This window comes from Mauremys mutica, chromosome 15 (assembly GCF_020497125.1).
Source record: "Mauremys mutica isolate MM-2020 ecotype Southern chromosome 15, ASM2049712v1, whole genome shotgun sequence".
Classification (NCBI taxonomy): Eukaryota; Metazoa; Chordata; order Testudines; family Geoemydidae; genus Mauremys; species Mauremys mutica.
The window spans coordinates 10,032,983-10,093,930 of NC_059086.1; the positions used below are offsets into that span (position 1 = coordinate 10,032,983).

General features: G+C 53.4%; 1 protein-coding gene across 2 annotated transcripts; it reads left to right on the plus strand.

The window, feature by feature from the left end:
- The first annotated feature begins 23,225 nt into the window (after nt 1-23,225).
- On the plus strand, nt 23,226-40,295 carry LOC123350260 (DELTA-sagatoxin-Srs1a-like). 2 transcript variants are annotated; one of them, XM_044988751.1, is made up of 4 exons: nt 23,227-23,683; nt 27,081-27,190; nt 35,343-35,516; nt 38,063-40,294. In XM_044988751.1, exons 3-4 carry the CDS (start codon nt 35,398-35,400, stop codon nt 38,490-38,492), a joined length of 549 nt encoding a protein of 182 aa, XP_044844686.1. In that variant the 5' UTR covers nt 23,227-23,683; nt 27,081-27,190; nt 35,343-35,397; the 3' UTR covers nt 38,493-40,294. The 2 variants fall into 2 exon arrangements, with proteins under 2 accessions (XP_044844687.1, XP_044844686.1); XM_044988752.1 differs by lacking the exon at nt 27,081-27,190 and having other exon boundaries at nt 23,226-23,683; nt 38,063-40,295.
- The last annotated feature ends 20,653 nt before the right edge of the window (nt 40,296-60,948 follow it).

Consider the following 60,948-nt stretch of genomic DNA (forward strand, 5'->3'; position numbering starts at 1 on the left):
TAATGCCATTTGCCCCAGAGAGAATGAACAGAACAGGCAATCATCACATGATCCATCCACTGTGCGTTGTGTGGAAAAAAACCTTCTTCCTGTTTGTTTTAAACCTGCAAGGCACCATCCAGACAGCGTGAGACCTACATCAGCTAAATCCCCACAATGCACCATCCAGACAGCCTGAGACCTACATCAGCTAAATCCCCACAATGCACCATCCAGACAGCCTGAGACCTACACCAGCTAGAGGGACAGAACCACATTGGAAATGGCAGCAGGGATGGAGTTAAGAGGCAAAAGTTGCTATTTCTGCTGTCAGTAGCAATGTTGGTTGGCCCCTGCCCTTTCTCCCCACATCACCTGTCATGTCTACTGGAAGACGCTAAGTCCCTGGGTGCATGGACTGTACCCTTGTGTCTGTCCCAGACAAAGGCACGTACATTCTGGTTGCTGTGAAATCTAATAAAACTTCATAATACTAAAAACTGTCCTGAGGAGAGTCACTTCTAACTAAAGAACAGAATTAATTCTTTTGTTCACATAAATACAGAGGGTCCAGGTCACCACTGATATCAATTGGCCATAGCTCCATTGTAGTCAAAGGGCCGGATCCCCAGCTGCAGTAAACTGGTCCTGCTCCATTGGAGTCAATGGGCCAATTTACGTCAGCTGGAGGTCTGGCCAAGAGATCAGCCAAATCCTATTGCCGCCGACTCCATGGGCTGTCTGAGTTTCTCATCTGCAGCTGGACTCTCACTTCAGCCCAGCTCTACTCAAACACAATAGGAGCAATGCATGCTGGGAAAGCTGCTGACTTTTCTATCATCTCCTTTTTATGGCAGAGGCTTAAGGTAATAAGCTCACAGAAATCGTACATCCCCAGCAGCAAGATGTTCCACCGGGAAGATGACACAACCCCAAATGCCACCTGTGGCAGGGTGGGCTGTATCTGTATCAAATGACAAGTTCCATTTTGTATTCAGTGTTGAACACAACTTTCCCAAGAAAACCTATTGTGTTGTGTTAACCTTTGTCCCCTGACCTGAGCTCAGGTGGTCATTTATATCTTGGAATGTGTTAAGATGCTTGTTCAATTAGCGTAAATGAAATTAAAGCAATAAACACAACAGGAGTCAGCAAAGAAATGTAACAATTGTTTTATAATAGGCTTTGCAGTGTGCCTGATGGCTAGTATTTAGCTAGCAGTAGTAATAGCTAGCACAAGGCCACATTATGCCAAGATTAGTAAGTAACTTTGGTTTAGCAGATTTAACAATATATAACTTGTGACTGACTGTCTAGACCAGGGGTCATCAATTATTTTTTTGTCAAGGTCCACATTTCTTGGTCAAGGTATAAAAAGATATGGAGATATGCCTATCTCATAGAACTGGAAGGTACCTTGAAAGGTCATTGAGTCCAGACCCCTGCCTTCACTAGCAGGACCAAGTACTGATTTTGCCCCAGATCCGTAAGTGGCCCCCTCAAGGATTGAATTCACCACCCTGGGTTTAGCAGGCCAATGCAGGCCCCCCTGAGTCAAGGTCAAGACTCCAGAGACAATACAAAAGTAATAATAATGCTAATAAGTAAATAAAAAGAATTTGGGGTCCATTCAAAAGTGTCTGGCAGTCCAGATTCGGCCCGCAGTCCTCCTATTGACTACCCCTGGTCTTGACCACAGAGGCTTTATTTAGCCAGCCTTCGTCAACCACATTATACAGAAAACTCTCTGTCTGTGCAACTGCGTACAACAATAACTCTAACCCCAAATGGGCAGTAGGAAACTAGGAATGACACATGCGGAGGCCAAGATTTAATTGAATGTGGTCTCAGAAATAGGTGGGTGTAAGGAGTAGGAGCATAAAAAGGAAACAAACTTAAGCTTCTGGGGCAACCTCACAATGGCAGGACGATGACAACCTTAATCCCTCTCACCTTAAGGTGAATCCGCAGCCCTGTGGGTTGGTTAGTACAGATGTGCGGACTCTGCTGTTTGTTGTTTTTCTCCTGTTTTCTAGTGGAAGCAGAGTCTGAACGAGCTCTCCCCTGACATCTAGTGGTGAGATGTGGAAAAGCACTTCGGGAGCTGATCTCCTTTGCACGGGCACACCCACCCTGCCTAGGTGCTCAGCCTTGGGGCAACTCCCATCTTTTCATGTGCTGTGTATTTATACCTGCCTACTGTATTTTCCACTCCATGCATCTGATGAAGTGGGTTTTAGCCCACGAAAGCTTATGCCCAAATAAATTTGTTAGTCTCTAAGGTGCTACAAGGACTCCTCGTTGTTTTTACAAGACACAGTTTGGCTACATATTCCGACATTGATGTGTTGACTGTGCCCTTTGCCAATTGGCATAAAGGGGTTCTTGGGGTTACTCTGCCATGGTATTACAAAGTTTACAGGGTCAGTGTGTTTAGTTTTGCCTGAGGAAAGGACCTGATATGTAACCTCACCCCTCTTTTTACCACAGCCAGGTTGAACTGAGCCCTGGGCTGACATCTCACAGTGTGCCTGGTGGGGGAGAGGCAGCGGGAGGTGTCTGGACCCCTGTCGACAGGATCCACAGAGCCACTGTTGAGAGGAAGTGTAACACGGAGCCAAAGGAAGGGCAGGAGGCGGAGCTGAGTGTATCTGACCCGAGAGCTCCCACACTGCCTGGGGAGGGGACAGAGCTGTGATAGCAACAGACTAAAGCATGGCCAAGATGAGACTGCGCGATGATGGGGGATTTGTGGTGACCCCGAGCAGGAAAGGCAGAATGTCACTAAAGGCATCACATGAACCCCTGTGTCGCCTGTTCTCCCTGAGCTCCTGCCCCTACACCGCCCCGTCCCCTGAGGCCCTACCCTCATTCCACCCCTTCTCCCAGAGGCCTCACCTCCATGCTGCCCCTTACCTCTGATCCTTCACCCTTGCACTGCTCCTTACCATGAGCCCCCCCATTCATTCCTCTCCACCCACTCCCCCACCCCGGTCCCCTTATGGCCAGTAAAAAGTGTGAGGGCCCTGGCCCCCTGGCCAACCCTGTTCCAATGCCCCTGATCCCAAGTCCCTCCAGCACCACCCAGACCAGCTCTCCTGCCTTCTGGGGGACCTTCCCCTCCCTGCTACATTGGACAAGGTCATGGTGGGTGCTTCAGCTGCTGAGCTCTGGCATATCCCCCATGCAGTGCAGCCCCCATGGTGCAGAGGTGCAGGTGAACCCAGCCCTGGGCTCTGACAGGCAGAATGTCCAATGGCTGCTTCCTCACAGCAACACCCAGCATGCCCTGCCATATTCAGGCCTCCGGTTTCAGCCTACGTGGTGCATTGCACATGTGAGCTGCAGTGCTTGCAGCTGTATGCACGTTAAGCACGGTGCATATAATTGGCAGCAGGGCCACTGGGGGCAAGGGCAAAACTGGCAGTTTGCCCCACATCCTTGTTTGAGGGGCCCCCAAACCAAGTGGCATTGTGACCTGCCACATGGAGGTTGCAGTGCCACTCAGGATGGACCCATCCAGCTTGCTCTACTACCTGGGGGCGTGGAGGGGCTAAGAGTACTGTGTACAGAGTACTGGGCAGGGTGATGTGTGCGGCCCTGTGGCTGAAGCAGGGATGGCTCCATAGGGGTTGGTGGTGACACCTGGGATCTCCCTGGCTCACACCATACATGTGCATGCCATGGGAAACATTTATAGGGGCACCCCTGATGTGAGCAGAGCAGCCTCTGTGTCCAAGAGAGGATAAACTGAAAGTGAAAGAGATTTGTCACAGTTACGGGAATCCAGTTACGCTGCTGGGAAATTTTGTCACTCTTGAAAATCTATCACTACACTGCAGTCTGTGCCAGCGGGGTCTGAGTGAGCTCTCCCCTGCCATCTAGTGATGAGCCAGGGGAATCCTTCAGGAGCAGACCGGATTTTCATAGTTACACCCACTCTGCTCAGCAGATGGGGCTGCTTTGTGCTGGTGACAGGTTACCCGTTACTCTAGTGCAGGTGCTAATGATGTGCTGTTATTCTTACTGCATGAGTAAAGGGCAGCAGAACCACACTTAGCCAGCCCTGAATCAGGCTGCCTTTTCTTTATACAGTCTCTGAGACCAGCAAAACAGCTGCACCGGTGTCCAGTTCCATGCGTATAGGTTGGCTGTCCAACAACTGGGTTACCCAGTATTCATGTGAGCCCACTGCCAAAGACAAAACATGGAGGGGCTCTTCTTGTGAGGAGGTATCTCCTTGACCAGCCTGGGTATGCTCTATGGTATGCAGATTTCCATTTTCAGTTGGCCAGACCACAGGCCTCTTTTTCTGTTGTTTACAGGCACACGCAATATGTCCCTTTTTGCCACAGTGTCAACACACCAGGTCCTTACACCAGCATTCTGATGCCTGGTGACCCAACTTAGCATAGCAGTAACATTCCTGACACCTCACAGTTTTGTGGGTAGGTTCTTGTGACACCATATGCACCCTAGGGGATGCACCGATGGATTGTGCCTCCTTTGTAGCCAGTTCCATGGAGACAGCAATATCAATGACCTTCTGTAAGGTAAGCTGAGCCTCTGTCAATAGACGCTTCCGTACAGCTTCACTGTGCAGGCCACACACTAACCTGTCATGCAGGGCATCATTTAACATCTCCTTAAATTCACAGTGTTCTGCTAGCTTTCTCAAAGTTACTACAAATTGTACAACTATTTCATCTTCTTTCTGGTCTCTTTTGTAGAACCGATATCTTTCAGCAATTACCAGTGGTTTGGGAGAAAAATGGGACCCCAGGATTTCCACAATGTCACTGTAAGATTTAGTCTCTGGCTCAACAGGGTGCAGTAAGCTGTGTATCAGGGAGTAAGTCTTAGCCCCTACAATACTGAAGAATATTGGCACTTTCTTCTCTTCTGTAATGTCATTTGCAATAACAAAAAGCTCAAAACGCTCAGTATACACATGCCATTGCACTATAGTCTCCTCAAAAGTTTCCAGTGGCCCTGTAAGTGTAGCCATGATTTTAGTTTCAGTTTGCACAATCAGTGCAAACAAGCCAATTCTTACCCCCTTCCAGCAGCAAACAAGGTTGGTTGGTTTGTTTGTTTTTGTTCCTTAACTTCTTCTTCCTTCTGTTGCTGGGGCAGCACAGAGATCCCATCCTCATTGCCACGTTGTTATATCCTTGGGGGCAACAGTTTTAGGAAGAAATCACTGGAGACACAGAGAGCTGTAAACCTTGGAGCAGCCATTTATTGCTACATACAGAACAAACCATCAGCCAGCCAAAACTGGTTGGGCTATCCCCTAATAATCTAACTCAGTTGCCATAGCAACACACAGTTCTATTACCACGGCAACCAAATACACAACACCTGGGGCAGGGGATTGGGATACAGGAGGGGATGCGGACTTATGGGCTCTGGGAGGGAGTTTAGCACCTCAGCACATAATAGAAGAGAAAGGAGCTGCAGTGACTTCATATAGACATAGAAACTGATAGAAGACTCTTAAATGCTCCAAATGTGAGAGGCAGAGTTTGAGGGAGGGAGTGTCTGTTCAATATTTCATAGCATTCAGTCTCCTGGCTGTGGCAGTGATGTAGCCCTGCAGCACTTGTATAAGCTAGAGATGAACTGCAGTGTCTAAGCATTGACAGTCTAGGAATTGGGAAGCCTGTACCTTTAAGAACCCAGCCCCAGGAACGCGCCCTCTGTGCCAAGGCTGACATGCAGCATCTTATAAGAACGAAAAACTGCTCTGCACCCCACACACCGCTATATTTACTAGCACAGCAGGTGGCTCATCTTGCGGGGTAATTGTTCCCCCCTCTCCTCCTCCCTAAATGGGGGTTTTGTCCCCGCACAGGGTCTGGCAGCGTCTCCCCCCTGGACTTAACCCCGGCTACCACCTCCCACCTGCGATTTTTTCCCTTCAGCCCCTCTTCTGCCGCTACCTACGTAGCTTGATCCCCCCCTGGCAGGAAATTTCTGCCCCCTGCTCAGACCCTGAGACCCCTCCCCGCTGCGATTTACCACCCGGCTTAATCCTTTTAACGCTTCCTAAGAGGAGACCACAAATCGTAAGTAGAAGTGAGGGTAGTGGCAACAGCGAAGGTTACTGGGCATGCTCAGTGCAGCCTGCGTGGGGTGAGTAGGCTAGTGGCAGGGTGGGGCAAGCCAACAGCTGGCTAGTGGGTGGGGTGGTGAAGAGGCCAGTGGCAGGGGGCAGGTGAGCTGGTGGCGGGGGGGACTGAGGAGGCAAATGGGTGGCGGGGGTGAGTAGGCGAGCGGGGCGTGGTTACCAGACAGCAAACGTGAAAAATCGGGACAGGGGTGTGGAGTAATAGGAGCCTATATAAGAAAAAGACCCCAAATCGGGACTGTCACCTTGCTCCAATTTGGAGTAGCCTCCCCTGCATCTCTAATGCCATTCAAAACAGGTTTTAAAAATCCATCCAACTTTGTCTTTTGAGCTGGATAGTTGGGATTCCAATTAGGGTCAGTAATTGGCAAAGGTGCATTCAAATGACCTGCAGATTTTTCTTTTACTTTGTCTTTTATCTTCTGTCATGAGAGTATCTATTTACTGATTTACATTTGCCCAAGTGGGCACATGAGTGAAAAAGATTGTGCAGAACATTCTTTCCACTGCCTCAGGATTGTCTCATAAGTGAGGCATAGTGCACTGCCAGTTAAACAAATCTGAAGTTGCAAACAGGGTAAAACCATCTCATGTTCCCCAGCAACCAGTGGAACCGGATAAGTTCTCAATGGGGCTTGTAATATCAGGGGTGTCTCAGAAACATCCTCCCTCACGGAGTTAAATAACCTAGTGGGGGTCCACAAGGGCGAGGACGAGGGCTGCTGTAATATTGGGAGTGTTTGAGAAGCAGCCATGGGCGGCAGGTTATATATTTGTGTGGGGCCCGGGCCCCAGCAATATTCAGGGCTGGGCGCCCTGGTCCAGCAATAGTTGGAGCTGGGTCTCTTCCCGCCCCCCCCCCCCCCGGTCCTGCCTGGATCGGCCCCAGCCACCGCAGGTCTCCCCCCACCGCCGCGACCCTGCCTGGAGCAGGTCCCAGCCCCCGCCTACCACCCCCCCTCCGCGTGTTCCCCCCCCTCCGCCGCGTTGTGTTGCGTCCCTGCCTGACAGAACGCAGCGCGCTGCTGCCCGGAGGGCTCCCAGCAGATTTGCTGTCTGCTGCCGCAGGGTCCTAGTGCCTGCCCTCCGCCAGTACTGGCAAGGCAGGCTGCCCTTACCCTGAGCCTCTCCAACCCCAAACCCTCAGCCCCAGCCAGAGCCCTCATTCCCCCTGCACCCTAATCCTCAGCCCCAGCCCTGAGCACCCCCACATCATGAACCCCTCATCCCCCTGCACCCTAATCCTCAGCCCCAGCCAGAGCCCTCATCCCCCTGCACCCTAATCCTCAGCCCCAGCCAGAGCCCTCATCCCCCCACACCCTAATCCTCTGCCCCAGCCCTGAGCGCCCCCACATCATGAACCCCTCATCCCCCCGCACCCTAATCCTCTGCCCCAGCCCTGAGCGCCCCTACATCATGAACCCCTCATCCACAGCCCTCACCCACAGCCCAACCCTCTTCCCTAGCCCTGAGCCCCCTCCTGCATCATGTACCCCTCATCCTCAGCCCCACAGTCCTCACCCTGCACTCCCTCCTATCCCCAAACTCCCTCCCCCTTCCCACACACCCCTTCCCAACCCCAAACTCCATCCCAAAGCCTGCACCCTTCACCTCCTCCTGCACACCCACCCCCTGCCCCAGACCAGAGCCTGCACCCAGCACCCTTCCTGCACCCTAATCCCCAGCCCAGGATCTGCACCCCAGACCTCCCCCGCCGAGCCCCCTCCCAGAGCCTTAGGCAGGTGGGGGCGGAGTTGGGGGGGGCGGAGTTGGGGGCGGGTTCTGGGCCCCACCAAAATTTTTACAAACATGCCACCCATGGAAGCAGCCCCTGGCCAAGTTTGCAAAAGGCTGGCTGTAGGATGCACAGAGGGGGTGAGGCTGCCTGATTCCTCTGAAGATGAGGGAACATCACTCTGAGCTCCCCCTTGATTCTCCTCTGTCCCTGAACTGTCCTTAACCTGCTTTTGAATCCTTGCACTCCGCCGGACAGGGGGAAGAACAGGAACAAAATTGTCCTCCTCCCGGTGTGGCTCTGGGTATATAGTGGGGGATTCTTACAAGAGCTCTCCATACAAACAGCTTCAAAAGCTACCCGTCCCTCTATGGGCTTATAATTATACCATACAAACAAATAATCCATTTGTCCCGGCCTAAGATCAACCAAAATATCCCTTAAGGAGATCATCCTATCTGTGGAAAAGGTTCCACACTCTGGCCAATCTTTAGTCAGGGACAAATGGGCGGTGAAAGAAGGCCATTGAATTTGACATAAAATTTCTCATTTTAGATTTACCCAAACCAGCTGTCCCAGAGATTTCCTTCCAATCTCTGAGTATCAGAGACAATGGGGCATCCCCCAGGCACTTACTGCCAGTTTGTCCCATTTGGTAAGGGGACTCTAACCCCTCTTCCCTGCGTCGAGGTAAAGGGACTCTAACCCCCCCTCCCCGCATTGAGCGCTCGCTTACCTCTCCAAGGGACTTGAACACCTGGACTGGGACTCAAACCCAGGCTGGGACTCTAACCCAGACAACTTGGATCCTGCGCAAACCTGAACTGGGACTCTAACCCAGACCTGGACTGGGACTCTAACCCAGACCTAAGTTGTCAGGGACTCGAACCCCGACAATCTGCACTGGGACTCAAACCCAGGCAACCTTGACCCTACTCAACATGTAGGTGGATGTTGCTGGATTTCTACGAGCTTCAGCTGGTTCACAGAACTCACCTTATCGCCGACGCAGAGATCAGATCACCAGGCAAGGCTCCTCTAAACTGGAGGATGGCGCTGCATTGCCTCAGAGTCCAATCCCCCGCCGGAGAGTCAGACAAGTCCCGGCAAAGTTGCCAAAGTTGTTGGGGACCCTGACACCCCAAACGGCAAGGTTTGTTGTCTGACCGCGGAGAGACAGGCAACACCAGCAAGATCTGATCAAAAGCTCTTTTTTGATAAGTGCACACATCAATAGAGAACAGCCCGTCTCCAGAGAGAACCAGCCTACTCTTTACAACTAAGTATAGGTTATATAGACAGTTCCGTCACGTCACAGATTATTCATTTCACACAACCCATATCCCACCCCCCTTTGGTTAGTAACAAAAAACCTTAGTAACAAAGCACATCTATCTTTCTTTATAATGTAAGCAAGTCGTGATGCCCCAGCAAAATTCTTATCAGCATCGTTGCCAAGCACCACAAACTGGAAGACAGGAGTTAAGAACGGACCTAAGACAGAAACAGGGAGTGAATACAGGGAAGCTGGCTCCTTATCAGTTCCTCAAAGGAACTGTTCCTAACACACCACACCTGGTATTATGCCAGTAATGCAGCCTCTCTCTTACCTCACTTTTTCCCAGCTCTGTGAGAGACATGCTGCTCCTCTGTATTTTTCCACTCAGGGATTACCCAGAAACCCCTGTTAGCTTGACTTCGATCAGGTTGGCATAACTGGTTTTGTGCTACATCTCTATTCAGGCCTAACACTCTCTGTCCCCTCCCCACTCCAGTCCCCTTATGGCCAGTAAAAAGTGTGAGGGCCCTGGCCCCCTGGCCACTCCTGTTCACGTGCCCCTGACCCTGAGTCCCTCCAGCACCACCCAGGCCAGCTCTCCCGCCTTCTGGGGGAATTTCCCCTCCCTGATACACTGGACCAGGGTGTGGTGGGTGCTGCAGCTGCTGAGCTCCGGGTTATCCCACATGCAGTGCAGCCCCCATGGTGCAGAGGTGCAGGTGAACCCAGCACTGGGCTCTGACAGACAGAATGTCCAACAGTTGCTTCCTCACAGCAACACCCAGCATACTCTGCCGTATTCAGGCCTCCGATTTCAGCCTACACTGTGCATTGCACATGTGAGCCGCAGTACTTGCAACTGTATGCATGTTACACACGGTGCATATTATTGGCAGCAGGGCCACTGGGGGGCAAAAGGTAACAACAAGGGCAGTTTGCCCCACATCCTTGTTTGAGAGGGCCCCCAAACCAAGTGGCATTGTGGAGGTTGTGGTGCCACTCAGAATGGACCCATCCAGCTTGCTCTGCTACCCAGTGGGGGCTAAGAGTCCTGTGTACAGAGTACTGGGCAGGGTGATGTGTGGGGCCCAGCGGCTGAAGCAGGGATGGCTCCATAGGGGTTGGTGGTGACACCTGGGATCTCCCTGGCTCACACCATACATGTGCCTACCCTGGGAAACATTTATAGGGGCACCCCTGATCTGAGCAGAGCAGCCTCTGTGTCCAAGAGAGGATAAACTGAAAGTGAAAGAGATTTGTCACAGTTACGGGAATCCAGTTACGCTGCTGGGAAAATATTTTGTCATCCTTGAAAATCTGTCACTTCACTGCAATGTGTGTCAGTGGGGTCTGAGTGAGCTCTCCCCTGCCATCTAGTGATGAGCTGGGGGAATCCTTCGGGAGCAGACTGGCTTTGCATAGACACGCCCACGCTGCCCAGCTGCTCAGCAGGTGGGGCTGCTTTGCCCTGGTGACTATTTTGGCTGGTGTTGGGTTATTGGTCACTCTACTGCAGGACTAATGACAAGTTGTTATTCTTACTGCATGAGTAAAGGGCAGCAACCATGCTTAGCCAGCCCTGAATCAGGCACCCTTTTCTTTATACAGTCTCTGAGACCAGCAAAACAGCTGCACCGGTGTCCAGTTCCATGCGTATAGGTTGGCTGTCCAACAACGGGGTTACCCAGTATTCATGTGAGCCCACTGCCAAAGACAAAACATGGAGGGGCTCCTCTTGTGAGGAGGTATCTCCTTGGCCAGCCTGGGTATGCTCTGGGTATTCTCCATTCAGCCCGTGGTCTCAACCTGATGCTGCCCAGCTGCAGGCTCCATTTGTTCTACTTCCTTTGTGAGCAGGATGCCAGGTGGCCACAGACGGGGCAGAGACCATGAAGCCCGTATTCCAGGGCGAGGAGCCGCTGAGCAGCTATCAGACACTGTGGTGCAACATGGACAGAAGAAGTGCCTCTTTTTCTGAGACAACCAGCCCTGAGGTGCTGGGTCCTTGCAGCTCCTGTTGCCTCTAGCTGGAGCAGAGGGATCTGAGCATCCCAAGAACCCAGGTGTCTTGGGCATAGCCACATCAAAGCAGGACTTGGGCTCCAGGAGATCATGATAAATAGAAATGCCACCACAGCCCAAGCAGTTCTGCAGAAAGGGTAACGTAGCAGCATCAGAGAGGTGCAGGGTCTGCAAATAGCTCTGCAAATTCCAAACACAGCCGAAGGATGCGCAGGTGGCCAGGGTTGCAGAATAGAAACACATGTTGCACCCCAGAACAGCAGTCCCAACACACGTAGACACATGGGTAAGTTGTCCATCATCATGTATCTGAGCACCTCTCAACATCAAATCTCTTTACCCTCACACAGCCCCGGACTCCTCTACCCATGATCCCGAGGACTTTCAGGGATTCCCAGGAGCAGGGCTCCCTTCCTACAGGCACTCTGGCTAGCAGGAGACTTCAGCCAGTTGAGTGTAGGGCCTTGCTTTGCTCAGCAAAACACCCAAAACAATGTGTTGTCCTGCAGGAATAATAGGAGAGGAAGCTGTAACAGCCCCAGGGGGTTTTATTGCATGTTTGTTGTTTGAAAGCAAGTATTAGAGTTGTTAATTAAAGATTAATAGAATTGTTGATATCCTTTTGTAAGGGTTAGATAAGAGGGAGAAGGCACACAGAAGGCAGGGAGCCCAGCAAAGCCAACACATTGTAGGTTACGCATCCCAGGAGGGATTCGTACTGAGTTTCTAAAAGTTCTGTTGAGGAATTTTTAAAATTCAGTTCATCCCATGTGGCCCATGTTTTCTCAGGTGGGTCAGTTATTCATCTAATGCAGGCAGCACATCCATTTCTCTTCAGTCTTTTGTTCCGGTTTTGGAGACAGTATGTGTTTTTGCAGTCAAAGCGATAAATTGCATTTTTCGAAGTGCCACCATGATGGTTATAAGCAGATGCCTGTCTCTATTAACTTCAGACACCTCAGGATATGTTCCTAGCACCGTGGCTATGGGAAGGTGGTTGGTGTAGGCCCTGAAATAACTCCTGCATCAATTTTCTAATATCAGATCAGTAAAGAAAATACCTGTATTTTCAATGTTTATATTTATATTCATTATAACCCTTATAATGACAAGTGAAGAAAATCAAGTTTCTCTTTTACATACACCCCACCTCTGGTGACTCTTCCTGAAGTTCTCATGGGCTTTAAAATGCTCCCTACCAGTCTGACATAATCTAGAAAGTTCTCAGAAGACATGGCAGACACTAGAAAGTCTCCTGGTTCTAGATTCATGATTCTCCATGGCCTGTGTCCATGTGTCACCCCAGAGGTGGCTGCACTCCCTACTAGACAACATTATCACTGTGGATATTTTCTATTTCTGTTTGTTACATCTGTAAATGCGCTGACATCCTTTGACCTGAAAAGCCCTATTGAAATCTCCAGCCTTGGTTCTTCATCTTTATTACTGGGTTTGAGGGATTAAATGGATGTTGTTATGCGGAAAGGGGCTAGAGGCTGCCAGCAGGGGGGGATCCAAAGCCAATCCCAGACCTCGTTAGAGACAATGGGGGCCAACCCCCCTTCTACAGGCTCCTGTATCTGAGCACCTCTCAACATCAAATCTCTTTACCCTCACACAGTCCCAGACTCCTCTACCTATGACCCCGAGGACAAACACCCAAAACAATGTGTTGTCCTGCAAGAATAATTGGAGAGGAAGCTGTAACAGCCCCAGGGGTTTTTATTGCATGTTTTTTGTTTGAAAGCAAGATTCCTTTTTACATACACCCCACCTCTGGTGACTCTTCCTGAAGTTCTCACGGGCTTTTAAAAGCTCCCTAGTAGCCTGACATAATCTAGAAAGTTCTCAGAAGACATGGCAGACACTAGAAAGTCTCCTGGTTCTAGATTCATGATTCTCCATGGCCCGTGTCCATGTGTCACCCCAGAGGTGGCTGCACTCCCTACTAGACAACATTATCGCTGTGGATAGTTGGACCTTGTTAGAGACAATGGGGGCCAACCCCCCTTCTACAGGCTCCTGCAGGCTGTAAAAACAGCTGGGGCTGAGGGTGAGCATCAAAGATACCAGATCTCATGGTCATATCCCCTCCCACAAAGGTATATTTACGATACCTTACAAGACACAGTTTGGCTACATATTCTGACAGTGATGTGTTGATTGTGCCCTTTGCCAGTTGGTGTAAAGGGGTTCTTGGGGTTACTCTGCCATGGTGTTATGAGGTTTACAGGGTCAGTGTGTTTAGTTTTGTCTGGGAAAAAGAACTGATATGTAACCTCACCCCTCCGCTTATCACAGCCAGGTTGAACTGAGCCCTGGGCTGACATCTCAGTGCGCCTCGGGGGGCGGGAGGCAGCGGGAGGTGGCTGGACCCCTATAGACATGCTCCAAACAGCCACTGTTGTGAGAAAGTGTAACACAGAGCCAAAGGAAGGGCAGGAGGAGGAGCTGAGTGTATCTGAACTGAGAGCTCTCACACTGCCTGGGGAGGGAACAGAGTTGTGATCAGGGCCACCCAGAGGATTCAGGGGGCCTGGGGCAAAGCAATTTCAGGGGCCCCTTCCATAAAAAAAATGTACAATACTATATTCTCGTGGGGGCCCCTGCGGGGCCTGGCACAAATTGCCCCACTTGCTCCCTCCCCACGGGCGGCCCTGGGAAAAATAAACCTTCCGCATCTCGGCACAAATCCAGTTTTGAGAAAACTTCTTTACAAGGTATCACTGGATCTCAGCATCAGCTAGTGCTAAAAGACACTAAAGCTTATTAAAAGGGTTGGATAAATATGTGGCATCAAAACTGTTTCTGGATCGAAAACTAGGGGTTTTTAAAAAGCAGAAAAAAAACACACAGATGTCTGCTTTCCTTCAAAATTTGTTGTGTTTTTTTTAATTGAAAAGCAGAAATAAGTCTGCCAAAACCTGAATATGGTTTGGGGTTTCAGAAGTGTGTGGCCAAATATCTGCTGCTTTCTGTGTTTGATTGTTTAAAGAACCAATAAAATAATTCTGCTTAAAAAAAATTCAAACCTTTTTGAACGACTTCAGCTTGTGACCAAACGCTTGAACCCTACCACTCAGAGATTTTTCCAGGTTTCTGATACTCTGCTGGCTTCCTTGACTCATATCTGTCTCCATAACTTTGGGTTCATTTAGGTTAGAATATAAGAACAGCCATACTGGGTCAAACCAAAGGTCCATCTAGCCCAGTATACTGTCTACCGACAGTAGCCAATGCCAAGTGCTCCAGAGGGAGTAAACCTAACAGGTAATGATCAAGTGATCTCTCTCCTGCCATCCATTTCCACCCGCTGACAAACAGAGGCTAGGGACACCATTCCTTATCCATCCTGGCTAATAGCCATTAATGGACTTAACCTCCATGAATTTATCTGTTTCCTAGAGACTGGCTCCATGGGGTCCCTCACAAACTGGAGACAGTTACTGTGGGTTTGTCTTTAGTATAGCTTATGTACATACTCCACGAACTGAGCATTTGAGCTTGTTCCAAATCTGGGATGAGCCTATGTCGTTGTGAAAGCTATTTAGTCCTATTAATAGTTTTGCAAAAGGCCAGTAGGTGGAGGCAGAAGCCTCCAAAAGGCCTCATGTACTGTACCTTGACCCTTGTAACTAATTTTTTCTGCTTGCAGTCAGAGACAGAAAAGATTCCACTTCAAGCCAGTCTTTCTTGAACAGATAATGGTATTACGGGGCTTGACACCCACCAATGAAGTGTTAACACGGCATGGTCTTTGTCTGAAAGTGTATAAAAAGCTTGTGAAACTTGTGTGCAGTAGAGTTTTCTGTATCTACTACAGAGCTCTCCTTTCTTCTGCAGAATAAAGCATTTTTCCTTATCCCTGTCAGGCTGTTATTGGCTCTCAGCTAGGCAGACCCGATATTTCGGTAACATCGTGAAAACTGAAATGCTCAAAATAGCACATGCACCTCAAACTCTGCTTTGCCTCCAGCATTTATAATAGTGTTAAATATATAAAAAAGTGTTTTTAATTTATAAGGGGGGGGGATCACACTCAGAGGTTTGCTATGTGAAAGGGGTCACCAGTACAAAAGTTTGAGAACCACTGAATTAACGCCCCACGGAGCCTCAGGAATGCAGGGGAGACGAGTCTCCCTTGGTAGGATCAGGAAGGAGGTAGGTGGTGTATGATATTGCTTTTCTCATGTGATCCCTCCCCCAGTGGCTAATTTTAAATGAAGCTACCCTCCCCTGACATGAATCTCCCTATGGCACTGAAATTAAATATAGACTATAATTTGGCATTTGAGAAGTGAAAGGGATGGGAGCCCTAATGGAAAAGCTAACAGCTTGGCTCTTCTGCAAGCCTCAAACTGCTGAACGAGGTTTAGGGTAGGGAAGGTTGTGCCTCCCAAACAGCCTGGCCCTGCCCCCTATCCGACCCCCACAAACTTCATGCCCCCCAACTGCCTGCCCCCCTCAGAATCCCCAACCCATCCTGCTCCTTGCCCCCTCACCGTCCCCCAGAGACCCCACTCCCCCAACCACCACTCAGGGAACCCACCCCTGCTCCGTCCCCTGATTGCCCCAACCCCTAACTTCCCTCCCTCCCCCCCCCCCCCCGCTGAGTCCTGACAGACCCCTGGAACGCCCATGATCCAACCACCCTGTTTCCTGTCACCTGACCACCCCCCAACCTCTGCCCCACTCCCTGTCCCCGGGACTCCCTGCCCCTTAGCCAACCCCTCTCCCGGAGCCTCAGCCCATCCAGCAGCGTCCCTCACCAGCTGCACCGTGGCTCCGGGGGGGTCCTGAGCTCCACCCTGCTCAGAGCCACGTGGTCAGGGGGCGGGGCTGTGAGCTCCACGCTGAGCTCAGCTCCCTCCGCTCAGCCCAGAGCTCGCAGCCCCGCCCCCTCACCACGCTGCTCTGAGCGGGGCGGGACTCAGGGACGCTGCTGGATGGGCTGAGGCTCCAGGGGGGAGGGGAGGGGAGGAGATGAGGCCGGGGAGGGAGGCCTCAGCCATGCTTGTGGAGGTCCCTGCGGAGCCCGGGGCCTGGGGCAAATTGCCCCATTTGCCCCCAGGCGGCCCTGGTTGTGCTAGCAACAGCCCAAAGCATGGCTAAGATCAGACCGCGCGGTGAGCTGGGATTTGTGGTGACCCCAAGCAGGAACGGCAGAAGGTCCCTAAAGGCAGCGCCCGAACCCCTGTGTTGCCCCTTCTCCCGTCCCCGGAGGCCCTGCCCTTGTGCCAGCTCTTCTCCCAGAGGTCCTGCCTCCATGCTACCCCTTCCCCCTGGTCCCTCACCCTTGCACTGTCTCTTACCATGAGGCCCCCCCTCCACTCATTCCTCTTGTTGGGTACCCTGACACCCCAAACGGCGAGGTTCGTTGTCTGACCGCAGAGAGACAGGCAACACCAGCAAGATCTGATCAAAAGCTCTTTATTGATAAGTGTACGCATCAATAGAGAGCAGCCCGTCTCCAGAGAGAACCAGCCTACTCTTTACAACTAAGTATAGGTTATATAGACAGATCCGTCGCGTCACAGATTATTCATTTCACACAACCCATATCCCACCCCCCTTTGATTAGTAACAAAAAACCTTAGTAACAAAGCACATCTATCTTTCTTTATAATGTAAGCAAGTCGTGATGCCCCAGCAACTTTCTTATCAGCATGGTTGCCAAGCACCAGAAACTGGAAGACAGGAGTTAAGAACGGACCTAAGACAGAAACAGGGAGTGAATACAGGGAGGCTGGCTCCTTATCAGTTCCTCAAACGAACTGTTCCTAACACAGCACATCTGGTATTATGCCAGTAATGCAGCCTCTCTCTTATCTCACTTTTTCCCAGCTCTGTGAGAGACATGCTGCTCCTCTGTATTTTTCACTCAGGGATTACCCAGAAACCCCTGTTAGCCTGACTTCGGTCAGGTTGGCATAACTGGTTTTGTGCTACATCTCTATTCAGGCCTAACAATCCCCCCTTTGTCCCTAGAGGACCGTGACGGGACTCTTGGGACAACAGTTACTTACTGCTGGGCAGGGCACAACCGGGTGCTCATCCAACAGCCGCATTTGAGTGCGACATATAGGACTACTAGGCCACAAATTATTACAACAGCGCTGCGAAGCAGGTTGTGGAGCCATCCACCTATGTCTGGGAACCAGTTGAACAGATTGCTCCACCAAGACTCAACCCACTCTCCTCCATGATCCTTTGCCACTTGTATGAGGTGTTTTGCCCTCTCCCAGGTGGCGTTATAGACATCGGGAACATAGACACAACATTCCTGTCCGATTAACGCACATGTTCCTCCTTAGGAGGCAAGCAGGATATCTAAGGCCAAGCGATTCTGTAGAACCATCTGTCTCAGCTTTCTTTGTGCAGTTGCCAAATCCACCAGGGTATCGGCAGTAGTATTTGCCATTAATTCTAAAACTCCCTGAAGTCTTATTACTCCTTCTCCAATTCTCCAAGTGGCCCCTCCACAGGCAAAAACAAATCCTGTGCAGGCACCTGTCCAATCATTTAGAGCCTACCAGGTAAGGGGATGAGATTTTTTAACATCTGTCTCAGCCCCCCCTCTTACATTTCTGATTTTTCCTGTTGGTAGGTGGGCGCGGTAAACTATAGGGGATTGCAATCAGGCCAAATAGCAAGATCCACTCCACGAAGGAGGGAGAGCTAGATATGCCTTGTTACCGCATACCCAGTATACTCCAAAAAGGGTGGAAATAATCTCGGACCAGCCACGATTACTCAGCTTGTACCATCCTGTCCAAGCCGGAAGAATGAGGATGAGGTTGAGGAAGCATTGGTTATACCCATTATACCTAGGGAAAGATTGGAGGTACACAAACACATGGTGTGATTTGGTAAGCTATACTAAAGTGTACAAGTAATAACATAATGTTCTGTTAATTTGTGACCTTTGTACAGAAAGTGTTCTTCTCCATGCATACGACACTTATTACCAGGAAAGCCGTACCATGCAAAGGAGCAGGACATTACCCCGTCTAGAAGAGATATGTTAGGACCCCGCTTAGTGACATAATGAGTGCCATTGTAATAAGCCTTGCACTCACTATTACCTAGTGCTATTTTTCCTTCCCGTAGAAAGCACCACTGGCCAACCCTTTTCCAAACAATAAAGAACCTGTTTTTGGAGATATCCATGTCAGCCCAGGAAATATTTAAATCACCTGATTCGTCCTTCCAAGAGGGGGCCCTGGTCATATTCATAGCGCTAAGGGGAATAGGAACCATGGGAAGACCTTTCTGGCTATCTGCTGGCATTAATGAGCACACCCAACAGGAAGTGTTATGTAAAGATGGCATATGAGCTTTCATCTCATGAGCAAGACGTATAAATGTGTTAGAACTATGGGATTCTATAGCCTCAACTCGCCAAAACCCCAGAAAAGAAGGATAACAAACAATAAGCAGAATAAAAACAAGATAACCCATGGTAATAAGTTGGGCCATCCTTTTGGGAAAAGACACAACCAGGTTACGGTTTCTTCAGTTGCAGCCGAAGCTTCAGGTCGCCCACAGGGGTAACAGTCCATTGGTCTGGGGCACTGATGTTGTCTGCTTCTGGCTCACCTGGTTCGCGGTGGGGTGAACGTGTGTGGCTCCCTTGAAGTCCTATGCTGTCTGCTTCTGGGGAACCCTTTACCAGGTCGGGCTCCCTAGCGAGGCTCCGTTTGACTCTGGTATGATGAATCTAAGTGGGAAGTTCCTTGACCCGAACAGCAGGAGGGCTCACCAGAATAGTCTCGAATGGTCCTAGCCACTGGGGTTGAAGTGGAGTCTTTCAGTAAGCTTTGATCCACACTGGATTACCTGGCGAAATGGAATGAACAGCTTCCCACAATGGTAAAAATTGAGACTGTGCTGAGTACTGTTGTAATGTAGTTAAATGCTGCTGCAAAGCTTTTACATAAGTTTTTGTTTCACAAGTCAGATCAGTATCACTAGGTATTGAAACCAGAAAAGTAAAAAAAAGTGGTACATGTCCAAAAAGTATTTTAAAGGGTGCTAGCTTAGTCCTAGAATTCGGAGTAGTCCGGACAATATACAAAGCCAAAGGAAAAACTTTAGTCCATTTCATCTTAAGTTTTTTACACAACTTAGTTAGGGTGATTTGTAGAGTTCCATTCATATGCTCCACCTGGCCTGAGCTCTGAGGATACCAGGGGGCATGAAAATCCATTTTGTCCCAACTGCTTCAGTAAGTTTCTTGCAAATTTTTGCTGTAAAATGCGTTCCCTGGTCAGAATTAATTTTTCAGGAGGGACAAATCTTGGCATGATCTCATTAAGAAGCACCTTGCAAACTGCTTTGTCAGTGGCTTTCCTTCAGAGGGGGGTAATTCAGTAAAATCAATTTGTAAATGCTGCATAGGTCTGTGAGCCCATCTGCGCACCCCAGGCGGTGCTTGTTTGTTCACACCCTTTGGATTGTATTGCTGACTCAGGGCAGGTCTACACTATGGGGGAAAATTGATATAAGATACGCAACTTCAGCTACGTGAATAACGTAGCTGAAGTCGAAGTATCTTATATCGAATTACCTACCGTCCTCACGGCACGGGATCGATGTCCGCGGCTCCCCATGTTGACTCCGCTACCGCCGTTCAGGTTGGTGGAGTTACGGAGTCGACAGGAGCGCGTTCGGGGATCGATATATCGCATCTAGATGAGACGCGATATATCGATCCCCGAGAAATCGATTGCTACCCGCCGATACGGCGGGTAGTGAAGACGTACCCACAGAGCACATTTCTCTACTGTTCTTCTGGCTACCTCATAAAGTCCTGGAGAAACAAACTGTCTTAGGATAATTTGGGCCATTTTATTTGCTCCCAAGTGTGTATTACTGTGAATCTGTTGCACCACCTCACTCTGGTAACTTTTAGGCAACACATAGCGACCATTGCGTTCCCAAAGTCCTGTCGAGTTGGGCTTAATTCCCCACTTCTCCCAAATCGTTTTTTCACCATCCGGGGCTTGCTCTTGCCAAGTTAAAAGAGGGGAACCCACATTCAACTGAGTATTTTGTAGGATAGCTGCCTTAGCAGCTTCATCTGCAAAACGATTTCCTACTGACACAGGATCAGTCTGTTTGGTATGAGCCCTGCAGTGAATAACTGCAATCTCTTTAGGGGCTTGGATAGCTTGCAACAACTCAGCTATTTCTTTTCCATGAGTAATCTGTGATCCTGAGGAAGTAATGAATCCTCTCTCCTTCCAAATAGCTCCAGTAGCATGACACGCCCCGAAAGCATATTTTAAGTCCGTATAAATGTTAACCCTTTTCCCTTTAGCATGAAGGCAGGCTGCGGTTAGGGATTTTAACTCTGCAGCTTGGGCACTCATCCCGGGAGGAAGATCTTCCCCTATTAATACAGTCTGCCTATCAGTAACTGCATATCCAGAGTGTCTGATTCCTTCACGAACAAATGCAGATCCCTTCACAAACAACTTCTCTTTTCCAATGTCCTTCTGCACCACCATAATGACAACCACTACTTCTAACTTCTTCTTCACGTCCTCTGCCCCTCGCTGCGTTTTCTTTTTTCCATGCATTCCATCCACCTCTGTTCCATCCATGACCTTTTCCCCTTCCCCCAGTCATTGCTGCTGCCAACAGTGACACTTGCTCCTTTATATCCTTCTGCCTTTCCTTCCTTTTCTCTTTTTTTTTCTTCTCCTCTCTCTCATTAAACATTCTAGTAGCAATGCTAACTACTTCAGACAAATGTTTCCCTTTCATACCATCTGGATGCTCTCTAAATCTCTTTGCAATATCCTCTGCACATTGTGACATGAAAACCATTTTAACCATCTCCTTTCCATGATCAGTTTCAGGATTCAAATTACCATGCTTTCTAATTTCACAAATCAGTCAAGCACAAAAGTCAGAGGGGTGCTCGTCTGGACGCTGAACACAAGCAGTCACCTGGCTCCAATTTGGAGTAGCCTCCCCTGCATCTCTAATGCCATTCAAAACAGGTTTTAAAAATCCATCCAACTTTGTCTTTTGAGCTGGATAGTTGGGATTCCAGTTAGGGTCAGTAATTAGCAAAGGTGCATTCAAATGACCTGCAGATTTTTCTTGTACTTTGTCTTTCATCTTCTGACATGAGAGTATCTATTTACTGATTTACATTTGCCCAAGTGGGCACATGAGTGAAAAACATTGTGCAGAACATTCTTTCCACTTCCTCAGGATTGTCTCATAAGTGAGGCATAGTTCACTGCCAGTTAAACAAATCTGAAGTTGCAAACAGGGTAAAACCATCTCATGTTCCCCAGCAACCAGTGGAACCGGATAAGTTCTCAATGGGGCTTGTAATATCAGGGGTGTCTCAGAAACATCCCCCCTCACGGAGTTAAGTAACCTAGTGGGGGGTCCACAAGGGCGAGGACGAGGGCTGCTGTAATATTGGGAGTGTTTGAGAAGCAGCCCCTGGCCAAGTTTGCGAAAGGCTGGCTGGAGGCTGCACAGAGGGGGTGAGGCTGCCTGATTCCTCTGAAGATGAGGGAACATCACTCTGAGCTCCCCCTTGATTCTCCTCTGTCCCTGAACTGTCCCTAACCTGCTTTTGAATCCTTGCACTCCGCCGGACAGGGGGAAGAACAGGAGCAAAATTGTCCTCCTCCCGGTGTGGCTCTGGGTATATAGTGGGGGATTTTAGCAAGAGCTCTCCATACAAACAGCTTCAAAAGCTACCCGTCCCTCCATGGGCTTATAATTATACCATACAAACAAATAATCCATTTGTCCCGGCGTAAGATCAACCAAAATATCCCTTAAGGAGTTCATCCTATCTGTGGAAAAGGTTCCACTCTCTGGCCAATCTTTAGTCGGGGACAAATGAGCGGTGAAAGAAGGCCATTGAATTTGACATAAATTTCTCATTTTAGATTTACCCAAACCAGCTGTCCCAGAGATTTCCTTCCAATCTCTGAGTATCAGAGACAACAGGGCGTCCCCCGGGCACTTACTGCCAACTTGTCCCATTTGGTAAGGGGACGCTAACCCCTCTTCCCCGCGTCGAGGTAAAGGGACTCTAACCCCCACCTCCCCGCATCGAGCGCTCACTTATCTCTCCAAGGGACTCGAACACCTGGACTGGGACTCAAACCCAGGCTGGGACTCTAACCCAGACAACTTGGATCCTGCGCAAACCTGGACTGGGACTCTAACCCAGACCTAAGTTGTCAGGGACTCGAACCCCGACAATCTGCACTGGGACTCAAACCCAGGCAACCTTGACCCTACTCAACAGGTAGGTGGACGTTGCTGGATTTCTACGAGCTTCAGCTGGTTCACAGAACTCGCCTTATCGCCGACGCAGAGATCAGATCACCAGGCAAGGCTCCTCTAAACCGGAGGATGCGCGCTGTGTTGCCTCAGAGTCTGATCCCCCCGCCGGAGAGTCAGACAAGTCCCGGCGAAGTTGCCAAAGTTGTTGGGGACCCTGACATCCCAAACGGCGAGGTTCGTTGTCTGACCGCGGAGAGACAGGCAACACCAGCAAGATCCGATCAAAAGCTCTTTATTGATAAGTGCACGCATCAATAGAGAGCAGCCCGTCTCCAGAGAGAACCAGCCCCGCCCCTTTACAACTAAGTATAGGTTATATAGACAGTTCCGTCGCGTCACAGATTATTCATTTCACACAACCCATATCCCACCCCCCTTTGGTTAGTAACAAAAAACCTTAGTAACAAAGCACATCTATCTTCCTTTATAATATCAGAGGGGTAGCCGTGTTAGTCTGTTTCTGTAGAAGCAGCAAAGAGTCCTGTGGCACCTTATAGACTAACAGACATTTTGCAGCATGAGCTTTCGTGGGTGAATGCTTGCATCCGAAGAAGTGGGTATTCACCCACGAAAGCTCATGCCGCAAAATGTCTGTTAGTCTATAAGGTGCCACAGGACTCTTTGCTGCTTCCTTTATAATGTAAGCAAGTCGTGATGCCCCAGCAACTTTCTTATCAGCATGGTTGCCAAGCACCAGAAACTGGAAGACAGGAGTTAAGAACGGACCTAAGACATCTGTAAATGCGCTGGCATCCTTTGATCTGAAAAGCCCTATTGGACTCTCCTGCCTTTGTTCTTCTTCTTCTTCATCATCATCATCATCAATCACTGCTGTATTTACCCTGTTAGACGACGACCTCTCCTCAATTAACTATCTGGCATCCTCCTCGAGTGGCCCAGTTTAAAGGTTGCTGCCCCTTTCCCATTCGGCTGTGGAACCTTCATGGTCAGCACAGCCAAGGTCACACCAGGATAACGTCAATGTATCCTGTACCTCTCCCACCCGCTCATTTCCCATAAATGCTGGCCCAGGTTCCTTCCTTTCTCTTGTGATATGGAGAGACAGGCCTAGAGTTGATTAATCACCACTGCTGGGCTCTGCCTTCCAATGAAAACAGCAACAGCCACAACCTCTGAGGCACAGAGAGAATCTGGAAACCCCCAAGTAACTCACAAGAAGGAGGCTGTTGATCTGCTACACTCCAGGGTAAGTAGGTTCCCATTGCGCCTCAGCAATGCTTTCTGAGTGAGTCCACAGCTGCTGTCTTTGTGTAGGTTTGGGAGGATGAGATTTTAATCAGGGAATGCTAACAAATGTCGATTTCACTGTGTGCACGCACAAACCGACAAAACAATATTTCCCTCAATAATAATCAACATTGACTGCTAGGCAGACTAAGAAAAATGCGACTTGAGAAATAGTTGGAATTTGACCAGAAGCAATTTACTTTGTATATTTTGGTAGCTAAGGTTGATGATTTATGTTATAGAGGCTACAGAGCTTTAACTTTTTGAATCTCAGTCTCTACTGTTGTTAAATAATTATTGTCTGACGCCTCCATAAGCAACTGTGAAAAAATGCTTAAAAATAAACATTGATATTATCCATTGAAATTAAAATAAACCCTCAAATTCTGCTGAGTCTATCTATGTACCGTTGTGCAGAGTTTCTCTCTCTCTAGCTACGCAGTCACCACACTTAGGGTGACCAGATGAGAGGAGCAAAATATTAGGACACATGTGGGGGGTGAGGAGGGTGCCAGTGGAGGGGAAAAAAAACAGAGTGCGAAATATCGGGACAAAATGCTCATTGGTCGGGACCAAACTAAATATTTTATCAGGCCGTCTGGTCACCCTAACCACAGTATCTAGGCTCTGTCCTACGGAGGTGCTGCTAGCAACTCCATCCTTATTGTTCCACTTAAAGCAGGGCTAAAATCCCACTCCCACGACTGAAGTTAGGCTCCAAATGTGGCCCAGTAACAAGTCTGTAAGGGCAGCTTGAATGGCTGATGTGAAGTCCCCAGTAACCTCTTCATGGGAAACATCAGAGTGCTCCTAGAGACCAACCCTGCCGCTCGCATTCCCTGGGGTTCTTATAATGTGCCGTTCTCTGTGTGCGGCTTTCCACCGGGCCCCCCGGCTGCTCCCAGGGGACTGGTAAAGAAAAGAAATAAATAAATAGAGATATATCTATCTCCTAGAACTGGAAGGGACCTTGAAAGGTCATTGAGTCCAGCCCCCTGCCTTCACTAGCAGGACCAAGTACTGATTTTTGCTGCAGATCCCTAAGTGGCCCCCTCAAGGATTAGGGCTCACAATCCTGGGTTTAGCAGGCCAATGCTCAAACCACTGAGCTACCCCTCCCACCAACCAGGCAAGCGCAGGGAGCAGTCTGTGTGTCTGAGCACGGGCACTGCCGTCTGGGGAGCAGCTTTTCCCCGATGGGCTGAACTCCTGGGCCCATTGCAACCAGAGCCAAAACTCACCGTGACTGCACTGGGCCAGGATTACACTCCAGGGGGGTGATGTACTGGAGAGTATCAAATGGGGCTCCCTTTAGCACCCCCAGTTACCCCAAGACCGACCTATCCTCACATCCCCAGCCCTCCCCTTAACATCCTCTGCCCCATCCCCAGCCCTCCCCTTAACATCCTCTGCCCCATCCCCAGACCTCCCCCTAACACCCACTCACCCCCTGCCCCCCATCTCCAGACCTCCCTCTAACACCCACTCACCCTTGCCCCCCACATCCCCAGACCTCCCCCTAACACTCCCCTGCTCCCTGCCTCCCATCCCCAGACCTCCCCCTAACAACCACTCTCCCCTGCCCCCATCTCCAGATCTCCCCCTAACACCCCGTCACCCCCTGCCTCCCATCCCCAGACCTCCCCCTAACAACCACTCACCCCCTGCCCCCTATCCCCAGCCTTCCCCCTAACATCCACTCAACCCCTGCCTCCCATCCCCAGACCTCCCCCTAACAACCACTCACCCCCTGCCCCCTATCCCCAGACCTCCCCCTAACATCCACTCAACCCCTGCCCCCTATCCCCAGACCTCCCCCTAAAACTCGCTCACCCCCTGCCCCCCTATCTCCAGACCTCCCCCTAACACTCCCTGCCCCCCTACTGAGAGAGCAGCCGCTGGGGAGGCCAGGCGCCTCCGGCCTATCTCATGATTGGGAACCCCAGCGGCCTGTGGTAAACCCAAGGACTGGCCTCACCTGCCCTACGCCAGCTACCAGGAGGAGTTGCCAAGTCTACTCCTCGCCAGCTATCCTGAGAAACCCATGGTGCTGGACCCCCCTGAGGACACCACCCCAACTCAGGTACCTCAAGTGGGGGAGTCTGGAAGTAGCCCGGGGGCAGCCAACCCTAGTCTGGCTACAGCACTGCCAGAGCCCATGTCAGTGTGTTGCGGCCAGGATCCCCTCTGATGCAGCAGCGGGTCTTTGGCCGCTGCTAGAGCCCTGGGCTGGGACGCAGTGGAGTGGCTGGGCCTGCGTCCCCCCTGCCACCCAACTCGCGGGTGGCAGAACCCCTCTCTCCCCGGCTCTTTGGAGCCTAGGGCCTGGGCTTACTATTATATACTGTTGTTGCTCAGCCCCTGCCTGAGCGCCTGACTCACCATTGCTCCGCCCTGACCTAGGGCCTGGGCTTACTGTGTTTATTTCTGCCCTCCCAGAGGCCACAGAGGAAGACTCCTGTGGCTGAACTAATTCCCCACAAGACCTCTTCCCAAGTTTAGTGAGGCGGTGTGGTTCCCTGCCGCCCCAGAGAGAGACGACTCCCTACTAACCTCTCTACAGTCCCCATAACGAGTAGCACTGGTGGTGATACTGGGAAACTGGAGTGTCTAAGGGAATTGCTTGTATGATTTATAATTAGCCAGTGGGGTGAGACTGAAGTCCTCTCTGTTTGGCTGGTTTGGTGTGGCTTAGAGGTGGAGAACCACAAGCCTGGGACTGTGACTGCCCTGCTCTAAGCAATTTGAACTGAATTGGTACTCTCAGTTGTATCCCACCAAAGGCAGCATTGTTACACTAGTACTCGGTTGAGCCCTCGAGGGTTAACACGTTGTTAATGTAGCCTCACACTCTACAAGGCAGCAAGAATGGAGGGAGGGGAGACAGCTGTTGGAAGAAGAACAGGCTGGCCCAGAGGCGGATTTGAGTGGATGGGATTCTTTATTGTGGTACTTGTTCCCCTGGACCCAATTGTCCAGTAAGCAGTGGATTAGTTACATCATACTCTTTTTATCTACATTAGTATGTAAATGCCTACATTTATTACAACACCCCCAAACTCTTATGGAATAATATGAATGCCCATACAATGAATATTAATAACTCTATACTGAATATAATTATCCCCACCCCTGATTTCTATTTACCTTACTAGCTTATTCTACCAATAAGTTTTACTTTGAAGATACACTTTTTTGCTATAATTACAGTCATGAACTCCTTGGATCAGCAGTTTGCAGGGGAGGGAGAAAGGGGCCATGACTCCAACCTCGTCTGTGCAGCTAGGAAAGAAAGGGGGAGGGAGATAACACTACTTTACCCAAAAAGGCATCCTTTCGATTCCCACATTCCTCAGGTTATCAAACCCTTAAAAGGAGAAGGGAGCTTTGCGAACAGGGACTGCTAACAGAGTTTTGCAAGGGAGTTCTCCAGGTGAAGGAGGAGGAGCAAACACAGCATCCTTGGGTAAGTGACTGTCTGTCGTGCATGTTTGCTTGTGTTTGGGGGCATAGGCGGCAGGTTCGTATAATTTTTGGTGGGGCCCAAAACGGTGGTCTCCCCCCCCCCCGCTCTCACCCTGTAAGCTGATATAAAATGAAGCTACAATGCGTCAGCACCACAAGATTACAAGGGTCAATTAAAAGTGGAAAGTCAGAAGCAGCACTTGCCTGCTTTAATATACAGTATTAAATTTTGTTGCACCTGTTGTGACAAAGTGGGAATGTTCTTAATGTTTTCTCTGAATACTGTGTGGGTGCCTCAGTTTCCCCTGCAAAGTGCCAACTGACTGTTGGGGACAAAGAGATCAGGTGGCCTCCTTGTCCGGAAGAGACACAAAGGCCAGATGAGGGAGTGTCAGTTTGGAGCTGGCTGGGGAAATCGGGAGAGGCCCAGAACTTGGGTCTGGGCTCCCCACCCCCCAAGATGGACCTGACTGAGGGGTCCTGTTTTCTGTACCTACAAGCTCTGTTTTAGACTGTATCCCTGTCATCTAATAAACCTTCTGTTTTACTGTCTGGCTGAGAGTCACATCTGACTGCAGAGTTGGGGTGCAGGGACCTCTGGTTGCCCCAGGACCTGCCTGGGCAGACTCACTGCGGAAAGTGCACAGCATGGAAGGGCATGCTGAATGCTCCGAGGTCAGACCCAGGAAGGTGTAAGCTTCTTGCCTTGGAGACAGTATGCTCAGAGAGGAGGCTCCCCCAGAGTCCTGACTGGCTTTGTATGGAGTTGTTCCAAAGCATCCCAGCATCCCCTTCCACACCATGCGCTTCCCAGAAGTCTGCACAGACACTGACACTCCCTCCTCTGGCCTTTGTCTCTTTTCCAGGCATTAGGAGGCCACCTGATCTCTTTGTTCTCCAACACCTTCAGTTGGCACCTTGCAGGGGGGTGGCCCAGGCCATCAGTTGCCTGGAGGCAGGGTTGCAGCCATTATCTGTGCAGACGGCATCACACTGGCCCTCTAGGGCTTTACAACAATCACACCCCCTTATCCCACCATCTAGAGCCTTAAGAAATGCATTGGGGGAACTGAGGCACACAGACAGTATTCAGAGAAAACACCTGTATATGACCAGTTACATACTTTGAAGGGTGTAAAATAATCAAATATTGTGCTAAATACAATGATACTCCAAACTGACCACCAAATTTAAGTTGCACGTTTTTCCCCTCAGGTGAGGGTTCTGGGGTGGGGCTGGGGATGAGGGGTTCACAGTGCAGGAGCGTGCTCGGTGCTGGGGGTGCAGGCTTTGGGATGAGGCAGGGCTGAGGATGAGGAACTTGGGGTGCAGACAGGCTGCCCCAGGGCTAGGGCCAGAGAGGACTCCCCATCACCACCACTGGCAGCAGCAAGCTCCAGGGGAGGGACCCCTCCTCTCCCCCCCTGCCCCCCAGAGCACACTCACTCTGCACCACAGTCACTGCACATGTTCCTAGGCCCCCTCTCAGGTCCAGAAAGCTCACTCACCTCCCCTATGATGGGTACTAGGGGGTGGGGGGGGTTGCCATCACAGGTGGCCTTCCGTGTTGCTGCCCCTCACCATAACTTCACTGTGGATGGGGCTGCCCCTTGCCCAGCATGGGGCAGAAGTGGGGTCTGCACGGTGATGGCTATGGGGCAGAGGAGCAGGGTGTCATAAAATTCACCCAAGCCCCAGCTGCTCAGGTAGGTCTATGAATCCCCTCCCCCATCTGCCCTGTGGTGGGTGGGTGCTGGAGGGGAGGGGCACTGCCTTTACATATGGCTTCCTGCCTCCTTGACCCCTGCTGCAGCCTGCTGCCCCTCACCATAGCTTCACTGGGGGACGGTGGGAGGGGATGGCATGGGGCTGCCCCTTCCCCAGCGTTGGGCAGGAGTGGGGGCTGGGGCTGGGGCTGGGGGGGGAATCATAGGCTCAAACACTCACGGAAGCACCAGCAGCTGCTCAGGTGAGTGAGGTCAGTCTCCAAGTCCTGGCCGGAAGTCCCCTTTGTGTCTCCTCCAGGTAGCGGGAGGGGAGGGCTGCCAAACATGGCACAGCCCCCTCCACTCCGCTCCCCTCCCCCGGCCGGTGCTCCAGCAAGCAACAGCAGCTTGCATTGCTGTGTTATATTAGCCCTTAGGCAGCAGCCGGCAGCAGCCGAGGCAAGGGAGAGAGACACGCTGTCTGGTCTGCGTTCAGGCAGGGAAGCTCTGGGGCTGGGAGGGGGGAAGCTCCAACCCTGGCGGCGGTGGCGGCAGGGGGGCGCTCCAAGCAGGGGAGAAAACATTGGTGGAGCAGAGCCCCTGCTTGGGAATATTCCTGGGGCTAAAGCCCCAGAGCCCCATATAAGTCAGCGCCTATGTTTGGGGGTTACTTGCTGTGTGCTGAGCTTGTGTTTGTCAGTCTGTTTGTTTTTTTGAAGGACCCTGTGCTGTGGCTGCAGTGCTGTCACAAGGGTGAGGCACTTGCCTCAGGCGCAAAAAGCCCAGGGGCGCAGAAAGTGGCGGGGGGGGGAAGCCGCTGACAGGCACAGAGATATCTATAACCGAGATGATCTCACCCCGGCCCCACCTGCTGCCCCCCTGCGCCATCCCTGAGTGTCCCCTGGCCCTGACTTGCTCTCCGACCCCTTCCTGGACCTGGAGTAGAGCAGCTCCATGCTGCCTCCCTGCAGCTACTGCTGCCACAGGATCCTAGTGCCCCCTACTCACTGCCAGGGCAGACTGACTGTGAGCCTGCCCTTCTCCCTCAGACCCTTTCATTTTCCAATGGGACCCTCCAGCAGCACAGGGGGGCCCCCCCGCCCACAGTCACTGCTCCTGACACATGCTGGGCAAGGGGCAGCCCCATCCCTCACCCCCAGTGAGACTACAGTCAGGGGCAACAGCAGGGGAGGAGGAGCATGCAGTGCCCCCTGGCACCCACCACGGGGGAGATTTCTGGACCTGAGAGGGGCCCTAGGAACACATGCAGTGACAGTGGTGAGGGTGAGTGTGCTGCTGAGGGGGCAGGAAAGGGGGGCTCCTCCCCCAGAGCTCACTGCTGCCAGCAGGGAAAGGGCTGGGGGGGGGTCCTCCTCTCTGGCCCCTGTCCTGGAGCAGCCTGCCTGCACCCCAAACTCATCCCTTGCCCTGCCCCACCCCAGAGCCCACACCCCTAGCCAGAGCTTTCACTCCCCCACTGCACCCTCAACCCTCTGCCTGAGCCCTGAGCCCCTCCCACACCCCAAACACCTTATCCCCAGTCCCCGCCAGAGCCCTCATCCCCCAACACCCTGACCCTCTGCCTGAGCCCTGAGCCCCTCCAGCACCCTAAACACCATATCCCCTGTCCCAGCCAGAGCCCTCACCCCCCCACACCATGACCCTCTGCCCCAGCCCTGAGCCCCTCCCACACCCCAAACCTCCCATTCACAGCCCCAAACAGAGCCCTCACCCCGACTCTTGCCCTGAGCCCCACACACGCCAAACCCCTCATCTGCAGCCACAACCCACAGCCCTCACCCCTGCGCCCCATCCCCCTACACCCCTCCCATCCCCAAACTCCCTCCCAGAGCCTGCACCCCAATCCCTTGCCCCAGCCTAAGGCCTGCACCCCAGACCTCCTACCTCATGCAAACTCCCTCCCAGAGCCTTGGGCAGGTGAGAGGGCAGAGTTTGGGTGGGGGTGGATTCTGGGCACCACCAAACTTTCTACAAACCTGCCACCTCTGATCCTGCCCTGCAGACCTGAACTCCCAGCATTCTCAGGACACTTGCTAATCCCTAGTGGCCACTGCTGATATCCAGCACCTCCCACTTCTCTTAACCTGTGAGTCCCTCTCTGGATTGGAACTGGACTGGAACCAAAGACCATCTTGGAAGCAACATTGCCAGCCCAAGCAGTCAAAAATCATGAGTTGGCCCCCCAAAATCACAGGCTCTACCACCGCCCCTTCATTCATTGTTCGGCGGTAATTCGGCGGCAGGCCCTTCCCTCCAAGAGGGTCTGAGGGACCCTCCACCAAAGAGCCGGCCCTGGGGGAGGGTGCAATTTTATATTCTTGCCTCGGACGCAAAAATACCTAGTTACAGCTCTGTGTGGCTGGCAGTTGGAAGCTGTGAACTTCAAAGGAAGGTCTGAAAGCTAGAAGCCTCTGGTAATCGACTGAGCCTTAATCAGTGAGCGAGGCTATCACACAGGCCAGGGCTTTGTAAAGCAGTGCATAAGTGACCAGGGAGCTTTGCGACCAGGGGCTCCTAACAGAGAGTTTCACAAGGGAGTTTGGAAGGGGAGTGGGAAGGGGGCAAGGATCCCTTGCTGTTTTCATCTGTTTCCCTCCCGTTCTCTTGAAAACCTATAAACTAAACTACATCCAAAACTTCTTGCTTGAAGCAACCCTTTCATTAACTAGGAGACAATGCAGGCAGAAGCCAAGCAGCAGAGTGGGGGCAATCCAGTTTATTGCGCTGAGTGCAGCATGTATGATTACCTGCCCTCTGGGTGGGTGGCGTATGTGTGCATTTGGTGCAAGGAGCTCCTGGCCCTCAGAGACCACGTACGGGCTTTGGAGGCCAGGGTGGCAGAACTGGAGGAGCTAAGGGAGGCAGAGAGGTATGTTGATGAGGCTTTCCGGGACACTGTAGAATTGTCCCACCTCCGCTCAGACAGCCCCTGCGCTGTTGAGGAGAATGAAAGGCCCAGGGAAGCAGAGCAGTCAATGGAAGCAGAAGGAAACCTTCCCATAGTTGGGACCCTCCTTCCAAATGGTGCTGGGGTTGCCTCTCGCACTGAGGTTACCTCTCCAGGGGAGGGAACTCCAGTCACTAGGAAAAGGCAGGTGTTAGTAATGGGAGATTCGATCATTAGAAACGTAGATAGCTGGGTTTGTGATGACCAGGAGAACCGTATAGTGACTTGCCTGCCTGGTGCAAAGGTTGCGGATTTCTCGAGGCATCTAGATAGACTTATGTGTAGTGCTGGGGAGGAGCCGGTGGTCGTGGTACATGTAGGTACCAATGACATAGGGAAGGGTAGGAGAGATGTCCTGGAGGCCAAATTTAGGCTGCTAGGGAAGAGACTGAAATCCAGGACCTCTATGGTGACATTCTCAGAAATGCTCCCAGTTCCACGCGCAGGGCCAGGTAGGCAGGCAGAGCTTCAGAGTCTCAATGTGTGGATGAGATGATGGTGTAGAGAAGAGGGGTTTACATTCATTAGGAACTGGGGAAACTTTTGGGATGTGGGGAGCCTATACAGGGGAGATGGGCTATGTAAAAGATGCCGTGAGAGATAAAAAGACTTCCTTTAAAAAGTGGAAGTCAAATCCTAGTGAGGCAAATAGAAAGGAGCATAAACACTGCCAAAGTAAGTGTAAAATGTAATAAGAAAAGACAAAGAGGAGTTTGAAGAACGGCTAGCCAAAACTCCAAAGGTAATAATAAAATGTTTTTTAAGTACATCAGAAGCAGGAAGCCTGCTAAACAACCAGTGGGGCCCCTCGAGCGCTTAAAGACGATAAAGTCATTGCAGAGAAACTAAATGGATTCTTTGCTTCAGTCTTCACGGCTGAGGATATTGGGGAGATTCCCAAACCTGAGCTGGCTTTTGTAGGTGACAAATCTAAGGAACTGTCACAGATTGAAGTATCACTAGAGGAGGTTTTGGAATTAATTGATAAACTCAACATTAACAAGTCACCGGGACCAGATGGCATTCACCCAAGAGTTCTGAAAGAACTCAAATGTGAAGTTGCAGAACTATTAACTATGGTTTGTAACCTGGCCTTTAAATCGGCTTCTGTACCCAATGACTGGAAGATAGCTAATGTAACGCCAATATTTAAAAAGGACTCTAGAGGTGATCTTGGCATTACAGACTGGTAAGTCTAATGTCAGTACCGGGCAAATTAGTTGAAACAATAGTAAAGAATAAAATTGTCAGATATATAGAACAACATAAACTGTTGAGCAATAGTCAACATGGTTTCTGTAAAGGGAAATCATGTCTTACTAATCTATTAGAGTTCTTTGAAGGGGTCAACAAACATGTGGACAAGGGGGATCCAGTGGACATATTGTACTTAGATTTCCAGAAAGCCTTTGACAAGGTCCCTCACCAAAGGCTCTTATGTAAATTAAGTTGTCATGGGATAAAAGGGAAGGTCCTTTCATGGATTGAGGACTGGTTAAACGACAGGGAACAAAGGGTAGGAATAAAAGGTAAATTTTCAGAATGGAGAGGGGTAACTAGTGGTGTTCCCCAAGAGTTAGTCCTAGGACTGATCCTATTCAACTTATTCATAAATGATCTGGAGAAAGGGGTAAACAAAATGAAGTGATTGGGCAACAAAATGGCAAATGAAATTGAATGTGGATAAATGTAAAGTAATGCACATTGGAAAAAATAACCCCAACTATACATACAATATGGTGGGGGCTAATTTAGCTACAACGAGTCAGGAAAAAGATCTTGGAGTCATCATGGATAGTTCTCTGAAGAGGCGGTCAAAAAAGCAAACAGGATTTCAGGAATCATTAAAAAGAGGGTAGAGAATAAGACAGAGAATATATTATTGCCCTTATATAAATCGATGGTACGCCCACATCTTGAATACTGTGTACAGATGTGGTCTCCTCATCTCAAAAAAATATACTGGCACGAGAAAAGATTCAGAGAAGGGCATTTAAAATGATTAGGGGTTTGGAATGGGTCCCATATGAGGAGAGATTAAAGAGGCTAGGACTTTTCAGCTTGGAAAAGAGGAGACTAAGAGGGGATATGATAGAGGTATATAAAATCATGAGTGATGTGGATAAGGAAAAGTTATTTACTTATTCCCATAATACAAGAACTGGGGGTCACCAAATAAAATTAATAGGCAGCAGGTTTAAAACAAATAAAAGGAAGTTCTTCTTCACGCAGCGCACGGTCAACTTGTGGAACTCCTTACCTGAGGAGGTTATGAAAGCTAGGACTATAACAGTGTTTAAAAGAGAACTGGATAACCTCCGTGAATTTAAGTCTATTAATGGCTATTAGCCAGGATCGGAAAGGAATGGTGTCCCTAGCCTCTGTTTGTCAGAGAGTGGAGATGAATGGCAAGAGAGAGATCACTTGATCATTGCCTGTTAGGTTCACTCCCTCTGGGGCACCTGGCGTTGGCCACTGTCGTTAAACAGGATCCTGGGCTGGATGGACCTTTGGTCTGACCCAGTACGACCGTTCTTAGGTATGTTCTTATGGACGGGAGAGGGGTAGCCCTAAATCTATTAAACACAGAAAAATACCTACATTTTATCTGTCAGGCACATAAGTGGTACTTGCCTGTGCCTTTACTCCCTAATGCCATCTCTGTTCACCAGCAGTTTCCCAATTTTCTGCTTTAACCCTTGCATATCCCAACAAGGGCATGGCAGAGAGAGACAGAGACACACACCATGTGTAGGAGCGAAAGAGACGCACATTGTCGCTTTAAGTACATTGCGCATGTACAAATTACACTGCTTTCTTAAGTAGATCAGCAAGTTGAGACAGCAGCTTCTGCCAGAAAGCTCCCTCCTTCCTGAGCCTTTTGGTGTTCCCACCCTGCTCCATTGAGAAGGTACAGGAGTGGGGGTGAGGGGGCGGAAGCAGGGAGGGGGACACCCTGACATTAGCACCCCCTCTGCTCCCTCCCCCCCCCCCCCACACCCCCGCACAGCAAGCAGGAGGCTCCCGGGAACAGCTCCAAGGCAGAGGGCAGGAGCAGCACATGGCAGTGCGGGAAGGGACAGCTGAACTGCCCAGCAATCTATAGCCTGCTGGGCTGCTGCCGCACAGGGAACTTAGGGGAGGAGGGAGCTGACAAGGGGGCTCCCGGTCCACCCTGGTTCCAAGCCCCCACCAGCTAGCTTCAATGGGCTGCTCTTCCTGCAAGCAGTGGACAAAGCAGGTGGCTGCCAAACAACGTTTTAAGGGAGCCTTGTGCAACTTTAAATGAGCATGTTCTCTAATTGATCAGCCACATAACAAGGAAACAACTTTAACCGGGACAACTTAAAGTGAGGAGTTACTGTAGTATGTTTGGGGTGTGAATGTGGTGTGAGTAAGGTTTGTTTTGTAATCAATAAAGAGCATTTAGAGTATTATATACCAACACTGTGTCTGGTATCTGCTTGCTCCCCAATCAGTAGGGAGACTTCTATTGCTGGTCTAACAGTGCTCTGCCAGAGCTGCTGCTGAACAATGCTTCACTACTATGAGATGACTAGCATTGAAGACCTGCTTCAGGATGTGACTGCAACCAGGTGTGTGGGCATCCAGATAACCAACAACACCACAGGCGATACCCTCGGGAACCCCAGGTAAGCAGGTTCCCTTAGCCCCCTCCACGTGGCTTCGCAAGTCAGTTTGCGGCTGGTGTCTATACAGATGTGCCAGGGTGTGGGGTATGTGTCTGCTGCTGAATATCTATCAGTCCCCATACATCCCATCTATCTCTCCCCTGACCCCACCTGACGCCCCCACGCGCCTCCCCTTAGTGTCCTTGACTGCGCCCCTGGGCAGCGGGCGGCTGCCCCTTGCAGCTCCCCACTGTGCTCTGTTCTGCCAACTCCGGCATCAACTGCCACCACAGGGTCCTAGCGCCCCCCACCACTAGTGCCAGGGGAGGCTGACCCTGATCCTGCCCTTCCACCTGAGATGGACAAACCCTTCCGTTTTCCAGCGGGACCCTCCACCAGCACAGGGGGACCTCCCACCCACAGTCACTGCTCCTGCCCCACGCTGGGCAAGGGGCAGCCCCATTCCCCACCCCCAGTGAGGCTAGAGTGAGGGGCAGCAGCAGGGGAGGAGGCGCACATGTGAGGGCAGCCCCGGCCCCAACACAGGGGAGACGACGGGGCTTACTGGACCTGAGAGGGGCCCTCGGAGCACGTGCAGTGACAGTGGTGTGAGGTGAGTTTGCTGCCAGGGGGATGAGAGGAGTCCCTCCCCCGGAACTCACTGCCGCCAGCAAAGAGAAGGCTGGCGGGAGTTGTCCTCTCTGGCCCCAGCCGGAGGCAGCCTGCCTGCACCCCAAACTCCTCATCCCTGGCCCCGCCCCACCCCAGAGACCGCACCCCTAGCCAGAGCCCTCACCCCCCGCACCCCAATCCTCTGCCACAGCCCTGAGCCTCTCCCCTGCGCCGTGAACTGCTCATCCCCGCCCCCCCCACATTCCTCACCCCCGCACCCGACCCTCTGCCCGAGCCCTTCCCACACCCCCAAAACCTTCATCCCCAGCCCCATCCTAGAGGCCTCACATTTTTACATTATTTTTAAATATATATATATTGGCTTACAAGGTGGGGGGGCAGGACTTGGACCTGTTCTGGGCACCACCAAAAATTATACAAACCTGCCACCCCTGTATGTGTCCAGGACTAGGGTTGAGGGTGTTCAGAGGGAAATCACACTTTTGTTGGGGGGAGGGAGAAGAAGGAAATGTTTCCCTGGCCAGATGATTTGAAAGGAAACAGCTGCTGGAAGCCTCTTGGGAGGGTAGAACGTCTGACTAATCCTCAAGGAGATGGACTGGGGGCAGGTGACATGGCGATAGGCCTGTGATGTAATGTAAAGGTGTTCAGTGTATTTATTTCACATTGATACCACCTCCACATACATGTATGTCTGTCATGTACACTCACACGTATATGCCCACATCTAGTCATACAAACATGTACACACGTGTACTCACACACACACACACATCATACGGCTGTGTATGTCTCTGAACACTTTAGTTAATAACATAATGTGCAGAACCATGTAAGGCTTTCAGGGTAGCCAGATTTTTACTGCATTAAGAGCCCAAAGGCATTTAAATACTAGCCCCAAAGTAGCCCAATATATTTATTGAAACAAAGGTGTTTTTTTATTAACCCATTGGTCTGTACATCAAATAACAAAGGAAAACTTTCGTTAGTATCCAGTACAGATTTGATTTAAAAAAAAATAACAAACCTACAAGCCCCAGCTGGCATTTGTCCACATTAGGAACAAAGCTGTGAGAAAACAACCAAATTCAAAATCAACCTCCCCTAGGGGAATTTTGACAGGAAGGTCACTCCACCAACTGGCCCCCACCTCAACCATATTAAATTCCCCTTGACAGTTAAATCGCTACACACCCAGCCCAGATGAGACCCCCTACAAAAACCATGACAGCCAGTGACCCCCCACTAAAAATCCTTCCACCCAGAGTCCCCTACACTCTAGGGAAACCCAGAACTTGCAATATAAGCTCTGTCACCCAGACTCCCCCTTCTTTCCCCCCAAGTCAACACCCTGATGCCCAGACCTTCCTGCCACCTAGTAAAAACCCAAAGCCCCCCAAGAGACACCCTGCCACCTAGAGCCCCCTCGCCCAGCCCTGTCATGTGCAGCCCCAGAGGGGCAGCTCTGGCTCCTCCTGCTGCCTTAGATCCAGCCTGGCTGCTGCTATCTCGGCGGCTGGAGGGCTCCTCCTTGCCCAATCCCGGAGCCTGCAGGAAGCTGCTGGGCTCCAGCACCTCAGCCCAGGCTCTGCAGCAGGCACTCCCACCCGGCAGGCTGCAGCTGTGTGAGTGGGGAGCAGGGCAGTGGGGGAGGCAGAGCCCAGCCCAGGTGAGGTCGGAGGGTGGGGTCCAGCCCTTATCTCCACTACCTTGTGCCTTGGTCATGCAGGAATGACCCCTCTGCCCTGGGGGCTGGCCGAGGTGGGGCTGTGCTCTCTTGTCCAGCAACCTGTGTGTCCCCTCTGCAGATGTAGTGGCTGGACTGTGACCTACCCCATCCCCTAGGCTCAGGATTCCCCTACTGCTGGGACACAGTTATTAATTATTGTTCGGGATGTTGTGTAATGAAGGAACCCCATGGTGTTTTCCTCCAGGACTTACTGTTTCAGCGGCTGGACCAAGATAGAGCCTGTGCCCCAGATCCGCCCCGGCTCTTTTGGGTGCTGTGTGTTTGTGAAAACAAACTACACAGCCCGTGGGAGCGTCGGGGTGCTGAGCTACGAGTCCGATGCCTTCACCCTGGCCATCATGTTCTCCAACCCCTACGACCATGTGCAATACTGCAATGAGTTTGCCCTCGAGCTCTTCACTGGCAGGAAGCACTTCGAGAGCATGGAGCACCTCTACCATTGCATGTACAGCCACGACCCTCCCTATAATTGCGTGTTCTTCCAGAAAATGAGGCTCACTGATGATGATGATGGCGAGCTGGAGGTGACCAATGAGAAGATCCAGGTGAAGGCCACCATGTCCAACCAAAATAAGTCCATCATTAAAGTGCAGATCAAGGAAAAAGATCCCTGACCCAATGTGACAGACAATGGGGCTGCTGGTGGGAAATAGTGACTTTCTTTCTCCCAGCTTGAGTAGACAGCGATGTGCCAGCTCTGCTCATTTTAGTGCACTAAGAATGGCCAGAGTGGTGTGGGTGTTGGGAAGAACTAGTCACCCAAGTGCACTCTCACCTGATTTCCTGGGGACATACTTGGGTGTCTAGCCTGCGCTGCTGCCCATGCCACAGTATCCACACTGCTGTTTTTAGTGCACTAGCACATGGGAGGAGGAATAGCTTAGTAGTTTGAGCATTAGTGTGCTAACCACAGGGTTGTGAGTTCAATGCTTGAGGGGGCCATTTTGGGATCTGGGGCAAAAAAAAATAGCTGGGGGTTGGTCCTGCTTTGAGGAGGGGGTTGGACTAGATGTTCTCCTGGGGTCTCTTCCAACCCTAATATTCCATGTCTGTCTACCCAGGCTGGGCAGTATCAAGGTCTCCAGAGTTTTATCATTTTATTAAAAAGTTTTGTTTCTTGCTTATTTTTAACCTCCGAAATAACAGGTGTTGTCATATGAAGACCTGAAGTTTAAGCATTTATAATGGTGTTAAAACTCCCAGAAAGCTTTGCAAAAAGTAATGCTAAAAAAGAGAATATAGAATTATTAGCAAATAAGAGCTACAATTCTTGTACATGGAAATATGTTTCAGAGCATGACCTTTGGGTATAGCTGTATAAGGTTGTTTTTAATTGCATGTGTGCTTGCTAGGTAAAATATAATTGGCTAAGCTACTTAAATAAAAGTTACAAATTCTAATGGAAACCAAAAGGAAGGGATAAGTAGATAAGATCATAACATAAGAATGGTCATACTGCATCTGCCCAATGGTCCATCCAGCCCAGTGCCAGATGCTTCAGAGGGAATAAACAGAACAGGGCAATTTTGAGTGATCCATCCCCTGTTGTCCAGTCCCAGCTTCTGGCAGTCAGAGGTTTAGGGATACCTGGAGCATGGGGTACCATCTTGACTAGTAACTGTGATAGGTTCCCCCCTCGCCTGGCAACGAGTTTCACAGTTTGCGTGTATGTTGCATGTATGTTGTATGCCCCCAGTGCTGGTCAGTTGGGCAGTGCAACTGGAGCTCCCTCAATCCTGGAGCGCTGGGCAGGCAGCATGGTCCCAGCACCGGTAGTACGGGTGGCATGGTGTGACGTGGCCCCAGCCCAGGTGTCTTGTGCGCACCACGACCCTCAGCCTGCCTACCCCAGCCTCGGCCACAGAAGGCAGGAGCGGGATTGAGGGTGCAGCGTGGGTGTGGCCACGCCAGGTTTGTTTTTGGGAGGCACAACCTTCCCCTGCCTATGATACCTGCTGCCCATGATTGTCCTGATAAAATGAGAGCAGCAACATTGTATGTAAAGTTATACAATTCCATTGCATGGTGTTAATAAGACATATTCGAAGACTGGGGAGTGGCCCCTCAAAAAACTTCATCTTACAAAGAAAGCGCTTGGCATTTCCCTCCACACAGACTTTTTGTCTGCTGAACCTCAGCTGGAGATTCTTCTCAAAGAAGGAAGGGCGGATGCCACAAATCATTCCTCCCTTTCTCTCTGCCCATGGCACCTGGAGAACAAAGGGAGGAGCATTGGACCAGGGGAGGGATCTTGACTGAAAGTTCAGTCAGTAGAACTGCTGGAACATGTGGTGTGAGAGCTTGCTTTGAATTCATTCCAGTTTGTTAAGTTAGGCATTAGTTGCATTTTGCTTTTATTTTTCTTGTAACCAGTTCTGACTTGTGTCTCGTTACTTGCATTCACTTTGTCTATCCTTTTGTAGTTAATAAACTTGTTTTATTGTTTAATCTAAACCGGTGTGTTTGCATTGAAGTGTTTGGGAAAACTCCATTTGGGATAACAGGATTTGTGCATATCATTTTTTATTAATAAATGCCAGTCTTTCTATGAGCTTGTATTGTCCAGGAGAGTGCGAGGCAGTACAAGAAGCACATACCTGGGGAAAGTTTGGGACTGGGAGTTTCCTGGTGTCCCTCTGCAGTGTAACTCATGAGTGGCTGGCTGCAGCACTCACACAATAGCAGTGTAAAAGGCACTGCAACTTAGAGAGCTGAGGGGACACAGCAGTTCATCAGTCCAGATTGTATCCTGGGTATGTCACAATCCCCCCTCTGTTGTCTCTTTTCTTTTTAATCTTTCCTTGCACTGAAGCTGTTCCATACCACTAAACAATTTTGTTGCCCTTTTCTGAACCTTTTCCATTTCCAACATAATTTTTTTGAGATGGGACAACCACATCTGCACACAGTATTCAAGATGTGGGCGTTCCATGGATTTATAGAGAGGCAATATGATATTTTCTGTCTTATTATCTATCCCTTTGTTAATGATTCCCAACGTTCTGTTACCTTTTTTGACTGCAGCTGCACGTTGAGCGGATGCTTTCAGAGAACTATCCAGGAGGACTCCAAGATCTCTTTTTTGAGTGGTAGCAGCTAATTTAGGGCCCATCTTTTTTTGTATTTGTGGGATTATGCTTTCCAATGTGCAGTGCTTTTCACTTATCAACACTGAATTATGTCTGCCATTTTGTTGCCTAGTCACCCAGTTTTGTGGGGTCCCTTTGTAACGCTTTGTACTTCACCCCTTTGTCTAGATCAGGGATTCTCAAACTTAATTGCACCGTGACCCCCTTCTGACAGCAAAATTTACCACATGACCCCAGGAGGGGGGCCCAAAGCCTGAACCCACCTGTCCCCTACCACCCCTGGTGGGGGGGCCAAAGCCCAAGCCCCACTGCCCAGGGCGGATGGGGGCCCAAAGCCAAAGCCTGAGCTCACTGCCCCATGTGGGGAGGCCAAAGCCCAAGGGATTCAGCCGCAGACGGGGCAGGGGTGGCTATAACCTGAGCCCCGCCAGTCAGGGCTGAAGCTCCTGCGCAGTGGGGCTCGGGCTTCTGCTTTGTCCCCAGGCTCCAGCAAGTCTAACACCAGCTCTGGCGACCCCATTAGAACAGGGACGTGACCCACTTTAGGGTCCTGACCACAGTTACCAACTTTCACATGGTAAATAGGCAACCCGACTTTCACAATAAGCGAAAAATCAAGCTAATCCCATTTCAAAACAAGGCAAAAACAAGCCAATCCCTAAGAACCCCAACACTTGATGTGAAAGGATCCCCCCGGCGTGCAGTCTGGAACTGTGGTGGACCCGCTGCTCACCCCTGACTCTATCCCCCACTTCCCTCTGCTTTCCCCTCCCCCGTCCCTGTTTGCCAGGAGACGATAAAAAATAAGAAGCTTCAAGCCAACAAGCAACTCACAAGCCAACTAAGCCAAAAACAAGCCCAATTTCTGCATTTTTTTCCCACGGGTTTGGCATGTCTGGTTCTGACCCACAGTTTGTGAACCACTGGTCTAGCTAATTTATGAATATGTTGAATAGCAGTGGTCTAAGTACAGATCCTTGTGCGACCCTGGTATTTACCTCTCTTCTATGTGAAAACTGATCATTTATTCCTACCCTTTGTTTCCTATCTTTTAACCAGTTACCAGCCCATGAGAGGACATTTCCATTACTTTGTTTAAGAGCTTTTATAGAGGGACCTTGTCAAAGGCTTTCTAACAGTCCAAGTACACTACACCCAGGGGCGGCTCTAGGAATTTGGCCATCCCAAGCACGGCGGCATGCCGCAGGGGGCGTGCTGCCAGTCGCCGGTCCCGCGGCTCTGGGGGCCTCTTGCAGACGTGCCTGCAGAGAAGCCGCTGGTCCCGCGGCTCTGGTGGAGCATCCACAGGCATGCCTGCGGGAGGTCCACCCGAGCTGCGGGACCAGCGAATCCTCTGCAGTCATGCCTGCGGGAGGTCCCTGGTAGCTGGGCCTGTAAACAGGGCCGGATCCAGGCACCAGCCTACCAAGCACGTGTTTGGGGCGGCGCCTTGGGAGGGGGCGGCGATCGGGGTTTAGTTTTCTTATTTTAGGTTTGGGCGGCGTGATACGCCGCTTGTGGGGCGGGGACTAGGGCGGTGCGCTGCGCCGCTCGGCAGGGGTTAGGGCCGCCGGCCGCGCCGCTCGGCGGGGGGGAGGACCGGAGACTGGGGCGGGCCGTGCCATTCGACTGGGGCGGGGGCTAGGGCAGCGGGCTGCGCCGCTCGGGACGGGGGCTCGGGCCGGGCCGCTCGGGAGGGGGGCGGGGGCTCGGGCCGGGCCGGGCCGCGCCGCGCGGGAGGGGGGCGGGGGCTAGGGCGGCGCTCCGCGCCGCTCGGGGGGGGGCGGGCGCGGGCCGCGGGCCGGGGCTCGGGGCTCGGGCCGCGCCACTGGGGGGGACGGGGGCTAGGGCCGCGCTGCTCGGGAGGGGGGCGGGGGCTAGGGCGGCGCTCCGCGCCGCTGGGGGTGGTCCTCGGGCCGCGGGCCAGGGCTCGGGGCTCGGGCTGCACCGCTGGGGGGGGGGCGGTGCTGCGCCGCTCGGGGGGCGGGGGCCGCGGGCCGCGCCCCTGGGGGGGGCGGGGGCTCGGGCTGCACTCCGCGCCGCTGGTGGGGGGCGGCGCTCTTCTTTTCTGCCTGGGGCGGCAGAAATCCTAGAGCCGGCCCTGCCAGCTACCCACTAACTACAGCTCTGACTAGTTTTGGGTGACTTCTAGAACATTAAACACAGTGACCGCCATGAGAGGGCTCATATACTATTTAAAGGGATACCACCCATCCCTCTACAATTAGACTTTTTTTTGTAAACAAATGAAAGCTGAGATTCCAGCAGCTGAGCTTTAAGAGAAACACCCAGATTCCTAAAACTGATGATAAAATTGTGAGAGTTGTCAAGACTATCAATGCTGTAATCGGGTGACTAAACGCCGCAGTCTCTGCTTTGTTAACTCATGGTTGATTCTAATAACCTCCTGCTGAGGATGCGCTGTCACAAAAAAGAATTCTTGTCTCCCCATGGCTTTTTTCTGTTACAGCGGTCACACCTTCATCCCCCCCTGCACCAGCCATCAGCCCTGGCTGCAAGGAGATATGTGTGTTTGTGAAAAGGAACCTCAGTGCCTGGGGAGTTGCAGGGGCTCTCGCGTATGAGTGGCCCAGGTTCTCATTTATCCTCATGTTCTCCAACCCCTTTGACAACTACGTGCACTGCCTGCAATATGTACTGGAAATTCGCGAAAGCAGAATGAAATGCAGGGAATACCAACATGATATATGCCATCATGTGCCAGCAATGCCCCTCTGCAATGTACATTGGCCAAACTGGACAGTCTCTATGCAAAAGAATAAATGGACACAAATCTGACATCAGGAATCATAACATTCAAAAATCAGTGGGAGAACACTTCAACCTCTCTAACCACTCAGTGACAGACTTGAAGGTGGCAATTTTGCAACAAAAAAACTTCAAAAACAGACTCCAAAGAGAGACAGCTGAACTCGAATTAATATGCAAATTAGATACAATTAACTCAGGCTTAAACACAGACTGGAAATGGTTGGGTCATTACACTCATTGAATCTATTTCCCTATGTTAAGTTCTCCTCACACCTTCTATGGGTCATCTTAATTATCACTTCAAAAGTTTTTTTTTCCTGCTGATGATAGCTCATCTCAATTGATTAGACTCTTCCTGTTGGTATGCATACTTCCACCTTTTCGTGTTCTCTGTATGTATAAATATCTCCTGTCTGTCAGTGTTCCATTCTATGCATCCGAAGAAGTGAGCTGTAGCTCACGAAAGCTCATGCTGAAATAAATGTGTTAGTCTCTAAGGTGCCACAAGTACTCCTGTTCTTTTTGCGGATACAGACTAACACGGCTGCTACTCTGAAACCTGCAGGGAATTGGAGAGTCTCTACCACACCATGTGTGGCCACAGGCCTCTGTCCAGAACCTATCAAATGGATCAACTTGGGAGAAACACAACTGCCCTTGTTGCTACCTTACATAGCTTTCAGATTTCTGCCACTATGTCCAATCACAGCAAAGCTGCCCTTAGAGTATTAATTGAAGAGAGAGGTTCTCCTCCCGGCTACACTCTACAGCCACCTTGCTCCAGCAGCCATCTTCTCCGCCCCACCGCTTCGCTCACAAGCTGACCCAGTAACATGCCCGAAAATGGTGTTCCTGTCTCAGAAATCCCAAACGAGAGGGAGGCACTTGGAATGCTCTTCATGCAGAATCCAGGACCCACAGAGGGCAAATTTTCAGTGGATTTCCCCCCTATCTTTTCTATTCAGATTATTATTTTGTTTTGTCCAGGGGGAAAAAATCAACCTGTGTAGCTGTTCCCAAACAAAGCAAATAATGGGCTCAGGGCCACAGAAAGAATCTCACCAGAGAACCCATGGGAATCAATCACTGCTCAGTCCCTGGGCTGTGCCAAGAACCTGAGTAGGAACAAAGCTCAGCAGCAGAACCATTCCAAAGCCAGCTGACAAGCAGTAAAGATGACGGGTGGGAAGACCAGAGGGCCTGATTCTGCATTTGGGCCTGATCTGACCACTCAGCCGCATTGGATGAAATTCCCCTTGTGCACAGAGTCAGTAGGAGTCCCAAGAACCCCACCGAAGTGCCCAAAATTTGATTTAGTTGGGGTTGGTCCTGCTTTGAGCAGGGGGTTGGACTAGATACCTCATGAGGTCCCTTCCATCCCTGATATTCTATGATTCTATAAAAATAACCTACGTGGTATTTTGGCCTCTGAGGAGGGAGCTTCACCTCCTGAGTGACTAGATCCTCAGCATCACAATTCCAGGGGCCCAGCACCCACAGATGGAGCTAGATGACCAAATGGGTTCAGCACCCAACATGCTCCCAGCTGTTCTCACAAACTGGCCCTGACTGTGGGTTCTTGGCTCCTCTGGTCATTCTGGCCACACTCTGCAAGTTAGTCCCAATGGGGCCCTTGCAGAGCAAGGTGCTGCTGAGGTTGAGTCAAGGTGCCAGAGCTGAGCCCCATTGTCAGCAATCTGGTCATAGACACATGCAGGAAAATTCCTATACCCCACTGCTCCATTCCCGGGAGCTAGAGCCAGGCGTTTGCATATGTTGATATGGGAGGGGTCAGGAAGGCCTGTGGGAGGGTTTTGCAGCACCAGTTGCCAGCCCTGTATCTGGGACTATGCAGCCCTGTTCTGGAGCTGTCTTCTGACAGTGGCTAATCCCAGATGCCACAGAGAGAATGAACAGAACAGGCAATCATCACATGATCCATCCACTGTGCGTTGTGTGGAAAAAAACCTTCCTTTAGTTTGTTTTAAACCTGCAAGGCACCATCCAGACAGCCTAAGACATGCACCAGCTAAACCCCCGCAATGCACCATCCAGACAGCCTGAGACCCATTCCAGCTAGAGGGACAGAACCACATTGGAAATAGCAGCAGGGATGGAGTTAAGGAGGGGCAAAGGTTGCTATTTCTGCTGTCTGTAGCAATGTTGGTTGGCCCCTGCCCTTTCTCCCCACATCACCTGTCATGTCTACAGGAAATCGTTAAGTCCCTGGGTACATTGACTGTACCCTTGTGTCTGTTCCAGACAAAGGCACGTACATTCTGGGTGCTGTGAAACTTCATAATACTAAAAACTGTCCTGAGGAGAGTCACTTCTAAATAAAGAACAGAATTAATTCTTTTGTTCACATAAATACAGAGGGTCGATGTACTATTGGGTTATCCGGGAGAGGGGGCGGGCGGAAGCCCGCCCCATGCTAACGGATCCCCCCCCGAGCCTAAGGGGAGGATCCACAGGGCCACGGAAACCCACTAAGTGCGGGGGACAACTAATAAAAGAACAGGGACAGGAGTGAGGTCAAAGGGTCATAAGGAGGGAGCCTGATGGGGACACCGAGCAGAGAACCCCGGACAGCGCCCACTGCTCCTCGAAGGCGTCAAGGGAGCCAGCGGACGCCGCCCAGAGGAACTCTGCCCGGAGACGTGAGTTGACGAGGGACCGGAAACAAGCCCCACAGTCGCAGGAGTCTCCGTCGGCCAACCTCCTCTCCCTGGTCGCGTGGATGGCCTTTTTAGCCAGGGCGAGGAGGAGGTTGACCAGGAGGTCCCGCGACTTTGTGGGGCCACGGATAGGGAGTGCATGGAGAAGGAGGTGAGGGGAAAAGTGCAGCCAGAAACGTAACAGAATGTCGGTGAGGAGCCGGTATAGGGGCTGCAACCTGGCGCACTCCAGGTAAGCATGCGCCAGGGTCTCCCTCACGCCGCAGAAGGGGCAGGTGTCCGGGACAGGGGTGAACCGCGCCAAGTACACGCCCGTGCTCACGGCCCCGTGAAGGAGCCGCCAGCTGATATCCCCGGCGGGCCTCGGGACCAGGGTGGAGTACAGGCTGGCCCACCGGGGCTCCTCACCCTCCACAGGTGGCAAGAGGTCCCGCCACTTGGTATCGGGGCGGGACACGAGGGCGAGGAAGTGGACGGTATGGAGCACGAGCGCGTAGAGTTGTTTCCTTGGCGCGGTTTGGAAACGGACCGGCTGCAGATCGTGCAGCCGGCTGGCGGAGAAGGGGCGGGGGGGCCGGTCGGGTCCACGGGGCAGGGGCCCGATGAAGAGGTCCGGAGGGCTCGGGGTGGAGGGTGGGCGGGACGTGCCCTCGCGCAGGACCCGGTCGAGGTAAGCCCGAGCAGCGGGCGGCAAAGCGGCCTTCACCTCCTGTAGTACGCGCCGGGGAGTACAAGGTCTGGAGAGCCCCATCCGCCGAGCGAGCGTCAGGGGATCCAGCCAGTCTCCCCGGTCGTAGTCCAGGAGGTCTCCGACCCTGGTGGCTTCTGCCAGGACCAACCTCTGGCGCACCGCGGGGGACTCCGCCACCTGCACACGGAGCTGAGGGTTGTGTAGCAGGGGCTCCGCGAGGAGGTCTGCCCCCTCGGTGGCCGCCACGGACCTGGTCGCAGAGAACAGCTTCCAGGTCCGGAGGAGGTCCTGGTAGAAGACCGGCAGCCCAGAGAGGTCTCGCGGAAGGCCCCTCGGGTCGAGATAAAGGAGCTGCCGGTCGTATCGGAGCCCTCGGAAGCGGCGCAGGAAGGCGTGCGCCAGGGCTCTCCATGCCGGACTACCCGCACCATAAAGGAGCCTCTGCAGTGCCTGGAGGCGGAAGACGTGGACCTGAGTGCGGAGGCACTTCAGGCCCTGCCCTCCCTCCTCCAGGGGCAGGTGGAGCACACCTGCAGGGACCCAGTGCAGTCCTGGCCAAAAGAACTCCAGCACCACCCGCCGGAGGTCGGTCAGGAACACCGGGGCCGGGACCAGGGTGTTGAGCCGGTACCAGAGCATGGACAGGACCAGTTGATTGAGCACCAGTGCCCTCCCTCGGAGGGAAAGGCACCGGAGGAGTCCTGTCCATTTCCGGAGCCGCTCCGCCACCCTGCCCTGCAAACCGTGCCAGTTCTCCGGCGGAGAGGGATGCGTGGCAGAAAGGTAAACGCCGAGATAGAGCAGCGGACCCGCGCTCCACCGGATGGCCTGAAGCGCGGGTGGGAGGGAGCTCGCCTGCCACCCGTCCCCTACCACCAAGCCAGAGCTCTTGACCCAGTTGACCCGGGCGGAGGAGGCCGCCGAGTACACGGCCTGGCAGGCCTCCACCCGCGCCAAGTCGCCCGGGTCCTGGACCACGAGGAGCACATCGTCGGCGTACGCCGACAGGACCAGCCGCAGCTCCGGCTCCCGAAGCACCAACCCCGTCAACCTCCTGCGGAGGAGACAGAGGAAGGGCTCGATCGCCAGGGCGTACAGCTGGCCCGAGAGGGGGCACCCCTGCCGCACTCCCCGCCCGAAGCTGACCGGCTCGGTCAGGGTCCAGTTGAGCCTGACCAGACACTCTGTGGAGGCGTACAGCACCTGGAGAAAACCCACAAACTGGGACCCGAAGCCTAACGCCTGCAGAGTGCCCAGGAGATACCCGTGGTCCACCCTGTCGAACGCCTTCTCCTGATCCAGGGACAGGAGGGCGAACGACAGACCATCCCTGCACCCAAGCTCCAAGAGATCCCGGACCAGATACAGGTTATCGAAGATGGTACGGCCCGGGACGGTGTAGGTCTGGTCTGGGTGGATCACGTCCTCCAGCACGGACCCTAGCCGAATCGAAATGGCCTTCGCGACAATTTTATAGTCCGTACTGAGGAGCGAGATGGGACGCCAATTCCGTAAATCGCGGAGATCCCCCCTCTTCGGCAACAAAGCGAGCACGGCTCGCCTGCACGAGAGAGGGAGGACCCCGCTCCGCAAGGACTCGGCCCAGACGGTGACTAGGTCCGGGCCGAGGACGTCCCAGAACACGCGGTAGAACTCCACGGTCAGCCCGTCCATGCCCGGGGATTTATTGGTGGGCATGCGACGGAGGGCTTCCGAGAACTCGGCCAGAGTGAGAGGCAGCTCTAGCCGGTCCCGGTCGCCCGCGCTGACCGTCGGGAGTCCGTCCCAGAGCACTTTGCAAGCGGCAGGATCGGTCGGATCCGGGGAGAAAAGGCGCGCGTAGAAGGTCCGGGCCCTCTCGCACATCTCCGCCGGATCCGTGAGGGGGGAGCCATCCTCCGCCAGGAGGCAGGTGACGTGCTTCTTGGCCCCCCTCCGTTTCTCCAGGGCGTAGAAGAAGCGGGAGCCGCGATCCATCTCCCGAAGGAGGCGGATGCGGGATCGAACAAAGGCGCCCCGGGCCCGATGGTCTTCGAGGACCCGGAGCTCCTCCCGCTTCTCCCGGCACGCTCCGCAAAGGGATGGATCCTCGGGGCTGGCGGCCAGACGCCTCTCCAGCTCTAAGACCTCCCGCTCCAACTGCCCTATCGCCGCATCCCTCCGTCGGCTGGCGCCCCGGGTGTAGTCACGGCAGAAGAGCCGGGCGCGCACCTTCCCCACGTCCCACCACCGCCGCGCCGAGGGAAAGGCGCGCCGCTGCCCTCGCCAGGCCAGCCAGAACTCCCGGAAGGACGCCACGAAGCCCCCATCCTCCAGCAAGCTGTTGTTGAAGTGCCAATAGGCCGGCCCCGGCCTCTCCGCGCAGAGAGAGGCCGTCACAGTGACGAGGTGGTGGTCCGAAAAAGGGGCCGGCCGGATGCTGGAGGACTGGGCCCGTGAGAGATGGAACCGGGACAGATAGATGCGGTCCAACCGGGAGTGGCACGACCGATGGGCTTCCACCCGGACATAGGTGTACGTGGAGGCGTCGTCCGGGTGGTGGTCGCGCCAGACGTCCACCAGGGAGTGATGGGCGACGATCTCCCTGAGGACGTCCGCGGCGGCCGGGCTCTGCTCGGTTCCCGACCGGTCCCGCTCCTCGAGGACGGTGTTAAAGTCCCCGCCCAGGACCAGGCACTCGCGAGGATCCAGGGAGCCGAGGAAGGCGGACGCCTGCCGATAGAACTGCAGCCGCTCCGGGGCAAATGCCGGGGCATAGATGTTGATGAGGTTGACCACAAGCCCCGCCATGCGGACCCGGAGGTGCAGCAGGCGGCCCGGCACAGCCTCGGCGACCCCCAGCACCTCTGGCCGTAGGTCGGGGGAGAACAGGGTAGCCACTCCAGCCTGATGGGTGGTGAGATGGCTGAAGTAGACCCCGTCCCCCCACTCCAGCCGCCAGTTAGCTTCGGCGGCCGGATCCGTGTGGGTCTCCTGCAGGAAAACCACGGAGTACCCCCCCTCCCGAAGGAAGGAGAGCACCTGGCTCCTGCGGAAACCCACCCTACAGCTCCGGGTGTTTAGTGTGGCAAAGGTGATGACTACCATGAGGAGGGCTGGGGGGGATCTACGTCAGCAGGGGCGCTCACGGCTCCCGTTGGGCCGCGCAGCAAACCGTGGCCCACCCCGAAGGCGAGCAGGGAGTCACGGAAGCCGCGCGCCCGGTGGTAAGCCGCGACATTCCGCCTCCCGGTCCCCTTGCCCTCCCCTATGAGGGCCCGCGTGGCCAGGAGGAGCTGGTGGAAGTCCCCCCAGCGCTGGAGAGCAAGCACGACCTTGTTGCGGGAGCCCCGGACGTCCTCCAGGAACTCCTGCAACTCCTCTCTCAGCACATGGGGGGGTGGGGCCTCTGGCGCAGCCCCGTGGCCGACTGGGACGGGCAAGCAAGGGGCGGACCCCGGCTCAGTGGGGGGCGGCGGAGGGAAGATTGCAGCCCCTAGTGGGTTGGGACTGTGAAATTCAAAGGCCGCTCCCTGGGAGTCATCCTCTGGGAAAGGGAAGGAGACAGCCTCAGGGGCGGCAATAATATCATGGGAGGTGGAGGGGGCAGGGCTGGGGTCAGGAGCAGGGGGGGGGGGAGGGAGAGAGACGGGACCCTGGGCCTCAGGAGCTGAGCCATCAGTAAGAGGCTCCTCGCGGCCAGGTAGGGGAGTTGGAGGGGAAGGGAGGGGGTCCCCAACGACACCGGGCTCAGGCTCAACGGCAGGCAGAGCAGCCTCGGCACGGGGAGATGTGGAAGCCTCAGGGGGGCCCCCACCCGGGAAGGAACCCGATTGCTCCGCACCACCGAGGGACACCCCCGGTAGCCCATCTCCCTGCCACGAGGCACCGGCCGTCATCTCAACAGGCTCGGCGGCCAGCAGCGGGGTGCCATCCGCAGCCGGGCAGGTCGAGGAGTCCAGGGGACCCTCGGAGGCGGGAGCAGACGCAGCTGGAGGGTTGGTGGAGCACGGGGAAGGGGAAGCTGGGGTGAGGTCGGCTAGATCAAGGCCCGTCGGCAGAGGGTCGTCCTCCCCCGGGGTGACCGGGGTCAGACCCAGGGCCTCGATCTCCTCGAAGATGGAGGGGAGCTCGCCTCCCACCACCCCGGGGTCCTCCCCACTCGCGCCCGAGGCGACGCTCACCTCGGGTGTTGCAGGGGGTACAGGCGGCAAGGGACCAGGAGGGGCCGCAGCGGAGGCCTCCGCAGGGGGGGACTGCGGGGGAGGGACGGTGGTACCCTCCGGCGCTGCCACGTCCGCCCTAGCCGTCATCGGCGGATGGGTTGTCCCCGTGGGCATGGCGGAAGGCTCGGTGCCTGCGGCCCCCCGTCTGGTCTTACAGGGGGCTTCCGCCTCAGGTGGCACGGGCGGAGCCCGAGCCTTCCGCTTACCCCGCTTACCCTCCACCCGGGTCCAGCCCTCCATGGCATCGCCTGCGGGCTGGTCAACAGGGATCGGGTCGGGGGGTAGGGAAGACAGTTTGGGGGCTGGGAGAGGCACTGGTGGAACAACAGGAGGGAGGGAGGAGTCCCCCTGGGGAGAGCCCCCTCCCATGCCCGGCAGTACCCCTGCCGCACCCTCCTCCACAGGCCCCGCCAGAGTGCAGGCAGCGGAGGCGGGGCTCTCCCGCTCATCTGGGCGCTCCGGAGAATGCACCCCTGAGGCCCGAGCGGGAGCAGTGACGGACCGAGGGGGAGGAGGGGCGGCTCTGGGTACCGGGCGGTCAGGGGCACCGGCGATGGCGGGGCCGGCACCCTGCCGGGGCTCGGGGGTCCCGAGAACTCCTCCGAGCCGGGCCAAGGGGCAGTCCCTCCGGACGTGCCCCGTCGCCCGGCAGAGGAAGCACCGGGCCTCCCCCGTCGAATAGTGCACCCGGTAATGGGCCCCCTGGTAGGGGACCAGGAAAGACCCCTCAAGCGCCTCTCCGCCACGCGCCGCCGGCGGCAGTTGAATCTGCACCTGCCGGCGGAACGAGAGAACGTGACGGAGGGCGGGGTCTTTGCAGCCCAAGGGGAGAGGGCTCACCACGGAGATGGGCTTCCCCAGGGTCGAGAGGGCGGGCAACAGGGCGACATTGGGCAGGAAGGGAGGGACGGAGGTCAGGACCACTCGGACACCCAGGTCCTCCAGCGGTTCCAGGGGGACGAACACGCCCCCCACCGCCAGGCCCTTCTCCACCGCCTCCTGGGCGGCGGCCTCCGAGGCAAGGAAGAAGACCGCCTTGCCGTACATTTTGGAGGCCGCCACGATGGCCGTGGGCCCCACCACCCTCGCCAACGCCCGCACGTAGGTCTCCACGTGGGGCGAGGCGGGCACCAGGAGGCAACGGACGCCGTGCTTCCGGGTCAAGGTGGGGAAGGGGCCCCGGCCACTGTAGATGGTAGCGGAGGCGGCGGTCGGGGGAGATGACGTAGCGGCGGGCGGGGGGGCCGCCGCCACTTGGGCGTACGCTCTGGGGGCCGAGGGAGGGACGCCCGCAGAGCTGGTGGAGGGAACAGCGGGGAGGGGTGCCGTGGCCGGTGGCGGGGCCACAGCAGCAGCGGCAGGCTCCGCCATGGAGGGCTTAGTCTTTCTAGCAGGGCCCTTTCCCTTCTTTTTGCCCTGGCCCTTTCCGCCGGCTGGGGGGGCTCCCCCAGAGGCGGAAGGGGCCAGGGACGTGGCAGCAGCAGAGGGCACCCCGTCGGTCGCCGCTGCCGGCGCCTCAGCGGGAGCGGTGGCAGGTGGTCCGGCAGCGGCGGGTGAGGTCGAGACCGGGAGGCGTTTGGGGGGAGCAGGCGAGGGAGGGGGGACAGACGTCGTCCCGGGAATCCCACCCGCCGCGCCCCCTGCCATGCTGAACGGGGAGGGAGGGCAAACACAGGAGAAAGGGGGGTGGGGGTAAGGGACAGGTCACCTACTCCTCCCTGCTAGGCTGTGGGCAGGGAGGATGGTGCCAACAATAGAGGGGGGGGGGCAGATACGGGGACTATCAAGGACTTCGGGGGGGGGGGGGTAGTCACCGACAGAAGATCGAAAACCGGCTCCTCTAGCTGCACTAGGGGAGGGGAGGGGAAACAAGAGCAATGGGGGTGCAGTGCAAGAGGGGCAACTTAAACAAGGGAGAGGCACAAGCGCACTGATGGGGCTATGGGCGCACGAGGGGAGGGGCTAATCAGGGCGAGGGGCCGCGGAGGGAGGGGAGCAACCAGGCTGGGAGTGGGGCAGAGGGACTAAGGGGCTGGCTTCAGGGCTGGGGCAGGACAAACAAAGCTCCAAAGGGAGACGGGCAGGGCAGGCAAACAAACTGAAGCTGGGAGGGGGGGCGGGGAGGCTACGAGGGGCAAATGGGGCAGGCAACAAGGGGCAAAGCTAGGGGGCCTGTTGCTGAGGGGAAGGGGTCAGTCCGGGAAAGGGGGGGGGTGCGTGCACCCACAAGCACTTGTGCAAAGTCAATGGCTGGCTGGCTGGCTGCTGCTGGAAGCCCAAATGGTGGCAATAGGGCGTGGCAAGCCAGGCGAGCAGCTGGGTCCCAGAGGCAGGAGCAGAGGCAGATGGTAAGCAGCCTGCGGGGGTGGTGGAGGGGGCAGCGGTGGTGGTGGGGGTAGGGGGGGGGGGACACAGATGGACCAGGGGGCAGGCTCCACACCACACCCCCTGTGTCCCCACAAACACAGTCTAAACCCCCACCACTAGAGCACAGTTAAAGGGTTACTCAGTCTTTGGGAGCCCCCTCCACAGTGGTCTTCGGTGTTCTGTGCGCTCCCCAGCAGCCGGTGGTCTTTTCAGTCCTCTTCTCCCTCCTCCTCCAGGCTCCAGCAGCTCCCCAGGACAAACAGAGCTCCAGCAGCAGTAGCAGCAGCAGCTCCTTCTCTAGCAGCCCCAGTGGCTAGGCAGGAAGGACCCCCCACAGGTGGTAGCTGTAGTGGTGGTGGTGGGGTCCTGGCTTCTCCCTCCAGAGGTGGGGGAGTGGGGGCTGGCCAGCAAGGCCCCCCCCACCCCTCACTCACCCACTCAGCAGCAGTTGTAGCAGGAGCAGCAGTCCTGGGAAGAAGCACTCCAGCCAGCAGCAGCAGCCCAGGAAGGGTGAAGGGGCTCCAGCCAGCAAGGCAGCCAGAGAAGGGGGAGCCCTCCAGCCAGCAGGGCAGCCCAAGCAGGCAGAGCGCTCCCTGTAGCAGGGTGGACCCTGCTCCTGCCTGAAGGGGTTTAAAAGCAGTCTGGCAGGGCTTGAGAGCTGCTGCTCTAGGCTGGGCTGATTGAGGGAGTGGCTGCAGGTGAGGCCACGCCCCAAACTAAGCCACAGCTGGCCCCTATAAAAGGCCAGGGAAGCTAGAAGCAAACACAGTCTCTCTCTGCCTTCAGAGAGAGAAGGGCCTAGCTGCAGGGAGCTTGAGACTTTATTTGGTTTGATGATTGCTAGAGCTGAGATAGGAAACAGCTGCTGGAAGCCTCTTGGGAGGTCAGAAAGTCTGAATAAGTCCTAGGGAGATGGTCTGGCCCTTGTGTGGGTTCCCTGATTAAGGTGGGGTCTCTCTGCCCCAGCCCCCTTGTCTTTAGGGGCCTCGGTCTTCACCACCCCTTTTCTGAGGCTGGTCTCAGACTGAGCCTTTATCTCAGGCACTCCCCCTTTCTGTCTCAGGGGGCAATGCCTTTTTAGGTGGCCCTTGGTGTGGCAGTGGAAGCACCCTCGGCGCCTTCCCCCTGCCATTGCCTCAGTCCTGGTTATATGGGCCCTAGCCCTTTCTTCTGGGCTGGCCCGGGCCTTGGGAGCTCCATGAGGGCACTCTCTCTTTATGTGTCCCTGCTCCCCACAAGCCCAAGTTTGGAGCCCCCCTGTTAACTTCACAGAGGGCACTCGAGTCCAGTAGGGGCACTCCCTTCTGAAGTGTCCCCGTCGCCCGCAGGCGAAACAGTCTTTAGGCCCTGGCACTGGCCTCCAGCCCAAGGTGCCTGTCCCCTGTTGAGGTCCATGTGCCCGCCCCCACAGCAGCTGAAGCAGCCGTGTTTGCTGCTCGGCGAGCCGGGCCACACAGGCTGTCCAGTAGTAGTCCATGTTTTCTTCCGTCTCTCAAGTCTCAAAGTCCAGGCAATAGTCCCCTAGACCTTGCCCTGGCCCCTTGTATCAGGGGCGGACCGCTATACCTGCATTCTCCACCACGTGTAACAGGTCGGACTCACTGCTGCGGCGCCTCCTGCTGGTGACTCTGGGAATTAGCTCTGTCCAGTGCTGGAGTGCCCTCTGCAGGCTGGTGATCCACCTGTCCTCAGGCCCCCGTGTCCCTCCCTGGACCCGGTGCCCTTTTATATGGGGTGCTGCCCCCTAGCAGTAACCCCCTTTCTCTCTGAGTTTCTCCTCCTTGGGGGAACCCTCACCCTCTATCCCCACCTTGCCTCAGTATTGGCTACTGCCAGTTATTGTCTAGCCCCACACTCTGGGGCAGACTGCAGTATCAGCCTACTCATCACAGGCAAAGGTGTTTGGACCTGCTGCCTTGGCCTACACCTGGGCTGCCCTCTGCAACCCCCAGTACCTGTTGGCCCACTGCTAGATGGCAGCCTGGGGCTTTCTAGGCTGGAGCTCCCCAGCTCCTCAGCCTTTCCCCAGCCCTGCTTCACTCAGGTATCCAGTCTCAAGCTCCCTGCAGCTAGGCCCGTCCCCTGAGGCCATGCCCTCATTCCACCCCTTCTCCCAGAGGCCCCACCTCCATGCTGCCCCTTACCTCTGATCCCTCACCCTTGCACTGCTCCTTACCATGAGCCCCCCCCATTCATTCCTCTCCACCCACTCCCCCCCCCCCGGTCCCCTTATGGCCAGTAAAAAGTGCAAGGGACCTGGCCCCCTGGCCACCCCTGTTCCAGTGCCCCTGATCCCATGTCCCTTCAGCACGACCCAGGCCAGCTCTCCTGCCTTCTGGGGGACCTTCCCCTCCCTGCTACATTGGACCAGGTCATGGTGGGTGCTGCAGTGCTGAGCTGTGGAATATCCCCCATGCAGTGCAGCCCCCATGGTGCTGAGGTGCAGGTGAACCCAGCCCTGGGCTCTGACAGGCAGAATGTCCAACAGCTGCTTCTCACAGCAACACCCAGTATGCCCTGCCGTATTCAGGCCTCCGGTTTCAGCCTACGTGGTGCATTGCACATGTGAGCTGCAGTGCTTGCAGCTGTATGCACGTTAAGCATGGTGTATATTATTGGCAGTAGGACCACTTTGGGGGCAGGGGCAAAAGGGGCAGTTTGCCCCACATCCTTGTTTGAGGGGCCCCCAAACCAAGTGACATTGTGACCTGGCACATGGAGGTTGCGGTGCCACTCAGGATGGACCCATCACGCTTACTCTGCAAGCCAGTGGGGCTAAGAGTTTTGTGGAATCAGTGGGGTGATGTGTGGGGCCCAGCGGCTGAAGCAGGGATGGCTCATAGGGGTTGATGGTGATACCTGGGATCTCCTCGGCTCATACATGTACATGCCATGGGAAACAGTTATAGGAGCACCCCTGATCTGAGCAGAGCAGCCTTTGTGTCCAAGAGAGGATAAACTGAAAGTGAAAGAGATTTGTCACAGTTACGGGAATCCAGTTACGCTGCTGGGAAAATATTTTGTCATTCTTGGAAATCTATCACTTCGCTGCAATCTGCCTCAGCTGGGTCTGAGTGAGCTCTCGCCTGCCATCTAGTGATGAGCCGGGGGAATCCTTTGGGAGCAGACCGGGTTTGCATAGACACGCCCACTCTGCTCAGCTGCTCAGCAGATCGGGCTGCTTTGCCCTGGTGACCTATTTTGGCTGGTGGTGGGTTACCGGTCACTCTAGTGCAGGGCTAATGACATGTTGTTATTCTTACTGCATGAGTAAAGGACAGCAGAACCACACTTAGCCAGCCCTGAATCAGGCAGTCACCTCAACTGAGCTGCACTTGCTAAGCAGGAGATAAAGATGCTACAGGCCAATGATAGAGAAAGAAAGTGTTGACAAATGTTTTTGTCTAGTGATGTGGCTTTTGTCAGTGTTCTCTTTCTTTCTGCTGTTTAAAAGCACATGTGATTAAGTTCAGTTAAGAGTCCTTATTTGGTTTGATGATTGCTAGACCTGAGATAGGAAACAGCTGCTGGAAGCCTCTTGGGAGGTTGGAAAGTCTGAATAAGTCCCAGGGAGATGGACTGGAGGCAGATGACATGGCGATAGGCCTGTGATGTAATGTAAAGGTGTTCAGTGTATTTATTTCACATTGATACCACCTCCACACACATGTATGTATGTGTCTGTCATGTACACTCACAGGTTTACACCCACACGTAGTCACACAAACATGTACACACACACTCATACACAGCCATATGATGTGTGTGTGTGTCTGTGTATAGCTCTGAACTCTTTAGTAAATAACATAATGTACAGGACCATGTAAGGCTTTCAGGGTTGCCAGATTTCTACTGCATCAATTGCCCAAAGTCATTTATCTACTAGCCCCAAAGTAGCCCAATATATTTATCTAAATAAAAGTGTGTTTTATTAACCCATTGGCCTGTACATCAAATAACAAAGGAAAACTGTTGTTAGCTACCCAGTACAGATCTGATTAAAAAGAAAAAAAAGCTACAAACCCCAGCTGGAGTTCATCCACATTAGCAACAAAGCTGTGAGAAAACAATCAAATTCAAAATCAAACCCCCAGGGGGAATTTTGACAGGAAGGTCACTCCACCAACCGGCCCCCACCTCAACCATATTAAATTCCCCTTGACAGTCAGATCATTACACACCCAGCCCAGATGAGACTCCTTACAAAAACTGTGACAGCCAGTGACCCCACCACTAAAAATCCTTCCACCCAGAGTCCCCTACACCCTAGGGAAACCCAGAACTGCAATATAAGCTCTGTCACCTAGACTCCCCCTTCTTTCCCCCCAAGTCAACACCCTGATGCCCAAAGCTTCCTGTCACCCAGTAAAAACCCAGAGCCCCCCAAGAGACACCCTGCCACCTAGAGCCCCCCTCGCCCAGCCCTCTCATGTGCAGCCTCAGAGGGGCAGCTCTGGCTCCTCCCCCTGCCTTAGATCCAGCCAAGGAGGGCTCCACCCTGCCCAATCTCGGAGCCTGCAGGAAGCTGCTGGCCTCCAGCACCTCAGCCCAGGCTCTGCAGCAGGCACTCCCACCAGGCAGACTGCAGCTGTGTGAGCGGGAAGCAGGGCAGAGTCCAACCCAGGTCAGGTCGGAGGGTGAGGGCCAGCCTTGCCCACTTACTTTATCTCCACTACCCAGTGAACTGGTCATGCAGGAAAGACACCTCTGCCCTGGGCACTGGCTGAGGTGGGGCTGTGCTCTCTTGTCCAGTGACCTGTGTGTCCCCTCTGCAGAAGAACGGCTGGGCTGTGACCCACCCCAGCCCCTAGGGTTATGATTCCCCTGCTGCTGGGACACAGTTAATAATTATTGTTCGGGATGTTGTGTAATGAAGGAAACCCGTGGTGTTTTCCTCCAGGACTTACTGTTTCAGTGGTTGGGCCAAGAAGGAGCCTGTGCCCCAGATCCCCCCTGGCTCTTCAGGGAGCTGCATATGTGTGAAAACAAGCTACATGCCCCGCGGGAGTGTCGGGGTGCTGAGCTACGAGTCCGATGCCTTCACCCTGGCCATCATGTTGTTCAACTCCTTCGACCGCACACTCTACACCTCTGAATTTGCCATCAAGCTCTTTGCTGGCAGGAAGCACTTCCACAGCATGGAGAACCTCTACCACTACATGTACTATGACGGCCCTCCCGATACGTGCGAGTCCTACAGGAAAGTGAAGCTCGAGATCATGGAGGGCCACCTGGAGGTGATCAACGAGGAGATCCAGGTGAAGACCACCATGTCCAGCAAGGATAAGTCCTTCATTAAAGTGCAGATTGAGCAAAAAGATCGCTGCCCATCCTAGCTGCCCACTCAGCCGACCCAGGCAGCCCATGGACATGCCCCAGTGTGACAGACAAGGGGGCTGCTGGTGGGAAATAGTGACTCTCTTTGTAGACAGCAATGTGCTAGGTTGGCTCGAGTTAGTCACTAAAAATGGCCAGAGCTGTGTGGGTGGTGGGAAGAGCTAGTCACCCAAGCGCACTCTCCCATGACCTGGGGACGTACTTGGGTGTCTAGCCTGAGCTGCTGCTCATGTCACAGTGTCCACACTGCTGTTTTTAGTGCACTAGTGCATGTCTGTCTGCCCCAGGCTAGGCAGTATCCAGGCATCCAGGGTTTTGTCATTATTCTATACAAAAGTTTTTTTTCTTGCCTATTTTTTAACCTCAGAAATAACAGGTTTGGGCATTTGAAGACCTGAAGTTTAAGCATTTATCATGGTGATAAAACTCCCAGAAAGCTTTGCAAAAAGTAATGCTACAAAAGATCACATAGAATTATTAGCAAATAAGAGCTAAACTTCTTGTAAGTGGAAATATGTTTAAGAGCCTGGCCTTTGGGCAGAGCTGTATAAGGTTGTTTTTAATTGCATGTGCGCTTGCCAGGTAAAATATAATTGGCTAAGCAACTTAAATAAAAGTTATACATTGTAATGGAAACAAAAAGAAAGAGGTAAGTAGATAAGATCATAACATAAGAATGGCCAAACTGGATCTGCCCAATGGTCCATCCAGCCCAGTGCCAGATGCTTCAGAGGGAATGAACAGAACAGGGCAATTTCGAGTGATCCATCCCCTGTTGTCCAGTCCCAGCTTCTGGCAGTCAGAGGTTTAGGGATACATGGAGCATGGGGTTGTGTCCCTGACCATCTTGACTAGTAGCTATGAAGGATTCCCTCCAGGGTGCAACCTGGAACTGGGGTACCACTGAGCCCGTCTGACCCACCAGCGTGGGCTCCCTTACACTGTCCTGCTGAGACAGGCCCCCAAGTCCCCTCCAGCACACACACAGGTAGGGACACACCCAGCTGCAGCAACATACAGACACTGAAATCAGCTCTGCATGGGAAGGCTTAAGCTAAGGAACTGCCCAGCACTCAGGCGAACACTCCCCTCTGGAGGGTAAACCCATAATTATACCGTCTTGCACTGCACAGGGAACTGTACAGAGTAAACTCATGAAATTCATCTCCTCCTTCAATGTGCAGAGGAATGTACACAGCTTTCTGGCCCCGCTTATGATTTCCACACGCTGGTTTTAGACAAAACAAAATAAGTTTATTAACTACAAAAGATAGATTTGAAGTGATTATAAGGGATAGCAAACAGACAGGGCCAGTGCAAGGAAGTTTCGCACCCTAGGCGAAACTTCCACCTTGCACCACGCCCCACCCAGCTAACCCCGCCCCCCAAAACTCCATGGCAGCTAACTACTCCCCCCACCAGAGGAGCCCCCCCCCCTGCAGCAGCTATCCCCACCCGCTGCGGCAGTTAACCCAGCCTGCCACCCGTGGAGCCGCTGCCCCCTCTGCCCGGGGAGCGCCCCCCCCCGCAGCAGCTACCCCCCCTTTGCAACTAATCCTGCCCGGGGACCCCCCCCTCCATGGCAGCGAACCCCACCCACCACACCCCACCCGGGGATTCCCCCCACGTCCCCCGCGGAAGCTAACCCCACCTGGGTAGCCTGCCCCAGCTCACCTCCTCTTCGCCTCCTCCGCTGAACATGCTGGTGCCGCTCTAATTCTTCTCCCCTCCCAGGCTTGTGGCGCCGATTGGAGTAGACGTAGAGCAGGGGCTGTGTGCTCAGTGGAGGAGGCAGAGTGGAGGTGATCTGGGGCAGGGAGTGGTTCCCCTGTGCGCCCCCCGTTACTGCAGGCAACACTCCCTGTGCCCCCCCCCCAGCTCACCTCCACTGCACCTCCTTGCCTGGGCAGACTTTTAGGCACCCCCAACCA

Coding starts and splice junctions, on each gene's coding strand:
- LOC123350260 (XM_044988752.1), top strand. CDS start 35,398: ATGCTTCACTACTATGAGATGACTAGCATTGAAGACCTGCTTCAGGAT. Junction 35,517..38,062: donor GATACCCTCGGGAACCCCAG/GTAAGCAGGTTC, acceptor GTTTTCCTCCAG/GACTTACTGTTTCAGCGGCT.